Raw genomic sequence first — 72,089 nt, 5'->3', positions numbered from 1 at the left:
ACAGAGATATTCAGAAAATTTGTGCAGATGGAAACTGATAGCACTTCCACTACAGCCCTCCAAGAATAAGGAGCTATGTGACTAGAGGACGGGGAGACAACATACCAAATAAATTAATTACAGGCTGATTACACATGGCACCAGTTTCATGTCTTCTCCCCTTACCACCAGGACACTTGGACACACAACAGCAGCTCACAGTTCCTGCATCCATGGTTTCTGGTAACAGCTCCCATCATGCCATATTACAGTAGGAGCACTTCTGTCTCACTCTCTTTATATTTTTAGTTTAAATATGACAATAGAAGCACTTGAAGCTGACCTATAAAGGTGGGGTTAATGAAAATCATGCAGATATTGAATGTCAGAAGAATGGGTTGAGGATTTGCATGCATCATACTGGAGCCACTGCATACATTTCCATAACAGTAAGTGATGAATAATAAAACCTTCAAGTTTTATGTTTTTATCATGTCATCATCTCTGATTTAATATTCTTTTTGGTGCATTTTTTTCTTCCTTGTTCTCAGTGCTCCTTCCTTCATTATTTAGTTCAAACAATAAGCCTTTCTCCACCTTTGGGAGTTTTATTTATATGTTTTTCCCTTCCAGATGCAAAATAGAAGTATGCATTAAGAAGCCATCCCAGAGGTGATTAGAGTCATTCATATGTAAAGTAAAAGGAGGATTCTCTGGAGAGGACTACTAAGCTCATGTCACTGTTTAAAAAAAAAAAAAAAAAAAAAAAAAAAAAAAAGCTCTTGGTTTTGTCCCTTTTTTCCACTATTTTGTGTACCTCCCCAAAAAAAAGAAAACTTCACACATGCCAAAATAGATGACAAAAAAATTTTATGGTGCTATTTGGTCATGGTCTTGGAAAGTTGTTCTCTTTAGGGAATGGTGGTAATTTGTGTTTTAGCTCTTACCAGGCAGATGGTCAGTCCATGGGACAACCTTTTCCTGTAGTTGCTGAGTGCTTGCAGAAGTGCTACTAAGTCTGATCCTTCCACTCTGAACCCAAAGACAATGTTCACCTTTCATTTCAAAGCAAAAAGAACCAAGATCTGTACTGGAGATTATTCTCTTTGTTTCACAAACTTAGATTGGTGTAATAAAGCCTGAGAATAAGACACCACTGCCTGCCTTGCTTTTGGACAAAATTTTACATTCCCCCATTAGCCTTGCAAAATGGGAATTGAAGGGGACCTGATCTGCACTTAGCTGTCACCTAGCTGGAGAAGCATCCAGATTTCCTTCAGCAAGATATTTCATTTCTTCTTTTTTGTGGAGCCTGAGACATTTTTCAATGAATGTTGTAAAAATGACTGTGTGACTTGGCCACTGTTAACTTGCTTTAAGATTCTGAGTATAATGCAGGGATTCCCCAGGGTGTTTTGGGTGCTTATTTTTCTATGAGAAAAATCCTCCTGTTGTCTGGCTGTCTCTGACTAGGAACGCCTATGTGTCAGTAATATTGAATTATTTAATACCTAACCTTTATACCTGCTTATCTCTTAGCATAATTCAGACACTTTGTGCTCAGTTCCACCATTGGAGCTTTTTCCAATACATTTTCTTTGGTATTTACCCACTGGAGCAGATCTGAGCACATAAAGAGAAACACTCAAATATTTTGAGTTAGACCAAAACTGTTTAAATCAGCTTTACTGGAAGATTTTCAATGCCCTTTAGAAGCCACCTTAGCCTTTACAAACTTATTCTCTTATTTAATTCTCAATACATTTAGATACCAATGTTGTGAACTGCTGAACAAGCTGTATTAGCCAAAAATGACTAACATATTTTAAATGAGTTTTAAGGGTGTAGTTATGACAGCCTCCAACAAAGGCTAAGACAATTATGACAGATGCCAAATATAAAAACAACTGAGGACTAAAGAAAGAGAAAACTAATATGGATTTTTATAAGTGACATTTGAATTATTCACGTATTAAGAATTTATTTAGTAAATAATTTTACCTTCCCTGACGTATTTTGCTCAGTCTTTCCAAATGAAATAATTTAGACTCCTTCTGTTTAAAAGAGTTAAGCTAAAACCTAAATCCCTTGCTGAAGTGTTCTGTCTGATTTATTTGACTTGCTTTATGTTTATTTAGAAACAAACAAAACACTATAAAATGCTGTCGATTAGGGATAATCTGAAATCTGGTAAGACAATCACTGTACAAGATCTACAGTAATTTGGACTCTTTTTTTTTTTTATCTTAGCTTAAATGAAAATATAAACAGAAAAAGGAGAACAACATGCCAGAAATTAACTTTTTGCCCTAACTAGAGTGCAGAATTCTCATTGAGACTGGATTTTCAGCCCAGATGGCTTGGCCAAGAAACATATGTCAATAGTGTTAACTGCACTGTATATGATTTGACATCTTGACAATTAGCAAACATAGAAAAAAAATTCTTACATGCGACATAGATACCTTAAGGATGAGCCTTACTAATACCACTATACCTCTTTTCTGCTACTGTTCTCCTGGATTACGTGGCAGTGTGGAAGGCAGCTCATGCTATATGCAAAACAGCAAATTCACCAGTCCTGCACCCTCTCTAACACACTTTGCCCAGTCCTGGGCATTTCACAACCAAATAAAGATTAGTCCAAAGTAAAAACTCATGGAATGCACTCAGTGTGGACATCAGGCGGCATTTCACCATGCAGACCTTGCTCCCTCTGGACCACAGCACTGGTTGGTGTTGACATGCTAACAAGCACATCAGGAGAAACAAAAAGCCTTGGAGTCCCTCAGGTGCTCCACCTAAGTGTCTGAGCCATTTTGCAAAATAGGATTTCAAAGCACTAAATATACATCACAATGAATTCAATCAATCAATGGTATACAGAAGTGCAACTGCAAAGTTTTCTACAGGCAATTTCTGAAAGCAATTTTTATTGCAGTTTCCATTACAACTGCAAATAGAAACTTGTTCCTAATCTTTTCATAGCAGTCTCCCACTTGAGCTGTTATCATGAAGTATGTTTTCTGTCTTGAAGCACTGAGGACAGCATAGTACAGATGGGATGAGCCATATAAAATTATTTAGAAATTGGATCCTATTACTGAGCAGTTGCCATGCTAAAAATTAGCAGAAAGGGTGTAACAAGATTATTTTACAAAGAGGATGCAGAGGAAGATGAATTACTTCTAATGAGATTTGCCCACTTTTTTTCCCTTAGAGTTGAGACTTAAAACACCATAAAAATAATAGATAAATTTTAATTACCGAGAAGACTTATTTTTTTCATAGGCTTCTGTAGAACTTCAGGAGACACCAAAGGGAGGTATCCAAAGATTTCTCTACACAACATTCCATCAAACTTCAATTGAAATCATACTGTTATCTGTCTAATGACCAAATTGATGATTCTTCTGCTCTTTGAAACATAATTTTTGAAGGAATTCCTAAGACAATGTCCTTTCGCTTTCTAATGTCACTCATGAAGGGTGCTGGTTTAGGCTACAGCTGGCAACATAATTAGTTGATTAGGCAGAGTAATTCTGGAGCGTTCTCTGATCTGATGCCTGTGATCTAAATAATGAAACACTTTGTCCCTCCAAATGAGAATGCTTTTCAAGCACATGCCAAAATCAAAAAACATGTGGTTCTGCTGTGGCAATCTTCCAGAAATGTACCAATGCTTACAAGATGTACCTTGTACCTTGCACTGGCATAAAATCGGAGTTCAAATGATGATTCAGTATAAATTCTTCTGAATCAGAAGACAGTCTGCAGAAAAGGTATAACTGTGCCTTACAGGAGAAAAAGATAATAGTCTATCACACTGTATTTTAGCAAAGGGTCACCATCCTCAGTGGAAACAAATAAACCATAAAAATGTCATTGCAACTGACAGAAAAAGAAATCTCTCTTTGTTTTAATTGATACATTAGTTTTATTTTTTTTTTTTTGGTAGTAAAATTAAACCATAAAAAAAAATCAGAAATCTTCTGTGTTGTTTTAGAAGAAGTAAGCATTTTTCCTTCTTTTCCTGCCTAGCTATGAAAGATTAATTGCTCTACACAAGTACACATGAAGACTACTCCCAAAGTCCTTCTACAGAGACATTTTTGACTAAAATACATATGAATCAGGGAGGGAAATTAATTTTATGTCAGCAAGAAGCTTCCTGACCTCCCACTATCTGGCAGCACCACATGTTCCCATTCTGCAAAATGATTCAACAACCCCCTGGAAGCACAAGAAAAGCTTTCCCCTGCAAAGGGAAATGAAGAAGGCAAAAGAACCTGGATAGTTCTATAGAACTATGAAAATCAACATCCAGTAGCAACATTTAGAGAAAGACTGAATACAGAGATGCTGAACCTGGAAAGAGACAAGCCACATGAAACTATAATGTTATTAATATGAAATGGGGAGAAAAAAGGAAACAGAAAAACAGAAGCATTGATAAGCCCTTGAAAATGTTTCATAAGAACCTTGAAAACAATCCTGAAAGATATTTGCATAGATTACGCAGGGTAAATGTTCCCAAAACACACGTAAAATAATGAAAAATACTAGGAACACAAGCAGAATAAAGAAAAGATTTAATAAACAAGAAAGTGCAGCAGAAACCAAGCTAAAAACAGCCAGCTCACATGATGAGAACTCAGCTTTTACTCAATGCCTTACCAATAGCGTTTTATTTGGTATTTGTGGGCTTATTACTATAAAACCCCATGGAACAGCATATATCTATATTGCAGCTTGTGACTTACAGCTAAAGATCCCTCACCACAACGGTCTCAAAGGTGAGAGGAGACATCCTCTGAGTGCATGAGGGCCTGGGAAGCATTTACACTGAAAATATTAATATGTTGACAGTGGAGAGGAATGCTTGGTACGCCTGAAGGAGTTTGGGCAGGGGGTCTGGGGGGGAAAGGAGAGAGAGAAGTCATTCCTGAAAGACCTTGGATGGAAGGTAATATTCTGAAAATGTCACAATGGCTTTAGAAGGAACAGGGTAATTTACTGATGGTTTAGTAATTGTCAGGCTCCAATGAAAGCCACAGAAAACCTTTAAAATCCCTACAAAAGGGGCCTGTTTTAAAGAGGTTGTCATTACTGAAAAGAAAAATAATAGACTAATGGGACTAATTCTAAACCCAGCAGGTCAGGAGCTGAGGCCTTGCAGAATAGAAAGGGAAAGCAATCATGTCAGATGAAAGAGAACTTGTAAGGGGAGAATATTCTGCTGTGTACTGTCAAGCCAATTGTGGACTAATGCACATCTCTCATTGCTGTCACTAATTTAAACAGGCTGAACATTCAATCACTATTATTGTGTTATCTTTTTAGCTGAAGGTCGAACAAACGGATGTTTGAACATTATGACTTCTCCTGTACGAGGAAAAAATCTCTGTGCCTACATTTGATATGTAACATTGCATTTTGTAGCTAGAATGTTTACTTGTAAGTAGAATTGAAGGACATATCTAAGAAACAGCAAGCAGAAAATGCTTTGGTGGCAAACCCTATCCAAAGAGTAGGGACACATCAGCCAAGTAAGGAAAGGCATCATCCCTTCTCACAGACTTTTCCCAGCATGGACACACAGATTTGGGATGCCAGGCCAGGGTTGTGGTCACCAGGGAGCAGTTCTTGTTATTGTGGGTCCTATGATTATTTCTCAGAAGACTGTATGTGAAAAACATGTCTTAACAGGGCTTCTCCTTTATTTGTGCAGTCTGTGATGCAGATCACTGAAGAAAATAATTATGAAGCAGAGTTATTAGCAGGAAACTTAGTCAAAATTTTACATCTCCAAAACAAGAGCTGTCTTTGTCCTCCAAGTTTCTTAAAGAATCATTCAATAATTTAGGTTGGAAGGAATTTAGGCCATCTAGGTGGACCTCCAAGAGCAGGGCCAGCTTCCAGTTTAATAAAGTTGCTCAAGGCTGTGTCCAAGAAAGTTTCATGTACTCAGCAATCCTGCTAGGTAAATATTCCAGTGTTTCACATCCTCATTGTGCAGAAGTATTTTCCTTCTATCTATGGGAAAGGTTTAACATTTTGTATTGAAAGTAAAAATTGCTAACTCTGGTCTTTTCAGTATGCCATATAAAGATATTTAAACAAACAAATGCCCAGCTCATTACTAGAACTTGCAGTGTAACCTGAAATACAATAATAAATTTTTAATACCATATACCTTGCAAAAAAAAAAAAGGTAAAAAAAGGGGCAAAAAAATTCAAGGACTCAGGATTTCTGAGTTATTACTCTCTCAAATTGAAAAATAGGAACAGAGATGAGATATCATAGCTTTCTATTCTCTTTTTTAAACTAAATAAATAAAACAAAAATAATAAAAAACCCATAAAAAACCCTACTCTCTTTAGATCATTCCAAGAGAAGGACTTTGATGCAGCTCTATCTCCACACAGTACACACTAGTGCACAAAGGACACACACCACACTTCAGTAGGACTCACCAAACTGAAGTATATTCAGGTAATGTATTAGAAATTATTAAAGTTATAAAGTTACTTTTATATGTATCCTAATGTCTTAAAAGATACAGTTCAGCTACGGGCTATGCAGCACAAAACAGCACAAGGGTTTCTGTTAAATTTAAACAATACAGAACCCACATAAGCACTGGACTGGTCAAGATGGAATAGAGTCAGAAAGAGGAGCTCAGATCTTCACGACCTGTGAAGGTGGAGGCACTGGTCTGTCCAAATCACAGTCCCAGCTGCACTGGGTACAGACCTGCAGCAGAGGAAATGAAGACTGCAGTGTGGTGTGTCTCCTGATCCCACATTGCAGCAGCACAGAGAGAAAGGAGTCCCTCAACACATGCACCCTGTGATCACCTTTCCCTCCTCCTCCCCTGCCCCCTAAGCTGGGGCTGTGGGGATCTCAGAGCCAGGTGCCACTGGTGGAGAGCAAAATAGATAGGGCAGAGATAGCCCTGGACTAAGTGCTACACAGCAACCAGTAACTATTGTGGATACATATAAATGCCCTCCTTTCTGTGACTGGTTTTAACCAAGCAAACTACCCATGCCCAAATCACAATAGTACTCAGGGCCACACTGTACAAGTCAATGCACAAAATGCCATTGTGCCTCTTGTCCAAAAGCTGAGTGATTCAGCAACTGCCAAGCAAGCCAAGAGTGCTGGGATTAAGCAACACAAACTTTTTCTATGACTGCAACTATTTCTGTAACTCTCTATCTATAGATGCTCCCTAAATTAATTTACACTGACCTGTAAAAATGCCACAGTAAAACCATTACAGCCTTCAAGGAAAAACAGATGATCAGTAACCGCCATGGTTAAAAAAGTAAACCCTTTTACACGCTGAAATACAGGAAACTTTCAGCTTCCAGTCCCAATATGTTTTTACACCTGGATCTGCTAAAATGATGGTCCCTTTATCAAACTTTTGTTCTTCACGGTAGAACTACCCCGAAGTCACTTTTTCTCCTCCTCAGGGAGCTCAGTGGATTAGTTGGCCTTATTTTTTTTAATGAATGGGTCCTGTCCTTACAGCTGTTGATGTTTTCACTCCATGTGTACTCAAGGACATTTACATAACAGTTCTCTTGAACTGTGCTTGTTACTCCAGCAGCTGAAGCAGGGCACACCATGGTAACTAGCCCACAATTATCTCTCTGGTCTCCAACAGCGCTGCAACAGCCCCTGCTATGTGGATGGGATGAACACACTGACAATCTCAGGGAGAAACCTGCAAAGGATTTTACAAACACACATCATGGTCTTCCATCCTAAATTCAAAACCATTCAAAACACTGACTGAACAAAGTGTTTGTTGTTCACTGTTATGGCTACATGCATACATAAAGAAGTAATCTGGTTTTATCCTGTAAAAAGAGTGATGCAATACTAGTCTAGGGCTACTACAGGGTAAAAGCAGACATCTTCACACTTAAACGGTACTCATTTTTCTTCGTCTCTCTCAGTCACACACAAATGCCGCACAGAGACATGCTACAGAGTGAATCAATGCACCACTGTGGTAGTGGGAGTGGGACTGGCACCTGAAAGCCTCATTTTGAAAAATATGGATCACTCCAAACACTTCTGAAAGGTGTAATAACTCCCCACCCACAGCTATAAGGGTCCTGGACGGCTCTGATTGCTATTACTTGAATGTGCGTCATTCCCAATGCTTCCACATTATAGAATTTATGAAGTATCCGCAGAAGGTTTCAAATTAATTCCAAATTTCAAAGTGATATCCAGGGGGTACTGCACTGAATTCATTAGGGTTTGCTTTGAAGCAAAGACCTTCAGGCGTGAACCCTAGAGTTTCCTAAGCCTGAGCGAAGCTTTTGGAAACCAGTGCAAGCAGTTCAAAACAGTGGTATGACAATGCTCTAACATAAAAGAATAGCACTGTGAAGTGTAATCTTTCATACAAATCCAGACTAAACCCATGGAAATACAGCTGCTAATTGCAGCTGGTCAGAGCTGTCATAAATGCCTTTATGATATTTAGTGAGGCAACAAACTGTCTTTAAAAAACTACTGAGAAAGCAGTGGAGCTGCTAAGCATGAGAATTAATTGTTTCCACTTCAATTAGATGAGGAAAACAAACACAGGAGACCCGTGGAAAATAAGCCTAGCATCCATCTTGGGAAGTTCAGCAGATAGCTTTTTGGAATGCTACTGCCAAAATCTTTCTGACACAAAACTCTTCAGAGATCAGCTCTGCAAGCCTTGGCCATGGAGGTTGCTACCTCTACCTCCTGCTGGGGATCAGACAAAGTCCAGAGGGTTGGCAACTGTGCTCGTCAACTGCAGGGAAAGAACTGTGGTGTAGCCAGGCCTCCCCTCCTCCTGGTCCCTGTGAGCACTCCTTGCTCACTACTCCTGTTGGGGCCAGGTCTGTTTCCAGCTCCTCAGGAGAGCCCAGAAAGCTGCTTTGCTCCAGCTCAGCAAATAATCCACATTCCCTAGCCAGGCCTTGGCTCCTCTCACCAATGTCTGCAGCCGGCAGGACTGAGCCCAAGCTTGTTCATGGTGTGCAACACTTTGGCTTGAAAGTTGGCACCCTAATGTGTAGAGGATTTCTGGCACATGTGAGTGTGCACAGCAGAATCAGATTGGTATTCCGAGAAATTGGACCAATCTCATCCTGACAAAGCTAGTAGAAATTTTCGTAATTAATGCATTAGGAACAGCCCTCAGGAGCTATGCTGAAATGTAATTTTCCATTAGCCTCCACAGGGCGGCAGTTTTACAATGCGACAATTATTCAAATATCACTTCATTGTAAAAATTACAGATTTAAGCTGTGTCATGGGTTTTGACATTTGATAAATTCATGATACTTTTTATTACATGTTTCTACTCAGGTGTTAATGTGCAAAGTCTCATAAAAGCAACAAAATACAATAAAACTTCTGACTTAGGATATTAATTGGGTGTTTAAACTGTCACACAAGATTTGTTTGGCCTTTATAAATTAGTGACTCAACCCTCACAATTTATAAGCAGAACAAATAATAAAACAAAAGGCTTAGTTCACTAAAAAAACCACTAATGTTTTGCACAAGGCCAAAACAGCCATGGAAAATTGATTTTCCGCAGCTTACTGAGTCTTGAATAGACACTGCTTTGTAAAAAATTTTTTATTGAGTGAAGTCAAAGCTTAGACCATTAGGAACAGTGTGTGTTTGCACCATTATTTCTAATGTCATCAACATCACATTTTAATCTCATGTATTAAAGTGAAAAGAGCTCAAAGATGTATTTGCATTTTATTACCAGGGTAAAAGTAGGGGACTGTGCTGGATCTTTAATAAAATGTGGGCTGTTGGAAAAGGAAAATGATCATGCATTATTTCTCACAGGATGAACTGTGAGTAAAGAGCAGGTTCAAGGTAAAGTGAAGCAGCACTTTTTGTACAATGTCCTACTATGGAACTCATTGTCATTGAACCTAAGGACAGCCAACACAGAAATGGCACTGGACAAATTTGGAGAACAGGACATTACACACAGCATTCCAGGTGCTGCCTGAGAAATCTCTTGACCAGTGATCACGGGAAGCTGGGAAATCCCGAGCAGCATGGATTATCCTATCTTCAGAATTTGGCCTCACTGTGGGAAGCAGGTTGGACCACGGATCTCCTGGGGAAGCCTTCCAACTTGAATTATGGTACATACCTCTGACCGTGCCCTTGGCTTACACTGTTAACATCCTGGCTGGTAGCAGAAAACATGAGGTCTACATGGACATATGATTTGAACTGGTATGGAAGACTTTATGCTGTGTTGATAAAAAAATTGTGTCACCTGATCCAAGATACATTAAAATCAGCAGTCTTCAGCAGCTTCTCTAGTCATTGAACTGGTCTAGGTGATTTTTGCCAGGATTATCATAAAGAAATTAATCTTCAGCACACTCTACACAGCTGAATAATAATTGCATAGGGGCTAGGCAACCTGCATTTTACAATTGATACAATCTCTGGTCTGTGCAAGAACCACCAGCTGCTCACCCAGCTCTTGGCAGAGACCTGATCTCATGGAGTCACAGAGTTTAAATCCAGAGTTGCCACTTGTAATCACCTAATCTGATCTACTTTTCACAGGCCATTACCTTTGTACTGAGCTCAGTAACTTTGTGTTTGACTTAAATACATCTTCCAGCATGACATCCTGTCTTAATTTGAGAATGAGTGATGGGAACCCCATCTCTTCCCTTCATCATGTACTTCAATGATTAATCACTCTTTCTGTTAAAAATGGGCACAGAATTTCTAACTTTAATTTGGCTGGTGACAGTTTCCAGCCATTGCTTTTGTAGTACTCGGAATTTTCTTATTGTGAATATGCTCACATATTTTAATGAGGTCACCTCTGAATCTTGTTTTTAATTCACTGACATTCCAATTCCTTTATTTCTCATGGGATGAGGTATTTCTTACCACTCATGAATCATTTCCGTAGTTCTTTCCCTTGCTCTTTTGAACCATTTTAAACATATGAATATGAACTGGATACAATATTCCCTTTCTCTGCAGAGAAGTAAGACATCGCCACACTCCTATCAGGAATCTGTTTTTTAATGGGCATCCTACCACTGACTGGAGCATACAAACTGAATTTGTTTGGATGAAATAAAGTCATATTAGAAGACTGACAGTTACTATATGAGAACTTCCTTATATTTAAAGGTTTAGTTGAGCATCCTAATTTCTGACTAAAGATAGCAAATTTCTTAGTGAAACTTGTTGGCTGTCAAACTGTGGCCTTTCAAAAGTCAGATTATCACCTGATCTCAGTTTCTGTAACTATAAAATTGGAACAAAATCTTAACACTGGCACACCAGGTAAAAAAATGTTTGCTGTAATACTGTCATAGCAATTCTGTTCATCACCACAACTGAAATTTTCAAAGAATTGTGCCACATTAATGGGCGTGTTCAAACTGGAGAAAAGAAGGCTTCAGGGAAACACTACAGCAGCCTTCCAGTACCCACAAGAGAAGAGGAGAGGGACTTTTTAAAAGGGCATGACATGATAGGACAAGGTGGAATGGCTTTAAACTGAAGGAAGGTAGACTTAGATTAGGTATTTGGAAGAAGTTCTTTACTGTGAGGGTGCTTAGGGTGCTCAGAGAAGTCATGGATGTCCCACCCCTGGAAGTATCAAAGGGCAGGCTGGATAGAGCTCTGAGCAACCTGGTCTAGTGGAAGGTGTCCCTCTCCAGAAGAGGGGGGGTTGGAACTAGGTCATCTTTTGGGTCCATTGCAGTCCAAACCATTCTATGAAAAAATAATTTTATGAAACAGTTCCTTCTTCTCCATGGGCTATTTAAAGCAACTTCTTAGCCTGTAAAACCGCTATATCTGTAAGAAAAGCTTTTATCCTAGTGCTACAATGTTGAGATAGATGATTACTGAGGTAAAGAAAAAAGAGCATGGGCTGCACTGTGTTAGTTCAAACCCACTGAATTTTGCAAACTTTTAGCTGACAAATCTCATTTTAGAATCACTGCTGCCATAATAGATGTTTAATAATGCCAATTTAAATGCATTACTGAATTGAAGAAAAAAAAGAGCTCTCTAAATGTGCATTATTTACTTTACAAATTATTCCTTTTTAGTGATAGGGATACACGGTTTCTCAGAAATGATGGATGTTGCATTCCTTTTGCTGTTCGGGATTATCATCCTTTCAGACAATTGAATTTCTTCCATTTGTAAAATCTATTACCAGCAGAAGGACTGCAAGTAAAAACCAATGACTGGAATCAGAACTGTTTTGGCAATACAGTGAATGAGTACTTCACTGACCCATATCAATACCCAGGAATCCCATTTTTAAAAAAATTAAAATGGTATTTACTTTGGCTTAGAAATTAGAATTCAAGCAATACCATGAAAAAGCTCACAAGGGATAAGAATTCATTATATTCATACAACATATTATGTAAAATACACTTTAGCTTGGACCAGTTTGATGCTTTGATTTCTGGAATTGCACTAAAGGAATACAACCACATTAAATGTCTAAAGGCTGATTAACCAGAGAGACTGAAGAAAGCAATAGTAGGCTTAGCAACTTTATCCAAAGAGGTACTTTCTAGGCAGAACCTTCTTTAAATCAGATTGAAGCAGCATTTCTTAGTAATCTAAGTGGGACTATTAAACTGATGCTAGTAGATGTGAAATTACGAATAAAATATGTAATTTCAAAAATAATTATTTGCAGAATGACTCAGAGAAAGTAATAGTCCTTTCCAGACTTAAAAATTTATGAACTGATGACACTCTATTGATTGGAGCATTTACTGCACTTTCAATAGGTCTAATTAACAAAACTGCTCACAAAATTAAACATGGTATTTAGCAGGATGACACTATGGCCCAGTTCTTTGCAAACATCTCCACAGTCAAACACTTTCATCCTCATGGAGTGACCTAAGGAGGAGCTGACTGCTTGTCCTAGTGAAGCCAGAGTGTTTCTCATTAACTTCAATTATCTTATGCTTACCTACACATGAATATAAGGCTACCTAGAAGACATGTAAATCGCAGGATCTGACCCTTGATCAAACAACACTGCTAAAAATAAGATGTAAAAGAATACTTGGTTTGTTGCCTCTCTCATTTAACTTTAAATCATTACCATAGCATGGAATATGTGGAAAAATAATTTTTTGGGTTTTTTTAAAATAATGTCCATTTGAATTTTTATATGTACAAATGCAAAGGTATAGATCCAGCACAGGCAGTCTAACATAGCAGAGAACAAGCACCTGAAAAGCAGAGTCTGAAAGGGATCTTCAGATCCCAGTGGAGAAATGGCATGGACTCTTAAAAGCAGCTATATTATGACAAGATAAGATAATACAATTTTCGAACACGTTAAAAGAAATGAGCAAAAACAAAGAGGCAGTTTTTGTCTATTGATGAGGTCATTTTAGAATAATATGTTTCTACTACATTTTTTTAAAAGACGTTAAAAAACAAGGACAGAAATGGAATAAGAAGAGTCACAAAGCTAAGACTTCAGATCATTCCTTAAAGCAAGAAGCTTCAGGGACCAAATCATCTTGGGTTTTCAGGAAAGCAACTGAAAATGGACTGAAAACTAAAACAGAAAAAAAAAAAAATCAGAAGATGGACTTCGGAGGCAGAAAAATTCAGCTGCTAAACTGGAAGATTTCATCTAATGTGCTTTTCCATGTTTGGTTATTACAATGGCTATGTACCATGGAGCCATTGACAAAGACAGACAGCTTTTTCTTCTTATTTTTCTTTCTCTGTCTGAAGTTCTTACATTACTTGAATCTAAAACCATTTGACTGAATAGGAAATCAGAAGTAAGTCAGGAATTTTTCAGCCCTAGAAAAGATAAAAGTGAGTTACAGCTTTAATTGGCCATTGAATTAGCTCATATGAATAATAGCTCACGGTCTTTTCAAGTTCTGTAGCTTAATAAGACTCCCTTTTATTTCTTTATCTGAAGATTTACTGGAAAATATTCTTTTTCTTCTGAACTTAGTGATCACATTCAAACTTCAGACATGAAAAAAGAAATAGCTATGCAAAGCAAAAAACATAAGTAGCATAAGCTGCTGGGAACAGAGGTTTATTACCACCTTTTACGTGTCTTGCTACAGGACAAAAACTGACAGGGAACATTGTGACATGGGATTGCACCAGACAGGCTTTGCAGGGCTGCATATAAAAATATGAAAAGACAAAAGGATACAGACAGATATGCCCCAGACAGCAGGACTATCACCCATGTCACAGAGGTGGAACTCAGGTGGTACACTGGCTTTTGTAAGTTCAGAGCTGAACTAAAAAACAGGAGAAATTCTATGCCACTCAAAAACTAAATTCCCATTGAGCCCCATACCTACAGTGCCCACAAGCAGACACTAACAAAAAAACCACCTTGTTTGGCTTTAATAAGCCATGGCTTTAATAATCAAAACAAAAGGTCAGTAAAGGAAACCATTCTTTATTCTCTATCGTGAGTTACTAAGCCTGTAACTCGCTACCTGCATAACTCTTCCTAAAACACCATTTTCCTTGCAAACAGTAACATTAAACATGTTTCGTTAATCTCCGACCAGTCACAAGCTGTAAATGCATTTCCACTATTTTTCATGACACAAATTAAACATCTACCTAAGTACTATTCATTCTTAGTGTACCTAACCACACTACTCAGAAGCAGTGACTCTATGGGACATAGTTTGGAGTAAGTTTCCATGAGAGACAGGAACTCCAAAAAAAAAAAAAAAAAATTCAAAATTCAAAAGCTCCACTACCTTCTACCCTCAGCATAAAGTGCACTCATGAACCCTACACATTCAAAATAGTATAGCCATTAATGTACTCATCACAAACCTGAAGCTCCATACGATCCAAACAAGTGACCCTGCCTAGAGAAAGAAAGAAGCACATGGGTCATCAGTACCCCTTTTAATCCCCTTCCTGGAAATCTACCCAGTACAAGGGTGATAATAACTTCCTGTATCTATGTCACAGTCTTTAACTGCTGTTTTTGCATATGACCATGATGCTATATTCACCAAACAGTTAATCAATACTTTGCTTTCACCTCATAATTCACTGTGTGGCCTGTGCTTTGTTCACTGCCCATTATTCAATTGCCTTATGATGCCAGAAATATTAATTTCCTCCAGACCTTCTCAATGCTGCTCATCACTTCAACATCAGAGTGCTGCACAAATTCAAATTAATTCACAAATATTCACAGCAGCAAAGAAAAGGTACTACTGCTGTTTAAAATACAGGGCAAGGAGGCACAAAATAATTAAAGGCAGAGGTATTACTGATTTTAGATCTTACTTTTGAGACATTACAGATGAAATTTAAAATTATTTAAAAATATTTCAAACACAGACATTGCAACATCACTTGCAGGTGTGATTGCTGAGAAAAGTGGATTTAGGGCTCTAAAAGGGGTCATTAAAAATTAGATAATTAGAAACTATTACACCATTAGAGGTTCCACACAAAACTGGTTTAAGCATCTATATTAGCACTACATAGAAAAGTATCGTTTGAGCAACAGTGCATTATTACAGTTGCATGACCTTTCTTTCCCCTCCCATTGTTCATTACTGACTTCCCAGCTCAGGCAATAAAGGAAGCAGGAGTCACAGGGGCATCACTCGTCTCTCCTGCACACCCCCAGTACATCCCCAGAGCAGGTCCATCCTGCACAGAGGCAGAAATCCTGCATAAATACAGCATGTGATCACCCATGTATAATAAGGGGACCAAATTAAGGTTGCCAAGCAACCACTTCCCCACATTATGCCACAAATCCCTGCTCTTCATCTCTTCAGCAAACACATGCCATGCCCTGTCTCACAACCCAACTCTCCCTTGTCTGCTTCTGTGACCCTAATTACCCATTCTCCCAAAGGCTTCTTCATTGCAGTTTCTTTGTCCAGCCAGTACCCATTTTCTCTCATTATTCCAGTTGTTACCCTGTCTGTCTGTTCTTCATAATTAGCATTTTGTTCATCGCATTTTCCTATTTCTCTGACCAGTTCTCAGTCCACTGACATTGCTAAAAAAAAAAAATAAAAAAAAGGGGGGGGGGCAAGAAACACTAAAAATATCAGATTAAGACAATGAAGTCTGGCAAAGCTATACACAAAAACAGTTGTTAAATGAAACTTCCTGTAAACATTTTAATGTACTAAGAGCAAGACTAGAACTAAAAAAGTTCTCTTACGCTTCATTCTCAAAGTGATTTTCTGCTGCTGTTTCCTTCTAAGTCTGAATTTCACACTAAGATTTCAGCGAATATCTTCAAAGTCTGTTTTATCTAACCTCAGCATATTTTTACTTTGGCATCATCTGTTGTTTTGTACGCTAAATCACTAAGTCAAAATAAATTTTAGTTGCAGAAAGAATAGAGGATGTGCCTGGTATCAAGAACCATATCTTTATTTGACAGCCAGCAACAATGTAACACTTACCAGTCCTAAAACAAATATATCTATGAATATGCCTGACGACATAGAGAAAAATGGTCTAGAATACACTTGAAGCAGCAAAAGGTCTGTTGGTCTTCTCCAAGGCATGTGAGAAAAAGCCATGATGAAACAGCTGATAACCAGCCAACAGTAATAAGAAATTTAGTCAGTTCAAAGAAGACGTAAAATAGCTCAGTACTTTCTCGCAGCAAGCAGTAAGGGAGGCAGAGCAAAGTGAATTAGGCACTTTACAGCATGATTTTGTTGCTGACTTCACCTAACATGAGGCATTTTGCTATTCAGAAAATTACAGTCAGGAAAGAAAATCAAAACCATGTCAGGATATAACTCATTTGGATAGGACACTCAGAGAACACTTTCCAACTAGGCCTCCCGGTCTTGGAATGACATGTGATTTAGGTCTGCTGAATATTGACATCAGCATTTCTGTTTTTCTAGGAAAATTTCACTCTGAACCTCTGAGGTGCAGCACATGGTGTGGTTCCCCATAAGCCTAATCTAACTCCTTCTGTATCATCTGTTTCTTCCATTTTAAAAGTATAGTTGGATCCAGTATTCTTCCCTCCATTAACTTTTACTTTAAAGAGGGAATGACCACATGATTCTAGGGCTGAAAGAATACTTAACATCCCACATCAAGATAAACATAACAGGTCTTGGTAGGACACGTGCTCAATATTAACAAAAGAGAGTGCTTCTTCCCATAGCAAGGAGCTGCTATTTCCATGAGACACTATGGATACCACAGAAGGAAAAAGATTGGTCAAGGGTTACTGAGTACCAAAATTGTATTAGGCTCAGGCACTCCTGAGAGCAGTCAGTACCTGGAATGGTCCCTAGGGAAGTTCTTCATGTGCTTTTCCTACTGTCAGCCTTCCCCCAGATTTCACCTGCAGCCAGTGATGACAAAAAGAAGTTGCACTTCCAGAGGGTAGGTAACTAAATGTGCGAGATTAGAGGAAGGCCTCAAAGTGCATATACTGACAGAATAACAGGAGCTTGCCCTTTGCAGTTGCTCCTTGGCCTGTGCTTGTGGCTGCTCTCCCAATATTGTTTCCCATTTCGAAGACAAGTGTCAGCTCATCCCTTTCCAAAAATAAAAAACACAACTTTACCTGTGAAGAGTGAACTGAAGAAGAAAGAAATTAAGGATTTAAAAAAAAATTAAAAGCAAGGGAATATGGAAGTGGAAGCAAGAAGGCAGGGGAGAGTCTAAGAATTACAAATGTAAGGATTCACATGTAGGTATTAGGTTGACCATCTCTAACAGCACTTCTGTGAGCACAGTGAACACATGCAAGGATGTGGGGAAGCTGCCCAGTGGTGGCTAACACAAAGATGGGTCAAGATGAGGAAACCAAAACAGTTCCACAGGCACTGGGATTCCCCTCCAAGCTGCCATGTCCAAGAGCTGATGATGAAGTGTTCATCCAAGGTGAGAATGTCACTGACTAGGAAATTCTGCTGTCTGGCAGGGCCTTGGAAGGGGAGGATATGCAATTTGCAGTCTACTGGATAGATGCCCCCTTGGTTTAATTCCACACAAGAGTTCTCAGGGTCTCGAGCACATGCTATTCTCATTCAGAATGATGTAATCAGTTTCCACCTCAATTTTCCCAGTCTTTGCCCACCAGGTCTATGGTTTATGTATATTTGGCACAGTGCAGATCTAGCTGCAACCAAGTCACTCCTGCCATGTGGCCTTTCACAGCTCTAGCTCACATCTCATGGACAAGGTTGTTGAGGGAGATCTCATTATGTACAATACCAGTGCTAGCATTAAGCCATTGCTTACAGATTTCTATGAAAATAAAAAAAAATAGTAAATCCACAAATGCCACAATACCATTATTCAGCTCCCTCACAGTGGTCTTGAATGCTGCTGAAAGGAGCACTATGTGCAGCCGTGCAAGGATTAAAGCCTGCATGAAACCAGGCAAGCTCTAAAGCTGCCTCACTCCAACATGTGTGTGGAACAAGCAGCAACCCAAATCACTAATGGTGATATTGTTTGCAGCTGGCTTAGCAAGCCGCTACCAAGCTTCTTTACAAGATGATTTTTAGATAGACTGTGCTCAGCAAAAAAAAAAAAGCACAATTTCAGAAGCAGAGAAATGCTAATGGGAGCGTAACAGTACTGCTTCATAGCGTGAATGTTACATAGGGAAATGAAAGGATAAGAAAGATACAATTCGAGAAGAAAATGGTCACCACGCTTCAGATACAAGACACAGTCATACATATATATCTCTGCTCTTTCTTTCTCCCTGTGTTTTCAGTACACAGCTAATCTTTCATCTGCTTGGTATATTTATACAGTTCTACAGAAAATTTCGGAAAAAGTTACCAAAAATTCCCAAATGTTACAACGATTATGGAAATCACACATGCATATATTTGGAGTCCTCTCTCTCTAAATTTCACATTAAAATATGCTTGCTTATCTGCTTACTGTAACACATACTATGCTAACACCTTCTAATCTGTGGTTAACCTGCTGTGAAGAGGCAAGACAAAAGATTTTTTCACCCATATTAGGAAAATCTTCTGGCAAACACTCCTGCAAGAAAATCTTTATTGTACCCATGCTTTCAAGGACACAGAGGACCGTGTCAAGGTTCTTTTTTATGAGAACAAAATGAAAATAAAATACCAAATAGTGCTCCAAAAAGGGAGTACTATCCATCTTGCAATGTATGTAGAGAGAAAAAAAATAGCAAGGGACTGTATAGTCTATAACTCTATCATTATATAAATGCATTGGAAGAGTAATTAAGATTGCATAGGCACCATTCTTCGAGTTTCAAAGATTTCATTGTACAGTTTGAACAATATCTTTTATCATAAGTTTTGGTGAGGATGTGAAAGGAACAAAGATGTAAACAAACTAATAATGAACTAATTACTAACAAATTTTCTAAAAATTTCATAGACACGAAGAGAAATCACTCTTGAAGGCCTAAAGAAGGAGTAGAAGTGAAAAAGGAAAAAATCAGCTCCTCTAAATAAGGTCCATTACATTTCCAAATGACAAAGATTCTGTGTAAACAATTCTCCCAAAATTCAGTAGGGAAAAAGCTGACTTTTAGGTTATTTAAGAAAACTAAACAAGGTGGAAAAGCCTCCCAGCCTATGCAGTAGAAACACATAGCACAGGCAGAGAAAAAGAGATTCATGACCTATTCCCATCTCTGTGATTCACATTTCAATGCCAATGCAGTTCATTTACTTAGCAGCAATTGTCTTCAAAGTGCTGCACAAACATTTTTCTTTCCAGTACCACCTCCCTTTCTCCCTTGTCTGCAAAGGGGTAAAAAAAAGTAAAATCTTTCCTAACAAATGGAAAAAGAACAAACAGGGAAAATGAACAAAAGGTTTTCAATGATCTGGCCATGGCCAGATAAATGTCCAACAAAAACGGGATGAAAGTCACAGTTACGCCCCACTGCTATGTAGAAGCAATTCAGGGGTGTTTTACTCAGTAGCACTTCCTTACAGGCTGTACAGCCACAGACCTGGAGGTAGCCTGGCCTGCAAATGCATTTTAATGTCAATCAAGAAAAGGCCCAAACTGTGAAAGAAAATAAGTCCTAGCCTTGCTAGGACATGCTGGAGTTTAATTTATGCTCCCGTAAAATTTATGTGAAACACAACATGAAAAAGTGGCAGTCAGTGGAACAGAAATGATGTATGAGGTGTCTGGTAACTGCTCCTGTACATGCCAAGATGTGACATGACAGTGATTGCCAAGCAATTTCTTGCACCTCTTTCTCGGCACTCCCCGCCCCAGGAGCCCGGGAACTGCATCGTGGGGGAGACCCGAACTGTCACTGTCTGCGTCTCACGACCCCCAGACCCGACAATCAGCACCGGCTCCCTCGGAAAGGGCTGTGGGGAGTCCCGGTCCCGGTCTGGGGCACCCGGGGATCAGCCGGAGGCGCCGTTCCCGGGGGAGAAGAGAGTGGAGAAGCGCTGCTGCCACTGCGGCGGCAGCAGGGAGCCGGGAAGGGAGGTCCCTCCCGCAAGGGCGGGGGAACCTTCCCACTCTGCCGGCCGCCCGTGCCGCTGCTTTAGCTCGGAGAACAGGAAGATCAACTAAATAGAAGAGACAGACGCCGGCGCGGGTTCGCTGCCTGCTGGGCGTGCCGGGCGGGGGATGGGGAGCCGAGCAGAGATGCTCTGTGTTAGCGCATCCCCGGTGTCACGTCCCTCCCCGGGCAGCTGAGCCCCGCCGAGCCACGCCAAGCCGAGCGCCGGTGCCGCCCCGTGTCGGGAAAGCACCAGGGAGACGGGGAGCGGCGGGGCCGGCAGCGGGACCCTCACCGCTCCGCGGGGCCAGGGTCAGCCGCATCTATCCCTGCCTGCCCCCTCCTCGTCTGTCCCTACCGCCCTGCCTGTCTCCCGCCTCCCGTCCAGCCCCATCTTGCCTTCTCGGCCCGCATCCCGCCCCGCTGGGGCTGCAGCGGCCTCGGGAGCGCCGCCACCTCCAGCACCACGGAGAGCGCCGGGGCATGCCCGGCCCGCCCCGCCCGCAGAGGGACCACCCTGCTAGGGCAGGGAGGCTCGGCGGGTCCCTTGGACGGGGTGAGGTCGCCCCTGTATGCGCAGCACTGCGTCGTTGCTCACCATTTCCTTTCGGGAATAAGCTCCTCTCACTACAGACATCCAGTCGCAATCCTGTCCCATGCTCACCAACGCCCCGACGCAGCCACAGAGCCGAAGGCCCAGAAGTGAAACACCCTAGAAAGCTATGGGGTCCCGGGGCTGCTCTTCTGCTTTCCCCGCGGGCAGGGCCTCTCAGGAGGGTGGATCGGCCCTGCAACCCGATACACCTGTTTTCATTCTCTCTGCCTGCACTTCGGCAGGGAGCCATCACGGCATCTGCCCCGCCTCAGCTCTCACGCTGGTGTCTGTTCACGGGGATGCTTCTGTCCCCACACTCACTTCTAGACTTTACTATTCTCACTTAAAGAAAAAAACCTAGTTTAGTTTTTAGTGTCATCACTGGTGTCTCAAAAGAGAAAGCTAGCCTTATGCTCCAGGTGATGCTTCATTCAAAGGTGCTCTTCACTGACTTCAAGGAAGCTTGAGAAGCATGGAATGGCGGGTTACCTGTCCTAGGGAAGCACACACAATGAGAGCATCACAGTTAGTGATGGCACACAGTGTGGGCTGTGCAGCGGCAAACAGCCCCACACAAGGAAGAACAATGATGTCAACGCCCTGCTTTTCCCACCCACCCATACACACGCCATGAAACATCTACAAGCAGTGTCCTCCAAATTGCAAGCTGAAAATTTGCCCTGTGCCCTATCTGTCTGGAAGTAGGGTAGCAGTCTGGTATCCCTGAAAGCTCTTAACAGTAAGGCTGGTTATCCCCTGGGAGAGGCAAATGAGCTCCAGCTGGACAATGAGATGAGAAGGTAAAGGTGGAGCATCCTTCTCTTTGTGCCAAGGTCTAGGATACTGGCTCCTCTAGGCCAGCAACAGCTTCCAGGCCTACGAGGTGTCCAAACAAGTCCCATCACTGCCATGTTTCTAGCAATATTTCAATTAACCTCCACCATATTTGTTTAGTGGCTGCCACTTATGTTACTGGCTTTCCTCTTGCCAGGGATAGAGAATTCTTAAAATTAGTGTAGGGAATTCTGTACGAACAGGTGCCATGACTGCCATGCTTCTAGCAATGTTTCAATTAACCTCCACCACATTTGTTTAGTGGCTGCCAGTTATGTTACTGGCTTTCTTCTTGCCAGGGACAGAGAATTCTTAAAACCAGTGTAGGGAATTTTTAGAATGTGTCCATCCCCTTTCATGTAATGACCATGTCAGATCCCATTGTGCACACTTTATCAAGGGAATCAAGCTCACATCTTCCCAGTGACTCTTACCAAAGTGCATCAGTGAAGTAGTTACTGACTTCTGTACACATTTGTCCTGTTCTGGGATTTCCAGAGCCCTTGGAGACCATAAGCAGGTCCAGTTGCCATTTCACAAGGTTAAGAAAAGTTTGACATGACCAAGGTTAGGTCTGGGGACAGGAAAACAGGGATTAAAATGCAGAAATATTCAGTATAAAACTATTTTATGGGATATCTGTGTATCCTTGCAGGAGGCAAAAATAATCTGAAATCATTTTACTGAAATGGTTTAGGAAATCTCTTGCAATAGTCCCTCTTCTTATTGTATCTTTGTAATGAAATATGTTAAAATGAATTTGTGCATGTTTTACAGGTAGCAACAGCAGAGCCTTCAACACCAATAGGCTTTTTTCATGTAAGACATAAAACATTTGACATGGAATGTACTATTAATGCCAGACCGAGGGGGGAGAAGCATCCACGGACTGATTTCCATTTCAAACTGCATTCTGGCACTTTGTACTCCAGCACCATTGGTGGATCAATATTTAATGCCCGGAGATTCTGGCTCTGCAGGAGTCATGTCAGGGGACCTCTCGAGCCAATCTGCTTGGGTAGAGGAGTGATAATTATTCATGGGCTCCTGCCTCTTGCTCCTTCTCTTGCACAGCCCCACTCTGCTGACTCAGTGCCTTATTCAGTCTTCTCTCCCTCTCTCCACTGCTGTAGCTGGACCCCTTTGCTTTCACCGCCTCTGAGAGCTGCACATCCCAGCATGGCTAAAACAGCAATGGGTAAGAAAACACCTCTCTTTTCCTTCAGCCAGCACTATGACCACTGTCTCCTAGGTCTGCTACCTACACTGGGTGTTCTTCTCGCTGCCCCAAAAGTTTAGGGGGAAAAAAAAGAATCAAGAGAACACTGAACATATTTTTTAATTTCATTGATCAGAGAAAAAAAGGGAGGGTGGGTGGGACCTGGGGCTATTTTAGAATCCTAGCCAGAGATCGGATTAATTATATACCGATGGGTGAGGTCGGCACGCGAGCACGGTGTAATTTTGACACGGTTTTCATTATTTTAAAGATGAATGGATATATATATATATATATATATATATTATATATATAGATATATATATACACATATATATATGTATATATGTGTTTATATATATATGTGTATATGTATATATATAAGAAAGAAAATAAAACCGAAAACGAACGGTAAAGTTATCCCTGTTGTCAGTGTGCCTCCACCCGTCCCCGCCGGCCGGAGTCAGCGTTCCCCTCTGCCTCTGAAACGGCGTGGGCAGAAAAAAAGGGGAACCGGGGAGAGGCTCCGCCGCCCGAAAGGGGCTCGGCGCGGGTCGGGGGCTGCGGGCGGGGCCGGGTCGGGCCGGCGGGGAACCCGCGGTGCCGGGCGGAGGGCGCTGCGGTGGGGCGGACCCTGCCGGGCGCGCACTGCGGCCGGCCGCGCCCAGCCCAGCCCAGCCCAGCCCAGCCCGGCACGGCACGGCACGGCACGGCGCGGGGCTGCGGGAGGGGGCGAGAAGGAGCCGGCGCTCGGCGTTGCCCCGGCGCTGCCCGCACCTGCAGTGTGCCGGGGGGGTGGGGGGGCTGAAGTAGGTCACTGCATCACGGAGAGCTGGTCTGCGCTAGCGGTGCCCGCCCTGCTCTTTCTCCCTGGGGACAGCTGCCGGGACTGTTGTTACCTCGCGTTTTCCAGCGGCTGGGAGAGAGCATCCCCCCCCCCCCCCCCCCCCGCAGGAGCCGCGCCCTGCCGCCGCGGCGCGCCGCCCCCGCCGCCCCCAGCCCGCCCCGGGAGCGGCCGAACGGGGCGCGGCTCCTCCGCCCTTCCCCCGGCCCCGGGGGGCTCCCGGGTCCTGGGGAGCCCGTTCCCCAAGGGTCCCTGTTGGTCCTGCTGGTCCTGGCAGGAGCGAAGAGCGGTAGCCCGGCAATGGTCCCTTTGTTCGAGGGAGGCTGCTGGGTAGGGTGGGCGAAGAAATCCCAGTGGGTGTGGAAGAAGGAAAGGGAGAACAAGTCTTAGGGTCGGGCTGCTGAAAGCGTCCAGACCTTAACGCTCCTTAGGGTTGGGTTTTTGATGGTTTCGGGTTTTTTTGGGATTTTGGGGGGGTTTTTTGTTTGTTTGTTTTTTGGGTTTTTTAAGAGGAATAAGGCTGGACCTGCATTTGACGCATTCGAATTCAAGTTTTCACGATCATTCACCATTAATGTCGTGCACATGCAAATCGTACAATAAGGATGAGGTGCTCCCAACACAATTAGTGTCCTCCCCAAGAAGCAAATCCTGTTCAAATTTTCATTTGTGCAGATTCTTGTTATCACTCTTCATCGCGTTGCACGAAGTTACACCAAACCCTCCCGGCACCGGCTAAACCGATGCGTTACACCCAAGCATTTATCTGAATGCTGATGTTCCGCTCCCAAGGAACAATTGGTGTGGATTGAAAGCATTCTAGCCCGGCTGTGGCACCCTTGGGAACAAGGCATGAGACAGCTGTAGATGCAAATAGAGGAGGGAAGTGAGGGCTGTGGGAGCCTGGCCAGCCCTGCAGTGCCGAGCACGCCGTCCCCTCCCCACTGCAGCAATCCGGTAATCAGTATTGATAATTTGTAGTCGGTCAGGCACCTAGCGCTGCAGAAGGCCTGTTAGGAATTCTGTCACAAGGGAAAGAAGGGCTCCTCAGTCTGGTGTTGATGATCTCGCAGCACACAAATATAAAGATTTCTGCGGCAGGATTGATGCCAGGAATCATTAGGTTTACCAGAGACTGAGGGGCTGTGTGGCGCCTGTTTGTCTGTTAATCCTTGGTTAACGAGCCACCTATACCAGCAATAAAAAGCCGTGCAGCCACCTAGCTCCAGTTTCCAAAAATGCTAATTACAACATTCAATTAGAAAATTAAAGTTACTTTATTAAAAGCATCTTCCATCTTTAAACTCACAAAGCTTAAAGGATTCTCCGCACCGTTTAACTATATTCTTCCTTGTTATAGTTATAAATAGACTAAATTTGTATCTAGACAGCCTATTACAATAAACCACTCTATTTCAAGAGTTACAACAAAGCAACAAATTTTGTTTTCCTGTGGAAAACCAGATGCATTCTCAGTAAAGCACATTTCCAGTTAGGGCTAAATGAGCTACGTTTGTTCTGTACTCAAACTTTACCCAGTAGAACACTGAAAGAACTACAGAGTGTCTGATTTTTTTCCCCTGTTGAACCCCAGATTTTGCAAAGTGGCAATAAAGGCTAGCTACCACTGGAGCCAGCAAAACATTTCTAACCAGCTTAACCCAGCCCACTATTATGTTTCTGGCCCTGGTCCAGCAAGGCACTTAATCAGGTATCTGAGCATGTGAATAGTCCTACTGGCTTTGGACGGAACTCTTCACATAACTCAGGTTAGGCAGATGCTAAATACCTTGAACAAGCCTGTGTTTATATTCTGCCACAGAAAGCAAAATTAGGCCTAATTTTCTATTAGGCTCTGTAAAAGAAAAGGTTTTCAGGGAAAGCTTCTTTTACTTACATAGGAATTTTAACAGCTGCAAGAACTTCTGGAGATCGTTATACTCTAAATGCTCACAAGATTCTTCTTTCCGTTTAGTTTACATAGTATGTGAATGATTCATGCTGCACAAGCATCTTTGGGGGTTTTTTGTTTGGTTGGTTTTTTTGGGGTTTTTGGGTTTTTTTGTTTTTTAAGTGTGTCTTTTTTTTATTTTTTTTTTTTAAATTCCATGTAACATGACTGCACAGAAATTCGGGGGCTTTTAAATTTCATCCTCCACTTTACACCATCTTCCACATGAAATATGTGTTGGATAGAGGGGCTCCTTCATGCCCTAAGCTCCCCAGGAAACAGGACTGTGTGTTACATAAATCAGGGCCTTTGCAGGTAGGGTCACTACAGACCAATCAAGCCACATATCTGGTTTGATAAACTTAGTTACGGTAAGGTACACAGATGGCAGTGTGAAGGTGAAGCAGTCTGTGATGCCACTGGAACTAAAAAAGTGTTAGAAACTATTATTTCATTGTTTCATTGTGGTGCTTTATTTACAGAATATTTATTATTCAAACATCTTCAGACAATCATCATACAGAAAATCTCGGTCCCAATTATGGCTCTGGTTTATTTTATAGGAAGTTGTTTAACAGAAATACATGGAGTATGTGTTAATAGTGTGTTACAGAAGTGTTTTAACGTCAACTCCTTTTGAGATAGTCAGGAACACTGTAAGGTGATAAATGGGTGGGATTATGAGGATACAGGAATTCAGGCAGCCCCATGCTCCCTCTTTCATATATCTGAGAAAGACTGATTAAACCATTGTGGAAGTGCTTCAGAGTTGCTCTTCTACTTTGTCATTCACATTTTAGTTATAAGCTCAGACCTCGATAATTAGCTTGGTGGATGCCAGGCCACTGCTAAGTTTTTCTGTTAACATACATTATTGTTTTATCTGCTATGTAACAAACATATGAAGTCTTAAATAAGTGTATGGTTGTTGAGTTTAACTGGTTCAATTATTTTAATAAGTTGCCTTTTTTTACTGCAAAGGTGTACGAATTTTACTTCTGATCTGCCACTACACTTAAACAATTGCTTGATCGTCAACAATTGCATGAGTAGTCATCTGAATATCAGTGGCAATGACAAGCTTCAAGTTAAACAACACATGGTTAAGCACCAGGCTGAATTTGGACTGAACACACTTCTTCCCATATTATTCAGTGTTTAGCAGGAGGTTTTAACCTTCCCCTTTTATAATTAAATGAATGCACATCAGCTCTGAATTATTTCCGTCAGAAAATTACATGTCTGTAAATAGGAAATTACTTTAAGAGAAGAAAGAACATGGGCAAGAATCAGAAAGTTATTTATTGTATCATAATATTGGCAGAAATGTGATTTGACTGAGATACCACTATTCCAAATTTTTTGAAGAATTAGGAGAAGAAATCACGGAATAAGCTGAGTTGGAAGAGACCCATCAGGGTCACTGAGTGCACCTTCTGGCCCTGCACAGGACCATCCCCAGGAGTCACACCATGTGCCTGAGAGCATTGTCCAAACACTTCTTGAACTCTGTCAGGCTGATGCTGTGAGCGCTTCCCTGGCGAGCCTGTTCCAGTGCCCAACCGCCCTCTGGGGAAAAAAACTTTTTCCTAATATCACTTTGATGTGATAAAGAAACTGAAGTCATAACATTTCAGTTAGTGTATTTTTTTCTGAGAACTTTTATTACTGAGCTAAATGTTGGTAAGTAAAATCCACTGAAGAATTGAGGTTAACATCTATTCACATTCTTTTCTTAGTTTTTAAAGACTGGATTAATCTTCCTGCTATTGAGAATTAAGGCAGGGATAATTTTAAAAACAGTCCATATGGCTAAGGATTTATACTGCCTCATAGCAGTTCTTTACTTACCCTGTGAGGTGTACAGACAGGAGGAATGGAACGTCATCTATTCCATTTTTCTTATGGAAGATACCCCATAACACATTGAGGAAATAAAAATAAAATCCAGCAGCTTGAACACTTCCAAAATGTTCTCTCACCTCCACCTCCATTTCCATCACCTCTTTGTTCCAATATAAGCTCTAGTTAGACTAAAAACTTCCCTGCTTAATAATGTATTCCTGTAATTCATTCACATAGATTTTGTGAATTTGAATTTTCTTTAATTTATTATTTAAGACTGGATTTTTTTTTTACTATTTTTATTGGCATTTGTCCTACAATAGTCATTTCTCTAGATCTCATTTGGCACACCTATTTTTTATTTATATATAAATATATAAATATATAAATATTTATACTTTATTATATGCACTGTGTAATCTAACCTTATGGTTAGATTTATCTCAGATGACATTTATATTAATTTCTTTAGAAAAGGATTCTCCATTTTCAAATTAATAGCATTAATGTGAAAAAAATCTCATTACAAAAGAGAGATGGGAGACTCACATCCAGGAATATATTTAGACAGTGTTTTAGCCTTCAAAGACTATACAATATTAACTACTTAATTCTATTAATTGCTTGCAGTGAGAAGTCAGCATTATTTTGTAGTCTAAAACAAAGAGCAGAAGGTTCCCAAGACAGATAAGTCTGGGCAATACTTGACCTGTGTAGCATTTTCATGTAGGTCTAATTTAACCACCTTATTAGTTCGCAGACAAAAGAAACAAAGAGATGCTCAGCACTCCTGAAAAATATCAACCCTTAGGAGTCCTATAGTAGGTATCCGAAAATGATGTCACACCACATAATTGATAGAGTTGGAAAAGTGACTCACTAAAAGTTTGCTAAAGCTGATACAGCAAAAAAGCTGAGCATGAGGGGCTGAGGGTGGCATCTGGCCCTGTGACCAGTGGGCAACATCACTGAAAGTGAATACTCCAGCAAGCCTTCTCACAGGCTAGACAGAGGGAGTGAAAATTTGCCTTTCAACTTAGGGTATCAGGCTTCAAACCCCTTTATCCTGGCACTCTCAGTAGTCCTGCCCAAGAGGCCGAGCAAATGGTACATCATGAAGCAGCAGTGCTTGCCTGCCTCTGAAGTAACTACCTTCCAAAACTCCTCTGTCAGTTCTCCATACCAATCACCTTTATAAACAAAAACTATTGCCCTCCTCGGGTGGCTTGTAGCGAACATGTCATCTCCAGCATTTATCCATAAAATGGATGATAGATGAACCAACTTTACGAAAGAGTCTTACCTCACAGGAGCCAATGGAGCAAAGCCACTGGCCTCAGCATAATCAGCTGATCTTTAGCTTATGGGGACACAGAAACTGGCAGCTGACTTGGAGGAATGGCTGCTATTCACAATTCTTTCTGGGCTATACACAACCCTCACACTATTCTATGCATACAGTCTGAGGTGGTGTTGGTTTTCATTCAGCTTAAAAGTACTGTTGATCCCACTTGGAAGGATGGATCCCCATGGGGAATCTCAACCAGCAATCAGATATCCTAATCCTGCAAGGTGCTGGGTACCCAGGACTGCAGTGCAGAATTCCTCTAGTTGCTCAAGACTTTTCAAAAATGGACAAAAATTGCTGTGGAGACCTCAATCCACATCAACCTGCATCCTGAGTCCAAAAAACATGGATTGATGCAGAAATGTTGGCTCCTAGGAACTAGATACTTATAACATCATGTGTCTGACAAATACCAGTATATAAAGCTGATCTGAAATGATCTCATTTTCTCTTCCACTTATGTTTTTCTTTTTCCTGCCTGCTAATACATAATTTAACCAATGAAGTGAATTTAAGCTATTTCTGCCCGGATGTGCAGTTAAACTGATGCACAGCATCTGCACAAAACATTAGGCTTTGCTGAATATATTCAGAAATGTTATTTTTCTAAGTTATAGCTTCAAATCCAAGCAGTTCACAAATAAATTATGATTTGTGCATTCATTCTAATACACAAAACCTGTCACTGTTGTAGCAGTTGTTGTGTGGAGAAGTTGTGATCAGACAACAATCATAAGTTCACAGACACAATCACAAAAATGGGATTAGTAGGAGTTTTCACTAATTTTGCCCCAAGCAGGTAGTTTAGTTTAGAGAGACTACTGAGGATAGGGTTAGTAAAGCACCTGTGGTGGGATACAGGCATGGCTGTACCTTCACAGCACACGGGGAGATGTCCCCACCTCTTGCTATGGTCAAGGTCTGCCCAGAGTGAATGTACTCATAGTTCAGTGACCCAGAGGAAAATGCAGGGACGAACCGTGGGACTTCAGCTCTCCCTTGGACACTTGACACACAGCCTTAGAGAAGCCCTGGCTTGGTCTCTTCCATTGTGGTGGGTGGAGAAAAGGATGTGGCAATGGGTGCACTCCTGCCCCTGAGCCAAACAGCTGGTGGTTGGCCTCCAGGTGTGGTGCTGGGATGTGGTAGCCCTTGTCCCTGTGTGTCCCCACAGAACACCAGAGTCATCGAGCTGTGTCTTCTTTCCACTCTCCCATGGGAAGAACATCATGCTAGAGAGAGGACAAGAGAGAACTCAGGAGGGAGGATGACCTACACCTCGGAGCTGGGGATCCCAGGAGAATCACTAGATTTTGCATGACATGGCAAAATAGAAACAGTTGTGGAAGCAGAAAATAGAACCCGAGTTCCTTTGGGTGACAATTAGGACACTTTGGCTTGAATGGAAATTTTGAGAGTTTGACACCAGCTCTGACATTTCCCAGTCAAAGGTGTCACTGTAGGCAGTTGCTCCAACAGGCAGGAATAAGACAGCCAGCAGCGTCACTCCTCAGCTGCATTTTAAAGGAAAACTGTGGCTTGCTCCTCTGTTATCAAGAACCTATGTGTGCCACATGCTCCCAGAAAACAGGCTACACAGGTTTCTTCAGAAGAATGGCTGTGAACTGGAAGAACACGCAATTCCCAATGTTAGTGGCTTAAGCATTTCAAGTCTGAGCTATTCCTTGCTTGACCAAAGTTTAGCACCCTACAATGCCCACCAATTTAAAGAGGACAAATTGTTTTTCAGTATTCTCATGACTTCTCCTCATATATGTAGGAATTTCTAAGGATCCAGATTTTCTATTTAGAAATCTGAGTTTTCTTAAGCATCATTTTAGGCACCTAGTTCCTTTATTGGATTTGTAGGTTAATCATTTTATGACCTCACTTTCTCCTCTTTAAGGTAGGGATAATCTTGGGTACTTACCTCAGAGCTGGGATGTGAGGTTATGTTCCATACTGCATGGAAATGTGTAGCCGTGCTCTGATGCTATAGAAGTTGCCAAAATCCATACTGATCAGATTAAGAAATAGAGCAACTTAGCTGCTAAAGCTGTATTAGCATTCTGTGCTTTTCAGGTACTTTTTTATAATCCTTAGGGAATTTCTTAAGTAAAGAAAAAATAATGATGTGTGTATTTTATGCTACCAAAGTCACAGAATTCTACAAATTGAGAATTTACTCTAAGCTAAGGTACACTCTACCTGAAGGTAGATGAAGCATCTTTTAATGCTTAAGGGTTTTATATTTAAATATATTTACTAGTCACTAAGTAGCTCTAACTTTTGATCTTGATGCTATTTTTGATGCTTTCAACATTACTGAAAACACCAATTGTCGTTTTGGACTAAGATTTGTGATATATATGTTTAAATTCATCCTCTGGTTTCCAGTAAGATGACTCTGGATGTCATTTCATTGGCAGAGCTCCCTGAAGTGACTAATATCATCACAGTTATTATTTTTTCTTTTTCAAAAGACTGTGGAGACCACAGCGAAGTCAAAGATGCACAAAAAAATTTTAGCAACTTTGCTATATGGAATTGTAGCAAAATTACTTTTTTTTGTTTATTAGTATTTTTGTACTGCAAGTCCTCCAGTTACCTGAATGGAGCTGTAAGAAATGTTGCATGTACCTAGGAAATCTTAAAAAAAATGCATTAATCAATATCCATAATTTTTCAAAGACATTTTTGGAAGTGAAATACAGTTCTGTAACCCATTTTATTAGTCTATTAACTATTTTGATATATTTGTTGCTTTCTTTATTCATGTGAAAAGAATGGGTAGCTGATGTCACTCAAGTCATGTTTATATCACTTGAATATACTTTCTTTGTCTCCAGGTGCTGGTGTTTATTACGTAGATATAATACAAAAAGCTATTTCTAAGCTGATATCTCTTCTATGTGCTCAAGTATTTTTTAATGCGGCCAAGACTACAGTTAGGGGGCTTTCAATATTGTATGCTGTAGGTAGGAATGAAGCCCTGATTCCTGATTTAAAAACCTAAATGTTTCATGTTTGTCAACAAACCACTTGTTCACAAGGTAAATAACTTCTTGCTGGGAAATGATGTTTTAAGTCTAAATATCATCATTTTCCAAGTAAAATATCAATAATGACTTCTTAGAAAAGTAATAATAAGATATTTATTTTAAGCTGCATTGACAATTGAAGTTACTCCATTTTGAAGTGCGTTCCCTTTTTTTTTTTTTTCCAGTGGAACATTAAGAAGGGAAATATCTTACTTTGAGAATCATACTGTATTTGATTAACAGTGTAAAGTGTTTCATCTTCTTGTTGTGAGAGGCCTGAAAAACAGGAATAAACATGACAGAAATACTTTCAAGTCCTCTGCAAAATTGTAATTACCAATTTGCATAGTATGCCAGTGCTATTCTGGAGGTCTTATCTTTCTGGCATCCTGCTTTCTGCACAAAGATGTGAACAGGTCTATCAAGGGTAAAAATTGCAATAAGAACAAATACTGAACCCATGCAGCAAAATGAAGGCATTTAGATAAGCAAACAGGTAATCTACAACGTGAAGGTTGCAAAATTGTATTTAGTACACTTTCATTTAGTTACACAAATAGAATTTCCAAGATTTAACAAAAAAAAAATCAGGAAAAAGTATTGTGGAAACAGAATATTATATCAGATGGACCCCAGTTTGTCCCTGAACTGCAACTCTACTATTTTTGTAGTCTGTTAATGTCATTTACCTGTAGGGGAAAGTCTGAGATAGTAGTTAGGAAAATTTCTATTTGAGATGACTCTCAATGTTCTTGTGAACAATCTACCATCCTAATCAGTTTCCCATCTATCCATCCCTATGACCTACTGATTTCCAGTCTCATCCATTTCCTTGGTATCCTTTCCCTGATTTTCTCAACCTAGTTTCATTACCCAGTCAGTCAAGTGTAACCCTCATTCGTGATCCAGTTTCAGTCATCCTATTCCGTGACTGACTTTACCTGCTTGCTTTTCCATTTTATTTTTTCTTTTATTTGTCTGTTCTTGGCAATTACTTCCATGATGCAGATTCAGCTCTCATCTCTTCACACAGCCATTTCATTCTTGTAGTCCGTCACACTTCTGTGAGGCCAGAAGGGGCAGAATGGAGGCCACAGGATAGTTGTTTCATCTTTTTTTTTCCATTTCCAGTGCTTCTCTGGTCCATAATATCACTCCCAGCTCACATGGAATCAGAATCCTGCACAAAGTGGCTTGAAAGAAACTGGCTGTAAGGCTTGGATTTCCATTTCTCACACAAGGCTGAAATCTGATGTTTCAATGACTTACTCCATGGCCAGGCTTGGACAGATTTTTCAAATGAAGAATGATTCCCCGATGATGGGAATCCCACATGTTCTAGTGACACAAAGCACTAGAACCTTTCAAACAAGTGCAATAACCACCTGCTTAGTTTACCCCCATGCAAGTATTTTTCCCCAGTCAGCTTCACAGAAATAGTGAAATGTTTTCAGCTTAAAGCTTCTCCAAAATTCAGCAAGAAGCAACCTTCCAGCCAAGAAAACTGTAGACCAAATTGTAATTTAACAATGTGATGTTCAGTGGAAGAACATATTTTCTAATGCAGTGGAGGAAACAAAGTGGCACAAAGTGTTGCACATTTTAGAGGCTAAGATGTGCAAAGGTCAGGAACACCAGTCTTGACAGAAGTAGACACTAAACCAGTGGAAATCTGTAGGTGGAGTCATGTGGATTTACATCTGATTAACACATTTTTCCACCTTTAAATCCACCAAAGCATCAACCTAGGAGGAAACCTCTCCTTAATTATTTCAAAAAATCATGTAAGAGTTCATCCTACACTAAAAAAACAGGAGAATTTTATTTTATGGAAAGAAACTTTTTTTATATACTGGGAAAATAACTTGATAATATAATGGAAGAGACAGAATAGTCTGTTACAAATTGACATTTAGGGATATCTAACTCCTGCTACTTTTAGATCGTATTAAAATTTTGATAGACAATCCAGTTCTGGAAGTTTGATAAGTTTGTTATAAAGGACAGGCTGAACAACAAAGGAGTTCTGATTTTCCATTAATGACAGATTGTTGATGCTGGTGCACAGTGCCCTGAAAATCTCACTATTGCAGAATCATTCTTTTTTATTTTAAATGAGACAAACACCCTTGAACCAACAATCAGTGGAGCATCTGCAGGGATTAGCTCCTCATGTGGTTAATTTAGTAGCAGAGCAGTGTCTCTGAATTCATCAAGATTATCTTCTAAGTGGAGGCTGGTATTGCAGAAAAATAGAGAGACACAGACAGAGACAGCTGCAGAGAGAGAGATAGACTGACAGTCCAATTGTACTCTAGAAATTTTCAGTAATATTGTGGGGTGGGAAAAATCCTACTAAATTGAAAAACAGCAAAAAAGAGGGAAGAAGAAAAAGATGAAAAAGAGAGGTGGGTCATGAAAACTTAATTGGGAGCAGTCCCATTTCCAAAAGTCTATATAAATTGTTATAGCATAGACATTTACATATTAATTTTACATTTTCAAAAATCAAACTGCTTCTATTATGCAAATCTGAGCAAAGCTATTTAAAACACAGGCAACTTCACTGCAAGCAGTGGCTCTTGTTCTAGTTTTATTGTAGCATCAATTGTAATGAAAGTATCCCACCAGAAAATGTTCCCTCTCAGCCGGTTTAATCAATTCTGAATAATATACTAATTTCTTTACACCATCAGTATGGTTTCCAAGAAGAAACATCATTCTTTATCTTCCTTTTTTTCTTGTTAATTTTATACAGCTTCTGGTTAGCATACTCAATAATATTTATAATCTATGCCCAACCATGATAGATTTTTATATGCTGTTGAGAGGTATCATTATTTTCGTTATGGAAGCAATCAAATGTTTGCATATATGCATAAAGTCATGGCAGGATACAATAATAGAAGAATAAATCTGGTAATTAGTAGCAATAACTTCATAGATTGTTTAGGTAAAGAGCACACAGAAAACTCTGAAAGCCAGAGAGTGACAGATGTATGTCATATGAAAATGTTTGGTTCTGTCATTTCATTAATTTGAGCACCTAATATAGTGTCCCTTATAGCCACCTATTTGCCCAATTACCCCTCACCTTCCTGACAGCCCTCCACTGGACTTCCACCAGACATGTTCCTCCATGTCACTCTTAAATTGGGGGATCCAAGGCTGGATGTAGCACCTGAGGTGCAGCTCCACAGCACCAAACACCTTCAGTCAATGGTGAACCCAACCCCTCCTGTTGATTCATGCTCACCTCTGCTTCTTTTCTCTGTCTTCCAAACCTGGACATTTAAAAGAAAGATTGAAGAAAAAAAGAAAAGAAAAGAAAAGAAAAAAGAAAAGAAAAGAAAAGAAAAGAAAAGAAAAGAAAAGAAAAGAAAAGAAAAGAAAAGAAAAGAAAAGAAAAGAAAAGAAAAGAAAAGAAAAGAAAAGAAAAGAAAAGAAAAGAAAAGAAAAGAAAAGAAAAGAAAAGAAAAGAAAACCCAAACTCTCCCTTGTGAGACTTTTGAAGCCAACCTACACACGCTGAATTTATTTCTGCAAACATATTTTTTTGAAAAGTTACTTCCCCAGTACCCATTACTATTTTGGTTCTTACTCTTCATCCTTCAGTGTTGACAGTTATGGCTTTAGGAACCCATCATCTGAAACCTCACTTGGGCATTTGTACTTTTTTTGGACTGTGGAGAAGACTAACAGGAAATTATCCTATCCTTTCAATGTTGTAAAAATAGATTTCCACACTAGCCCCAGTTTCTAGATTTGGTGACCTGCCAAAAGATACTTCTCCCAGTCATTCTGCTGCCCACTTGTTAGCAGAAAACACCAAGTGAAAAGATGAGTTTTACAGAATCTGCTTCATATTAACATGGTTGGTGAGGGAGCTGCTGTCATTTTTGCTTATTCTGCACCATGCTTTCAAGCCCTTCAAAACCTGAAGACATTATTTTTGAATCAAAGGATTTCTCCAAAGATACACATGTCTTTGATAGGCTTCCTACATAGGGAAACTATTTTAAATTAGGGTTTACATTTCTCTAAACCCAGAAATTTAGTCATTTGTAATATCTCATATTAAATACAGATCCTTACTCCCACATCTACCCCACTGAGTAGATGTAAAATTGTATAAAAACATTTACATTTCGAGAGTCTCTGTTATGAAAAAGAGGTATTAAGCCATGCAACATAAAGCATCAGAATAACACAGTTTCCATTATCACACCTCCTTGGGTTTGAAGCAAAATCTTCCACAATTATGAGTTATGTTGACAGGCAAAATCTAATATCAAACAGTTTTATATGGAAACTCAGAAATTATTTGCTAGGAGCTTGTTTTGTTCTGGCATTCAAATTTAAAATACTACTGTTAATTAACACAATTATAATGTGTGTCCCGTTGTATTATTGCAAGGATTGGAATTCTTCCTTTGTAAGTAATCTACTTACATATGTCATTTGTAATTGTGTGCAGAAAGCAAACTTTATAAAGAAAATGCCTTTATTCAAACTGATGAGACATTCTTATTTTAAAATGTTCCACAAAATTAAAAATCCATTCAAAACCCAGAAGTAAATTGGATTTTCCAGACTGCCTCCTTTCATTGTCTTTTGCATTTTGACATTTAGTCGGTAGTCATGGCAGCCGGTAAGAATGATTGTCTAGCATAAAGATGCAGTTATACATATTTGGCTTTGGGTTAAGTACATTAAATACATGGGAATTGCTCAAAATCAACCAATACACTTATACAAATAAAGCTTTATATACCTCTCTCTCTATATATATACACACAAACATATATACTTTTTTATGTGTAGATATATATATGAACTAATTAATGATTCTATGTGTTTGGTTTTCAGACCCTATAACACGTTTTCTAGTGTATATGGAATGATTAGTTTTGAAAGATACTATCTACAGCCCTTACAGCTGCATATTTTCTCTTAAATGCATTCTCCTGATATTTATGGTGTGAAAATAACTGCAATAGGTTTTGCACTCAGTGCGATGACTCAACAAGCAAGGAATGCATTTAATTACTGGAATGCAAAGATTGAGAGTCCAAACCTACAAGAAATCATAATTGCCTTTATATCATCATACAAACACAAATTCCTACTTATCTGATTGCCCTGCTTCTTCTTTTTCTTTTTGCCTAGAGAAAAAAAGAAAAAGGCACATCACAATTTATTTGGCTTATTGTTCTGAGCCCCAAGACACAACTAAATATTTTGGCCTTCATCAATTCAAAGCAAAATTTTAAAAATATTGGAAGACATTAAAGGTATCTGCATTTTGGAATGGCACAAGTTAAGGAAGGTTGTGTTTTAAAAACCTTTAGGAGTTATAAAAAGTCATATTTTATATCAGAGCTACAGTTCTGTTAAAACCGTGTGCATATCTGAGCCAGAAAAAGGGCAAGAACCAGCCTGTCAGTGGAAACTACCACAGTAGATAGTGATCTATCTCTGTTCCCTCGACTGAGGTACTCCACAACAGCTGAATGATGAAAACAGAAAAAGTTGAATTCTTTACCCATTCTTTCTTAATTGTTCATTTTTCTGAACCATTTTGGGCCATTCCTTTCCTTGATGTTGTGTCAAAGGTTTGCTTTCAAAACATATGGGTAGTTCTGCTCTTTTTTTTTTTTTTTTTTTCCTCCTCTGGAGAAGCTCAATATGAACAATTTGACTGTTATCTCAGCCTAGAGGTGAGGGATTTCATCATGTAATACCAGGTACAAGTCCAGAAAGGATCTGCTGTGTCCAGATGAAAAGAAACAGTAGCAGAACTCCTATTTCCACCGCCAAGACTGGCAATATGCAAGGTTATGTCATTAGTCTCCGAGCATGATAAAAACCAGATGGCTTGGAACAAAATGACTCTCAGTGTCAAGTGTCAGTGGGTGATGCACGGCCAGGTGATGCACGACCAGGAAGTGTTTGTTAAGCCAACATAAAGGGATAAGGGTAATGCAAATTTAAGTCAGTAGAAGCCTCTGAAGACACCACCAGGAAAAACTAAATAAATGCCGCTGTTTCAAACGCACATGGATGACAGTGAGATTCAGATAAATAAAAGTATTACTGGCAGCCAACTCTCTCACAGCCTGCTCTAGTAACCCAGTCTTACTGTGCTGGAACAGAACCCGTAGTGATTCATACCTTGGGAAGATGCTGTTCGATCATAGTAGGCTGTGTGACTAAACCGTTGCCATTCTATTTCATCACATTTGATTTGCATCCTCCCTCAAGGGGCTGTTTCACCAGCCAGCACCTGTATTGCCTGCAGCACTTGCAAAGAGGTGTCACTTAGACAGAATTCAGGAGAGCTCTGTTCCCCAAGAAGCTTTCCTACAGAACAGGTCTGTGACTCAAGGCCTTTTTTTTTTTCATGTCTGGGTCATTTCTTCCCCCAGCATCCCTTGCCTCTCTTTCTCACACCATAAGCTCTCTGGCATAGGGTGTTTGCATCTGACACATTTTTACAGAAAGTAGTGCAGATCTCAGCTGGGCCCCCGCACACTCCCACAAAGCGATGACAGGATGACCTTAAGAGCACACTGGGAGGTAGCAAGCCATCCCTGACAGTCTAATCCTGGGTGTTCTGCTGGGTTCTCTGCCTGAGGCACCAAAGGAGATTGGAGTGCTCAACACAACGACTCGAAATTTCACTTCCCACCACTGTGGTTCAGCACCAAGTTGCAGACATGCTGCTGCTGTGCTGGCTGAAGCCTGCATGCTGCTAAGGGAAAGTGGGCTGCTTTCAGGCTTGGCAGCTTCCAATCTGTGACTCAGTTCTCCCCACCCCACACTTAGAAAGACACTGAAGAAGTTCCAGCTCCTTTCCATGTCCTTCCCTGGTGCTTCAGTCACCAACATGGCCCCAGAACCAAGCCAGGCACCCCAGGAAACAGCTCTGCTCAGGGAGCTCTTTAGTGCTACACGTCCACTTCTGAGGGAAGGACCAGCAATCTGGGGTTGTCCTATTGCAGGGAAGTCCTGAAGCTAACTCCACTGTGCTGATGTCATGGAAGGCAAGTACAGCTGGCAGTCTGTTATTATTATAACCCAGGTTATTTTGTCTCAGGAATGCTGAGACAAAATAACCTGCATACAGCAAGGCTGGGGTGGTTGTGTGGAGAAGAGTCACTGAAAATCCTTCTGCTTCCCTGGCCTTCAGACATGTACATCAGGACTCATGAAAACACTGCTTTTTACCCTTCAAGTAGATGGACATCATGGTTCATGATGCCTACCAGGAGGGATTTTCAAAACCACGTTAATGGAAACTTTGGAGTGAAATATCTGGCTTTTTAAGCCATTTTATATGTCACCTGTCTCAGAAGTGTAAAATATATTAATGTCTTTGTGTCCCGGTGAAAGGGTATGTCACAACCCTTCAGGCACACAATGCAAAGGAAATACATTACACAACATGAGCACTAAATCATGGTAGGCAAATCCACCCATTCAAAAACTCCAGAGCTCAAGGTTTTGTTTCTTAAATCATTCACATAAGACTTTAAGTGATACATCAGGAGATAGGGATTTTTAGTGAGATAGGAAAATTAGTGATAGAATCAAACCCAGAACAATATATGGAGAATCCTTACTACTACTCTAGCAGGAGTCCTCAGCTAAAAGTAAAACAGATTTTTTCGTAAGGCATGACAGAGCCAAGCTTACTACAATGCCAATCAAAAGAAACTGTTTGCCCCCAGTGCAGGTATGTAACAAAACCAACAACAATTCTTCAGCAGATAAGGTGAGCCAAATAAGGAAGGTTATTTCCTCCTGGTCTTGCTGCTTCCTCCTGGTGCTTGCTGAAAGCCTATTTACTTTTTCCATCCAGTCCACATTCAGGAAAATTACTTTGGTTCAAATCATCCCATAGCTGAACTTCCAGTCTTTCTTGCTTCCAATGAATACAGGAGACAGCGGATAGCAGAATGGTTCCTGGCTGGGGCTGCCTTAAAAATTTTCAAATTTTGATGTTTGCATGACTTTCACACTTATTTGATAATCAGAAGCTATCTGTGTCTCTGGTGGCTTCTTATGAAGTAGGTGTAAGCTCAGCCTCTTAAACATCAGTATCCTGCCAAATCATCCAAATAACAGGGTTATTCTGACTGCACAAAAATTAAACAGTTATGTTCAGTTAACTAGCAGGAAATAAGGCTATCTTTGGACTACTGTAGCCTTTAAGTTCATTCTTCACTCTTCATCCTCTCCATTGTTCTCAAAGTCTGTTTCAGTAATTTACATTTTTTCCTACACAGAAAAAAAAATTTCTGATTTCCTACACAGAAAACATTTCTTTCCTATGGGAAGAAAACTGGGGGAAAACAGATGGGATGTAGAGATACAGAGGGAAATACAGTGAAGGGATGCCTTGTAAAGGGAAAGTAGACCTTAAAGAAGGCTGTGTTTTCCCCTTGTGGAAAAAAAAAATCTGGAATTTTTGTTTTCACCTTAGTTGAAGTTCTCTTAAGTTCAAACAAATTTCAAGAGGGCCACAGTTTTGTATATTAATACTGGCTCCTTGGCCTTCCCCTCAGTCCCAGAGGACTTTTGGAACTGAACTGCCAGGGGCTTCTTCATGCCAGTGTGATGCATGGGCTCTGCAAAGGGGTAGCTCAGAAGAGAGTGCAGCATCTGGCTCTGCCACTGCTATGGACCAGGTTCTGCAGAGCTGAAGGAGGAGCTAGCCCATGGCTTTACTGTCTTGTTTTCCCATGTTTCCATCACCATGCAGTGTGGTGAGGCTGTGCAGCCCCGAGTGCACCTACAGGCTCTGAACAGAATCGCAAAATCACAAGATCACAGAATCACAAGATCACAGAATCACAGAATTGTGATCACTAGGTTGGAAAAGACCTTCGAGATCATCAAGCCCAACCCATGCCCCAACTGCTCAACTAAACCATGGCACCAAGTGCCACATCCAGTCTTTTCTTAAACACGGCCAGAGATGGTGACTCCACCATCTCCTCGGGTAGATCATTCCAGTACTTTATCACTCTTTCCATAAAAAGCTTTTTTCTAATATCCAACCTATATTTCCCTTGGTGCAGCTTAAGACCGTGTCCTCTCGTTCTGTCAGTTGCTGCCTGAAGAAAGAGACAAACTCCCACCTGACTACAGCCACCTTTCAGGAGGTTGTAGAGAGTGATAAGGTCACATCTGGGTCTCCTTTTCTCCAGGCTAAACAACCCCAGCTCCCTCAGTCGTTCCTCACAGGGTTTGTGTTCCAAGCCCCTCACCAGCCTCGTTGCCTCTTCTGGATGTGCTCAAGCGTCTCAATGTCCTTCCTAAACTGAGGGGCCAGAACTGGACACAGCACTCCAGGTGTGGCCTCACCAGTGCCCAGTACAGGGGAAGAATGACCTCCCTGCACCTGCTGGCCACACCACTCCTGATCCAGGCCAGGATGACATTGGCCTTCTTGGCCACCTGGGCACACTGCTGGCCCACGTTCAGCTGCTGTCACCAGCATCCCCAGGTCCCTTTCTGCCTGGGCACTGTCCAGCCACACCATCCCCATCCTATAAAGTTGCAGGGGGTTATTGTGGCCAAAATGCAGGACTTGGCACTTGGACTTATTAAACTTCATCTTGTTGGACTCTGCACAGGCACATGTCTGCTGTATTCTTTCCACACTTGAAGGAAATGTGTGTGTTTTAATTTCAGTAACTGGAAAGCACAATGTGACTACGACAAAGCATCTGAATCAGTGTTTGTTTTGAGCAATCTTGACAAAGTTGTTGTTTTTTCAAATTCAAAAACCCCTACATCAAAATCTCATTTTGGAAATGTGTTTGCATTAGCTTGACAAAGTCCCATTAACCCATGTCACAGATGACTGCAATAGTTCGGTAAATGGGTTTTCTCATTGTTTCAGCAGTGAAAATTACATACATTGAAATAATACAAAATAGTAACTTTATATCTTAACATTCTGACATCATAAAATGAGCAAAAACATTTGACTCTAACCATGCACAGTAAGTAAAAACCATGGTACCTGAAGTAGTCCAAAAAACCATAGTCATGATCAGTGATAGATGAGATTCTTAAATTAGAAGCAATTTTTAGTGAGATTTGTGCCACTCCCCAGTCTGCATGTTTGTACGTATTTGTATCCCTGCACGAGAGGTTCAAGTAAACCGTTACTGGACAATCTTTCCACAAGCAAAGAGCTCCATGTGTATTCCACAGCATGGGTTTTCCAGCCAGATCCTGTGCTGTCACCTAAATTATGCTGTGGAAATGGTATACCAGGCCTTGCAGTCAAGGACAGGGTTCACTGGTACAATCTGACACAGTGTTAATAAGAAGCTGAAGGTCAGATCTGTTGCGTCCATTAGGGGTTTTTTGTGTATTTTTAAGAACTGATGCCACAGTGATCCCTGATTTCACAGCCACTCAGTGCTTTTATGGATGACACTAATATTTGATCCCCTCCAAATAATATTAAAGATTTTGTTATAAGGATCTCATGTTGGAGAGAATAAAATTGATGATATTTCTGTCCAAACCCAGGAACATTCATGAGGGTTACAGAAATTAATGCCTAAAACTATTTTTTCAAACTCCCAGTTGCCACAAAGGCAGATTAGAGCTGTCCCAAATTCCTCCTTTCTTCTTTTCCAGGCATATTGTAGGAAATTCTAGAGTCACGGTTGACAGAGGAAATTCAGTGATTAATTTTTTTCTTTTTCTCTTGTTCTCTGTTTCCTCTTAGTTTTTCATTGTACCTGCTTATTCTATTGCCTAGATACAGAAATATCAAAAAAAAAAAAAAAATCAGGGACAGGGGACATAACTAAAACTCTATCCTCTTCTCTATCTTAAACTGCATTGCAGTATATTAAGAGAGCAATTTTAAAGACTTGGTCCCCAAAGAATGGCCCCAGGTGAGTGGGAGTCCTGTGCCACCTTTCCTACAGTGAAGCAGGTGAGCACTGTAAGGCATTAAAGAATCCCAACTTTATTTTTGTTGAGGAAACTGGAAAAAGCACACATATACATGAGGTTGTGAAATGGACTCAACCTAATACTCTGGTGAGCAGTGTTTTGCATTCAGAGAGTAACAAAATAAGCCCCACCTATGGGAACCACCAAAATGAGGTGTCACTCATGGCTAAGCATAAGGGATGGATAAGATATATTTACTGCATGGGCTTTTGCTTTTGTTCTCTCCATCACTGGTGGTTCCATAAGCCTATAAACATCCCTAGGCTTACTGACAGTGAAGATAGATTTGCTGGTCTTAAGACAACCTAATTTGTTTAACTTAAGACATCTGAATGGGACCATCGTTCTCCGGTAGTGCTAATCTCTCCCTTGACTAAAAAGTAAGCTTTCATGATTTCTTCAAAGTAACTCTCTTAAATAATGGCCAGCATTAATTAAAGTGATCTATCCGAGGCTGATTGATCTCAGACATGCCAAAAAGTAAATGATACCTAGAACCATACTACTCGTGCCCCATCTTGAATTTTAATTCTCCCAGTCCCATGTGCTTGTCTCAATACTAGCCCACCACTTTAGCACTCATCATGTAACTTTCTTCAAATACCCCACCAGCTATGGGGAAACAACACAGTTGGGATTATATAATGTCATCTGGCTTGGCATAAAAGGATGCAGCACATTACTAGAACGGATCGGTAAAAAAAAAAAAAAAATTGTAAATTACTGGTCAACAGAGTGTGGCTGTTGGTGTTCACAAAATTATATGACTTAAATCATTGCCTTGACAAACCAAAAGCTTTAGCACCCCAGGGGGAGCATTACCAAAATTTGTAAGAAAACACATTGTCAATACCATCCATCAAAAAAATCCATATGAAGGATGGGTGTGATAGGTCTTCTCTACCTGCACTTTGTGCTTAATCTTGCATTTTAATGTTTCAGTGTCTTCCAGAGGAGAAAATAAAGCGGAATTTCAGTTCAGTCTCAGAAAAGCAACTGTCACATAGTTTCCTGGCAAGGGAGCATAGGGCTGAGCTGTATTATGGGTTGCACATTCTAACCATGGGCAATGTGCCAGTTTCCTTCTCCTTCCAGGTGTGCAGAACTTGAAGAACTAGTAGGCAAGTGGTGCTTTAAATGTCAAAATACAGTAACATCACAAATTAATGTATGTGATGTATACATATTAATGCATGTGATTAATATATATATACATATTAATGTGGGTATAAAATACATTTCTTATATGTGGACTGGATTCAGTCAGGAAAAAATAATCAACACATTTGTCTTAATCAGATGTTAATTATAAGTAACATTTACACTTTTCCCTCTCCCTTCATGTGTTAAAAATAGTCCTGCTTATGAATAATGGTATCTGCTGTGACACAGCAATCTGTCTGAGCTATGCTTTGCCAAGGAACAAAAAGTGACCTAAATTGCCCATGGCCTGTCAGTCAGGACAGATTTTCATTTTACAGTGTAAACTGTAAAAAATTCCTTATAGCTATTGGATAACAGATGAGAACAGACAGGAGGGGTTTAGCAGTGCTTTCCTTAACCTTCCTATTTCTCCCAGCAGTAAATAAGTGGTTGCTGACTTCTAATGGCAGCCATAGCACTCTGCCTTTAGCAGAGTGGGCAAGTGAGCCACAGGACTGGCAGTGGACTACTTTTCTGTCATTAGCAGAGCAATATACAATATATCTGAATAAACATATTATTTGAGATCAGTAGAGCATTTTCAAAGAGGATCATCAAAACATCCCAGCTGACCACACTTTGGTTCACACATCAGAGCGATCTGGGAGCACAAACAAGCTTAGTGGATAGGTATTGAAACTGGAAGGTGTGTATTAGCAGTATATCTAGTATGCCGCAGGCTCTAATGGTTGTTCAGACCATGGGACCAGATTAGCCTAAAGAAAAGATCCCCAAAATTATACAACATGGCATGAAATCCTTAAAATAGTTTCCCTCCAGAGGTCCAGCCGTGCTGTCCTTCCCTTCTTGTTCATGCAGTTGTAGAACTGGAGCCCCTAAAAGACTGCTGAAGATCTTACCTGGACCAGCAAGTAGAGCCCACAATGGAAGAGCATGGATGTTCACCCAACAGAGGGAGTAGTTTCACAGTTTCTAAATAGAGCTGTTGAAAATAATGCCAGAAGGTTGAGGAAAGAGTGAGGTTGGCTTAAAACAACAATATTAAGGTACATTTCGGACTTGTTCAGAAAAAAAACGATGCATTCTTGAGTTTCCAAGCCATCTGAGTTCATTCTTTTCTGAAGCCATTGAAGTTTTAGGGGCATTTGATAGTATTTCTAAGGCTTTCTCTGCAACTCTGAATATGAGGAGTTTATTCTTACAAGGTAGATGAGGTTCTGGAATAATCACACAGTTTCCAAATTTAAGACCTATGAATATATAGTATATTCACAGCAAAACTACAAGAAATGCTAATACTGAATTCTCTTCTGGTTTTAGCAAAAATCAGTGCTCTTAATGCATACAAACATCTAGATCTTGCTGCATGTAACTAAAAAGATTCTGTTGCCATCTTTTGTCAACATTGTTCTTTCCTAGCAATTTCCCTATCAAAGGTTTTGTAGTATTATGATCACCATCATTTACTTTTCTTCATTTAACTTGCACAGTTAATGAAATTATATGTAGCCTACATGACTGCACAAGGAGGGATATAATTAGCAAGCCAGTGGAAACACATTTGGAAAATAAACTTCGTGGCAATCACTGCCTGTCTTCAAGAGTTTTGAAAAGCTCCACGATGAGGCACTTAATTTTTGTGCCTCTTTCAGGTTACACAAGAGGTCCTGTGCAGACTGCACAAATGCTCTGCTCTTGGTTGTCTGATCTATGTGTGCTGCTTTCTTAACAGAAAACCTTCTTGAGGTAACAGGCTTCCATTGCTAAAACACTAACCCTCAGGATTTGGGAAAGTACAATTACCTCCCTGTCTAACCTGTGTGACATGGGCCAGCCACTTTAATCAGACCACTAACTGGACTAACGTTACTGCTTTCAGCTTTTTAATGTGTTTTAAGGAATTGATTAAGGAAAGGATTGCTGAACAAAGTAGGGCTCCTGCTACACAGAGCTGAGCCTGATCAAGGGGGACATGACATCACAGTGTTGATGCTGAACACCAGAGGAGGCATGTCCTCTTCAGGTCCTTTGACACCCTCAGCCCTTAAGTCTACAACAGGAAAACTGAGGGTGCCACCATGGAAAGTTGTTTAGTTCCCAGGGTTGCAGAAGCCTCCAGAACTTCTGTGAGTATTCAAGCTAAGTTCCAGCTATGGTAGAAGGAGTCTTTAGGGCAAATGCAGACTAAATCAATACAACAACAAAAAAAGAAAATGTAATTCTTGTAAAGGATGGAAAGTCATCCTAATTCTGCCAGTGGCCAGAATGAACTAAGACAGTGGCTTTGCCAGCATGTTCTCAGTGCAGCTATTGCACTAAAGGAAACAGAGCTGAGCCTGTTCTTATCTTTCTCCTGCTGTGTTTTGCAGATGGCAAGTTGGGAAAAAAACCCACACCTTTCTGTAATCATTTTAAATGCTGTTAGGAAGCAAAACACATTCAATGTCAAGCAAAGATAAAAAATATTGACAAAGGCCCCAAAAGGCAAGATTCCTAGGATGCTGCCTTGTATGCCTTTTTCTACAAAGATATTTTAAGATATACATTTTAGCAGTGATTCAGCAGATCTTGTGCAAGATTCTGCTTATATCATCAATGGCCATGTCTTTAACACACAACCCAGTGTCCATTTTCTCTATGTTTAGCAACATGCCAGGGTTTAATGTGCACCCACCCACAACCCTGTTGCTGGGAAGAATGTAATTCAAGTGGTATGGGCAGCTGGATGGGCAAGCCCTCCTCAAAGAAAAGTCTGGAAAACCACACCTGTGTGCTTGTTGGATGGAGGTCTAAGTAAACAATTCATTATGTTTACTATTATTCATAATTCAACGTACATAAGATGCACATGACTTTTCTCTTCAGTAGATTTTGGAGTTATTCTTTGCAAGTTGGTACTTAGGTTTCAAACGAAAATCATGTCAAGATCAAGCTTCCATGACAGCTTAAGTTCACAGAAAGCAAAGTCTGCAGTACACTCTTAACCTCAAATCCTGTCCTTTACCAATGGTTTCTGAAAAGCTATATGTCCTTTAGGTGAGTTATTAAAGGTACATGGTTAGAGGCCCTTGTGCAAAGCTTAATTAAATTAACTAATCCTTTACTGGCAGCTAGAATTTTTTTTCTTGAATCATGGATTATTCAGATACCACCACAGTGAGCAGCGCCCAAAGGCTCTCAAACCCTCATCAGTCTCAGGTTTCCTTCTGAGTAGGAAAAACAAAATCAAAAACCACCAGAGCATCCATGAGAGAAGCTGATTGAGAATTTCATATGTATCCACAGTTTGAAGATCAAAAGACCATCTGATTTTCCTTTAGCAACAACAAGGGTTAATTTTTCTATTAAGCACAATACTTTGAGTCACACATATTTTGAGCCACGTTTTCACATGCTGGCAGCAAATGAGCGTTTGCCTCTGTAGATATGATTATGGTAATAGCAGGGATTTCTGTGTGCCAAGATGAATTTTGAAGCATCCTGCCTTAATATCCATGCATTATGGAGTGGGCAGTGGGCAGGGTATTGTCCCAGAACCCAGGAGAGCCAGCTCTAATCTGGGCTCTGTCACTGGCTTGCCAAGTGACCAAGTACAAGACTGTTTTCTTACTTACAAGCAATTAGGAAGGATGAGCACAGCACACTGCATAATGATTATGTATTAGTATCACCATATTAGTGCCTCCTCAGTTCATGACCAGGACTTACAGGCATTATTAACTTAGCAACGATAGCACCATAAAGGTAAATTGCAAGGGTATTAATTGCATCAGCTAATATAGACTAGACCTGAGTGTGAAAGCCACATATTTTGGCCAGTAAGCGGGGAAGGAAAAGCTTGGTTTCAGGTAGTAAAGCATATTAATGACATTGTGCAAATGATTTGATAAATATATCTTCATTTCTGATTTTATTTTTAATTTTCTGGATGACATTTTCATTTGTAAAATAATGTCTTTAGTGTCTGCCTATGGCAATATATGGCCAGCTTTTCATAGCTGTTCTCAATTGCATTTGGATACATCAGAGAAACTCTAAGAGCTTCATGTCTCTCCACCTGCCAGGGGAGAGTGGAGTCATGGCACTCTTCCAATCCTAAATGCATTTCCTGGTAGCCAGATGCACTTTCTATAAACCAGAGAGGACTGGTTTATAGAAAATGCCTGCATTATGCCCAGGGTTGAGGTCGTGTAGAGGACCAGAAGCCATCTCTGCAGTTCTGAGAATCTCATTTGCGATTTGATATAGGTTCAGTGTTAAAAAGAAATAGTTGAAAGTAAATATTCTAGAGAAATCTGCCAGGTGGGTGATGGAGTAGGCTTTCTGATCCCCAGCCTCTCATCTCAGCTAGAGATTCACTAAGGAGGAGCTGGGGAAGTGAAACATGCTAACAAGATCTCTCCTTTCAGCTTACAAGGAAAAGATGAAGGAGCTGTCCATGCTCTCGCTGATCTGCTCCTGTTTTTACCCGGAACCTCGCAACATGAACATCTATAAATATGATGGTGAGTGATGTTTGCTGGAAATCATCCTGCAGGTCAGAAAATGTGCTAGTGATGGGAAACCACTCAGTTCACCCCCTAGTCCATAGTGTTAGTTGGTGAATATTTTGCTGATTTAACAATTGCTGGTGTGGGCTATTACTTTCTATGGAGTGTGCAGTACCCATGATGCTGGATATTGTTCCTAATAGAAGCTAGCTCAACTTTTAATGTTAGTCCTCTCATACTGAGCTGTTCTTTCCCTACTCCCCATTTGAGAATTACAGCTCTTCATAGAGCTGGCATAATGCCCAAGAAAACGAAGAAAAGATGAAAGCATACTTAAAAAATTAATCAGCTTGGGCACTGCTTGCAGAGGGTGTGAAATGGCACATAACCCAAATAAGCTTCCAAAATTGCTGTAAATTGTTATCTTTATGAGATTACGGTATAATTAAGCTATTATTGATAAAATGGAATGTACTCCCGAGAACAGTTTTCAGCCCATAATCTGCCATTGCATTTGAAATGCCCAAGGCAAAGGTGCTAAATCATTTGTCTGTGCTTCTGATCCTACTCTGATATCAGTCCTGCTTCTCTCCTCAATACTACTGGTGTATTGAAGGATTTACAATTTCCCACCTTATTGTGCAGACATGGAAGTGAAACAAATCAACAAACGTGCCTCAGGCCAGGCCTTTGAATTGATCCTAAAGCCGCCATCTCCAGTCTCAGAAGCACCACGAACTTTAGCTTCTCCAAAGAAGAAAGAACTCTCTCTTGAGGAGATCCAGAAAAAGCTGGAGGCTGCAGAGGAGAGGAGAAAGGTATCTTTCCTTTAAAAAAAAAAAAAAATGCTAGTAATTAGACATGATTTAGTGTACAGAATAGCAGTCGAGTTTCCTGTTCATTTGTGTGTTTTCCATTACCTTCACTGACTCATGCTAGCCTGCACAAACAAAAATCATCAATATGTTTATAGAAATGGACGAGTTCACTTTCTTTCAGCAGCTTGCAAACAAGCCCCACAGGTTTCAATGCTGGGGAAGCATGCATCTCAAAATAGACATAGCTTCTGATGGGCCAAGTGGGCTCAAACGCACTTGCTTACTGTGTGAACATAACTAAATGGTTCATTCAGGGCATCTGTAATAGCTGCTCAAAACCAGTGCAATTATTGTGTCCCAGTTTAAGAGATAGATCTGCAATTCAAGAAAATGCTCTCTGGGATACCAGATCTTCACTCCTCGTAGTGTGCATGGAAATTGTTCACAGGGTCTGCATAAGGGAGCTAAAATGTCTTATTTCTGCAATATAGAGGAACACCCTGACTAGAGTGAGTTTGGGATCATTCACACGTACTTGAATGAAGACACTAGCGTATCACAGATGCTAAAAGGCATTTCTAGCAGTTTCAGTAGTGATGGAAATTAGCCTTCTAGGGGAGGGGGGACTAAATCTTCCCCTCTTTATGACCCTACCCATAACGGTAAAGCTCTGTTTCATAATCACTGAGTTTGTCACATAGTATTTGTTACACATTTTTCCTAAAAGTTGGCGCAAAGGCAGCTGGAAATACCCATTAACTGCTTATTTGGCTTTCATCATGACTGATGTGTTGAAGAGGTCTTCATTTTCTCTAAGTCAGAGCTAAATCAGGTTGCTTTTTCATTTTACTTTTTACTAAGAGAAAAATAAAAAGACAAACTCCAGATTAGATAAGTCAGAAGATGACCCTCACCATAGCCAGCCTGAATTGACAGTCTGGAAATTATCAGTGTTCTATACATGCACGGCACAGCACAGCATTTATGCTCTGTTGCACCATTTCAGAAAAGTCATGATTGGCTGCAATGACCACAGAAAAATCAAAATTGATAATGTATTGGTGTGGTTAATTCATGTTTCTTTTTGCTGACACACAAAAGAAGAGACACAGAAGCTTTAGGATCTTAGCACTTTCTGTCTCCTTTACGCAGGAGATCAGTGTTATTTTGTGGCAAATCAGCTGGCACAGGTAAAGAAGCATTAAAAACTCCTTCTACCTGCCCATGGAGTCCCTGGTAGAGGGTTTCTGAAAATGAAACTAGCTTATATGTCTCTTAAGCTTTTTATTTATCTTTTAAACAATTTGATTTCTTGCTAAAACTGCTGTTAACAGAACTTTTCTTGATGTCATCAAACACCTCTACAGAAGTTCAGGGACAGCATCTATGCCACAGATAGCACATGGATCAGATCCAGGAAAACCAATTCCATTCTCTTTCATTCCTGTCAGACCATATCAGGGTCAGTGCCAAGAACCTCGAGGGAATGATTACTCTGGTGTGTGGTTTGTTATGTGTCTGCTGAAGTCAGTAGATCTAGATTACTGACAAGTCTTTAAAACCTGGCACTCAGTTTGGATTTGCATTGAGACCTGACTATTCTCACTAATTTGAACAATTCATCTAGATGAGAACTGCAGTGTTGCTACTTTTGTCATTTTTGCTGGCTTGCTAACAATGCACTGTGGTTCTAGCACATGCTCATTAGCACTATTGCTCCTTTCAAACAAATATTTCTGCCAGAGCATTCATTTCAGTAAGAGGACAAGTCTGTATGTCAAGGGAATTTCCATTTGCACTAGTACCTGCTGAGAAGAGTGAGCTCTCACTCACACAAATTATGATATTACCAAAAAACTCAGTCCGTGAAGTTCCTCTGTGCTGAGTACAAATGTTCAAGTAAAGATACGGACACAGAATGAAATTACAGCAATTAAAAAGCCTGATATTATGCATAAACTTGGTGGAAAATACAAATTGAATGTTTCAGAGATTTCATTGCATTGATTTCATTACTGTTCATTTCTTCCTAAAGAAAAACTCATCATGCAATAGATTGGTAATCAGTCATAACAATACAGACACCTGCCATTTCTTCCCCGTGATACTATATTCATTTTGAATAAACATATAACTGAGTTATTTTAACAGACAAGATACTCCACATTAGCACTGCAGCAGAAATTGCTGGGAAAGGAACAAAGAACAGAGCAAAATATTTCTTTACACCATTATTAAAATTCCTGATGTTCTCACATCTCAACTATTGACTTCATTTTTACCCTGAAAATGAGCATAGTGCAGAGAAGGATGAAAAAGCAATTAGAGGAACAGAAAATCCTCCATAAGAAGATAAATTAAGCAGTCCACTTTTCAGCTTGGAAAGAGACAACAGATGAAAGATAAAATCGAAGTCCACAAAGTCATGAATGGTAATGAGAAGATGAATAGGAACAATTATATTCTATTTCACAAAATCCAAAGGGGGCAAAACATTCAAGGAAATCTATCAGACAGCAATTTCAAAAAAGAATCATGTTTTCATGTATTATTTATTCAAGGTATATTTGTTACCACAGACTGTTTAGAGGTTATTAAAATATTATTTAGTTCAAAAAGATAATAGCAAAATTAATAGAGTACTACCTTGTAGAAAATTATTGTATGAACAGAACTCATGACTCAGAAAATATGGAACTTGCTGAGTGATGAAAGCTAGAGAGATTTGCCCAAGTTCATCTAGTTTCCCTCAGCATCTTCTTCCACTTTCTGCTGCTAGACAAACCAGGCAGACGTTTTCTAAAAGCCAGCATTGCTGTTATTATCATACTTTTCAATCTATGTCAGGCATGGCCATTCTAGATCATGTTCTTCCAGTACAGTTCTAATTAAAATCAAGTATAACTAATGGATGAGAATTGCCTTTTTTGAAAAAAACATTGCTAATGAATTTTACACCACTTAGGAATTAGGTTCTACTCTGTTAATTAGGCAGTTTTCATTAATAAATTTTCAAATTCATGAGAACATCATCAATTCATGCGCTTCAGCAGTCTCCTGCTTACGCTTTTTCCAGTTTATCATTTTTGTTTATTTTCTTGAAAGCTTTCACAAGACTCCTTTTTCCTTTTCTGCTCCTTTTACTCTACCTCACTTGACAGTCATGACCTCATACTCTCAGAGAGTTTCACCTGAGACACTTTTTGCTTTTTGGATTACACAGCAAAGCCTATTTGGCCTAGTCACAGATTTGTCCTTTCCATTTATAGAATCCTCTTTACAGCATGTCATTGTTAAACCCCCCCCCCCCCGATTTTTTTTTCTTTTTTGGCATATGTGTGCTATATTTTCCTATCTTTGGTGGATAATCAGAAGATCTTTTCATCCTTCTCAGTTAAGAAATTAGAGCACTGTGACATTGTATGCAGCAGAAGTTTTTCTTACAGAATATTTAATATTTATCAATTTTTACCCATTGGCCTTGAATGTTCACCTGTTCTTACTAGTGGTGTACAGACTTCAAGGGGCATATGTCGAATCGTATATTTTTCTTGCCTATGTTCAATTTACTTACTAGCATAAAAAAACAAACACTAAAGGGATGTGCATTTCTACTAGACTTTGGATTATAGGAGAGAAACTTTATGCAATTAAATCCTTTTAATGGCTTTGTATTGGGATGAAATTGAATCAAGTTTATCCCTAGAGCTTAGTGTGACAAAGAATGAGGGAAAACAGTCATATTTTTTCAACTTTCATGCTGTTGGATATAGACTTATGGCTCTATGGGTTTAAAAACCCATTTAAAATACCGTTGCAATGAGATGCCACAAGACAAGCCTGCCGTGCAGCATGGGCTGGGCTGGGCTCACTGTGCTCCCCACAGCAGCAGCCAGCCCAGGGCACCTCTGCCAGCATCAGGACAACACTTAGTGTTGGCTTCAGCATCCAACTCACTGCCCTTTAAGCCAGCCCCACAGCCTGCCCAGAGGCAGCTCTTGATACCCTGAATCCATATCTGTTTTGGCCATCCGTGCTTTACTGCTCTGTACAGGAGGCTGAGGGGGAAGGACTTTTTCCATGGCAGGGAAGGAGACAGAGCTGGGGGACAAATGTTCCTCCCTGGACATGGCATGGCACCTACAAAACTGCTGCTGCAGGTGACAGGCAGAGAAGGGATGTACACCTTCCCTGTCAAAAGTGGAGCTTTCTTCTTCCATCTCATTTCTGTTACCCTTTCTCACCAAATTTTAAGGTGAGAAGGAAGGGAATTAAGATGGGCTGTGCCCGAGATATAAGTCTCCTGTCTTGCTCACCTATTGATCTCCCTTTCTGTTGCTGCTGGCCCTCAGCTGTGCTTGTGTGGAGAAGGAATACAGCATGAAGCATTTTTCCCTGTAAAGGTCCCAGTAATAGGTGTAATCAGCACGTGAAACAGATGTTTCTGCCACATTTTGATTTACACCATGGTGTGTCTGTAAGCAGTGCTTCACTCCTAAGTTTTACAAAAGATAGACAAAACTGCAAGAAACTTTGGAGTTCCTCACTAAAAAAAAAAAAACAAAAACAAAACAAACAAACGAAAAAACATACCCAAAGAAACCACCCCACCACATTAGCCTCTGGAATGTGTGCCTGTAGGAAGATGTTTGCTACCAACCAGGAAAGGATTTGGTGTCGGGCACCAGGGCCTGTCTTGGAGCACATGGAGCATACATCCCAGTGCTGGCAAACATTCTCTCCCCAGTTTGCTGTGGGCTCTGCCACTAATGAACAACCATAAGACAATTTGAGATTGATCTTCATTAACTTTATGCCAGGCCTCAAACTGCAGCAGACCATGAAGGCAGAGGGGCTCAGGTGGTACTTCTTGCACACCCCCAACATGCCTTGTTCACGCCCACAGGTCACAACCATGACAGCAGCAATTTTGTGCCAGTTGAGGAAGAGAAACTGAGTTTTCTTGATCACAACATGGATGGACTCTTTCTTTTTTTTACTCCACATCCCAAAGGTCATTTGGCAGACTGTACAAAAATAAATTATAAAAAGAGATCCTCACCTAAATTTAAGCAAATTTTTTCATCAGCTAGCTTCACTAGAAGCAGAGCTTCACAGATAGTTACAGATCACGTCTGACTCTCCTGCCTAATGAAAACTTCTGAGAGAAGTCTAATTTGAGTCCATTCCCATGCTTTTACATGGAAAAATCCCAGCCTCAGTTCCTTCCCCTGAAAACATCAGTACTTCAAGTCACCATACCTAGGCTTCATCTTGGCATTTACATTGCAGTAGCAGCCTTTCCTCCTGTCTTCAGAATCTGCTCCATTAATAGCATCTCTTGGATAATCAGTATATTGAGGAATACCAATGTTATTGCACTTCTTCTGAACAACTCTATTGTAAAAAAAAAACAATAAAATGTGCTGCAAAAGGGGAGCATCATGACTGGTAGTGTGTCTCAGACACCCTAGTAACTAAGGGTACTGCTGTCTGAGGTTGAATGCATTCAAGCTGAAATTCACAGCTTAAAAGCTGTTGTCTGAACCCATTTCTTGTTTAAGAGCAATAAAGGATTACTTTTATCTCCATATCAATTACTTCAATATTTGGATATATTTGTCAAACAAAGATAGATAAACAGATACGAGAAAATAAAGCACAGCTTACTAAGGATAAGAATAAGGAGAATTTTCTTCCTGTGAGTAGTAATTAAACACCGTATCTCCAAAGCCAGTTTCCATAACTAATTTTGCTCATGGCTTGAGGGTTTAGTGGTGTGCATCTATCTCCAGCCAGCTAGGTAACAGATATGGATTTCCTTTTGAACCGCTCATCTCTGAAAACTGAAGATGCACATGATCCCTTAAAAATATGATATGAACATCACAGGAGTTTGCCTGCATTTTTACCACATCAGTATGTTTCTTGGAGCAAAGGTGTCTTTACCATGAATAATCTCCAATATTTTTATTCCTCTATAATTAAATATTAACAAATAAACATTTTTGTTCCTCCACATTTTTTTTTCAGCCTTTCAGTACCTGAGGGAGGCTTGTAAAATAGAGGGAAAGTGAATTTTTCCAAGAACAGATAGTGATAGAACAAGGAAGAATGGTTTTAAACTAAAAGAGGGAAGATTTAGATTAGATGATAGGAGAAAGTTGTTTAATATGTGGGTGATGAGGCAGTGACACAGGGCGCTCAGAGAAGCTGTGGGTGCCCCATCCCTCAAAGTGCCCCAGATCAGGTTGTATGGGGCTTTGCACAACCTGGTGGAAGATGCCCCTGCCTATGGCAGGGAGTTGGAACTGGATGATCCTTAAGGTCCATTCCAGTCCAAGACAGTCTATGATTCTTTGATTCTATGATGTAACATTTGATGCTGCAGCTGGAGCTGCATTGGTTATGCCTTGTTATATTTAAGAAGTCTTTTGAATAGTCCTTCTTGAATATTGCTTTTTGTTTTCTCCACTATTTCATATTTTTCTCTCCTCATTAGTCTTCTATATTGTTCATCCATCCCATTTACAGCCTTTTTTTTTTCATTTTCTCACTACATCTGTATAAGAAACACTTTCCATAAGAGGTTTACAACTATGTGAGAACTATCAAAGATTGAAAAATATTTTTTCCAGCACTTCAAACAGTATTGAAAATAAACTTGAAATAAAAAGCTCCTATGTATGTTGGAATCCTGCATCACTGTGGAACTGCGTGAGTCCAAACACAGCCATTTAAAAGCCAAGACAAACAACAAAGGGAGTCTATTAATCCCAGCTCCCCTGGGTATCCATGGTCATTCATTTACCCATTTCTGGATGTGCAGTAGACTTTGAACAGACAGGGTGGCCAAGCTCTTTTGCCAAATGGGTTGGAAACACAAAATCATTCAACAATCCAGTACAAACACATAGCAGTTGCCTTCCAGAATTGTCGTAAGGGGATTTCAGAATGGTCTGAACACCAGGGAAACAGGCCGACTGACAGCTGGGCTACAACGCCATTAGAGAAGGGACATCAGTCCAAATGAGACTCTACCCTGTGGATGTCTTGTGGCAGGGAGGGGGGTTCCTTTATTTTGAACCAGTCCTGGTGATTTTCCTCTCTCAAAATTCTTCACAATATGCCATTAAAGACATATTGTGAAGGAAAATCGCATTAGGGGTTTACAGTCAGTTCCTGAGGCCTGCTTCAGCTTTCAAGCAGTCTCTTTCTGGTGCCAACGCTATTTGCATCCAGTAAATACTGAATTAGACTATAAGGATTTTCTTCATTATCATGAATTAGAGGACAAATTACTTTTGAATTTACTGTCTGCCAGCACAGCATCCAGAAATATGTGTACTTTGATATGGAGCTCTGATTTTTCACTGTTCTCCCAGATTTATGAAAAAAAGTCTTTTTAGAAGGCAAAGGGTTTGAATGGAAGAAAACAAATCTTGAAAATGAGCAGGTGCCTCAAAGTCTCAAAGGCATTTTGATACCTCCATTGAAAGCAAATGCTGTTTTTAAAAATGCTTCTTATATGCATAGTCCAAATCTTATTTTTATAAGTGCGTGCCTATGTCCTTGAAAATTGTTTTCCAAATTTGAAAAGGTCTGATTTTATAACACACTATATATGCATATTTAAACACCATGAAATGTTAGCCTTCCAAATTAATAAATCACTTTTGAAATATTTAATGGGAAAGGACATTACAATTAGTCTAAAAGTGTCTTTTCTATTTAAACTCTTGACAGGAGGAGAAATGGGTTCGTAGATTATCCATTACTTTTAGATCATTTTAGCAAAAGGTTCACAAAATTCATATCCATAAACAAAATTTAATGATCATAACTTTTCCAAAAGTAGACGAGAGATTGCCATTGAGTTGTAAATTAAACAAAAAATGCAGAATAATTTCACAAGCACTGGTCAAACTGGGCCACTCAGGTTTGTTCACAAGTGAGAAAAAGAGATGAAAATATTTCATTATTTCAGTTTTACATTGCATCAGATTTTTTAAAGTAAGTTTTTTACATAGTAAAATAACCTATGGTTAAGAAGTGTTAAATGCTAAGTATCTGAAATCAAATATTTTGTTTCAAAATAAGCTACTTTTATTATATTATTTAAAATTTTGATATTTTTATTAAACTTATGGGGCTTTTATGATTTTTTAAATTGCTCTACAAAATTCCTCCATTGCCCAGCTCTACTTGTCTTTGGCTCATCCTTCTTCCATACTCCACAAGTGAAACTCTGCCTGCTTTTAGCTTCACCTCTCTGGTGGGTTTTGTTCCCATTTGCAACATCTTTCATCAGGCACAACAGAGTCAAAGACATGAAAAATGCTTGCTCTATTACTGTGTTCAGCATGTGTCGTGAGGGAGGGAAGAGCCAGGAGGAGTCTCTGGGAGGTACCAGCCTTTCCAGGAGAACATTCCTACCGCAAGTGCTCCAGAGATCAGTTTGAGAAATGAGCCTGTACCTGCAGCCAGGCCAGAGGTGAAATGCATTAAGTGATAAGGATGGATGGAAGTGGCTCTCTTCTGTGATCTCAAGCAAGCCATTATAGCCTTTCAAAGTCAGATGTGTTTTACTCCAACATCTTGCTGCAAAATGTTCTGCCTGGCCTGTGCAGCCTTTTCTAGAATCTGCTTAATTTGCCTTGTCAGTGCATTTGGCTTTATGTAAATCTTACTTTCATTAAAATATTTGTTTTCTCCTAGTTGAGTCTTGCTCATGTAAAAGAGTTGCAGCCTCTTTCAGTCCATTTGAAGCCACATGATAGAATTTAAAAGGTTTCATTACAACTAATTGTAATTAATGGTTTAAACCCTTAATTTAGGCCTTAAACTAACTCATTTTTATGGATCACAATGGCAACAGTGCCTTGGGATCAACACTCAAATATGCATTTAGCCTCCTGGTGCCCTATTTCATTCTCTGTTTTCCTGCTTCTCGTCATGCTGCCTCTCATTTATTTTATCCAGAAGTGTATGATGTTGTTTATCCTTTCCAAATAACTATCTTTTCCACTAGACTTGCCTGGAGAATGGGCCCAAAGCTGCAAGTTTTTTGGCTTCTTTCCTAGGATTAGTGGTTTCCTGTTAGAAATTTGATTTAATATAAATAACAAAGCTTATGCTTCTGAGAAGTGAGTTTACAAAGAAGAACACAATATTAAGCATAGACTGCATCTGTTTAATTCCAACTCTCAGTTTTCATCTTCCTTGAAAAATAAAAGCTTTTAACTAAAAAATTTTGTTATTTCTGATGCAATAATTTTTTCCCCTTCCTAATCAGTGAGATTAATACAAATATAAGTGTAATGGGATAAAACATTGTCTGAATTGATGCTGCCTGTCTTTCATGTCAATAAACTTCCAAGCCTGTTGTTAACTATTCAAGCACATTAAAGAAGAGTCCAGCCTGGATGAAAATTGCACCTGTCCTGCATCAGTAATCTCCCTTTTTACTCTGTACATTTCTTCAACCCCAGATCCCTATCTCTAAAGATGAAAGGCCGATAGCTAAGAGACTGCAGCTGCCAGAGGTTGAGCAACCACTGCAGTAATCCAGGCGAGCCACGGCAGCAACACAAAGCAGAATTTCTTGTTAACAGAAGTGCTTTGGACATTTCTCTGCTGCTGCCTCAGGCCTGTTCCCCACACTCAGCCAGTGCTTCTAAACACCTGTTTTTGAGGCTAATCCCGTTCAGTCACACAATGACCTTTCTAAAAAAAGCAGCAAACTTTACACAGTTTCCACACTCAGGGAACTGTTGCCCTCTGGCAACATACTGTGCTCCCTGGCAACATGGCAACCTGCTTTGCTCCACATGGGTATTTCTTCTCAGTTACCTCTCTTTTTCCAGTCCCAGGAGGCCCAGGTGCTGAAACATCTGGCAGAGAAGAGAGAACATGAGCGAGAAGTGCTTCAAAAAGCTTTGGAGGAGAACAATAACTTCAGCAAAATGGCAGAGGAAAAGCTGATACTGAAAATGGAACAGATCAAAGAAAACCGTGAAGCTAATTTAGCTGCCCTTATTGAACGCCTCCAAGAGAAGGTAACCACATCATCATTCCTCACTTTAGACTAGAGAGGAAAATCTAATCATTATTTTGTAGAGATGTTGTGCATAGTCCTCATCTCAGTTGCTACCCTTGAGCTATTTTTTAGTCAGAGCTACTGATGTCTAAACCACCACTCCCTTTGAAAAAGGACTGAAGTTCTACAGTTACACAATCACAGGATGGTTGAGGTTTAAAGGGCCCTCCGGAGATCATCAGGTCCAGCCCCAGGCTCAAGCAGGGCCACCTAGAACCAGCTGCCCAGGACCATGTCCAGGTGGCTTTTTAATATCTCCAAGGATAAAGACTCCAACTCCACTCTGGGGAACCTCAGCCAGTGCTCAGCCATCTCACAATGAAAAAGTGTTCCCTGATGATCAGAGGAAACCTCATAGGTTTCAGTTTTTGCCCATTGCCCCTGATCATGTCACTGGGCACCACTGGAAAAATCCTGGCTCTGTGTTCCCTTCATTCAGGTATTTATAGATACTTGTAAGAGCCCCTTGAGCTGCCTCCAAACTGAACAGTCCCAGCTCTCTCAGGCTTTCCTCATAGCAGAGACTGAGAGATGCTGCTTAATCCTCATGGCCCTTTGCTGAACTGTCTCTGGAGAAAGATTGGTTTTCTAGCTGTTAAGAAGTTCTGTGAACAAATGAAAGGTCACTTGTGTTTAGATTTCAGCTTCTAAGAAAAGTCACTGATCAAATCAAACAACTACCCTATGTCTGTAGTTCTTGGTTTCTCAGAGGAGAAAGATGAAAAATTATAGGAAAAAATTCTTTCATATACAGCAAAAGACAGAAAAAAGGTCTGTCTTTCCACAAGTCTTGCAAGGAAGAGAGTAAATTTTCCTATGGAGATCTTTGGTACAGCCAGAGGAAACAGGGAATCATAAACCCTAGATGCAGGATAAGTATGCCCTTCTCCATAAAAGAACCTTCCACACAAGGGAGAGAAACACGCAAATAAAGATTTAGAAGTGTTAAGAAAAAATTAATTAGTTCTGCATGAGTGATCACCTGTTTCTCTCAATAATGAACTTTCTAATATTCTAGTAAATTGGCTAAAGAAAATATCTCTCAGAGGTTTTCAAGGAGATCTTCATAAGCACCTCTACATCTTTGATGGAGACAAAAGTCTTTTGAGAGTAGGAAAGAAACAACAGAATCCAAAGGATGATGCTACAAGTAACTATGCAAACAGGGTAATTCTTGAGCTTAAGAACTATACCCAGATTGCTAGACATTTTTGCATTAGCTTCATTTGCAGGCATATACCCAGACCTTATGAAAAAAAAGAGAAAAGCAAATTAGTTATTCTCGAGGTCCAAAAGGAAGTGGGAAGGACAGCTGACACATCTCTCTGTCCTAGGTTAATGTTAACTGACCGTTAAACCCTGTTTCCACAAAAATGTGATGGCATAGATGCACTAAACACAAGACTTCTGAGGAAACATGACAGTAACTCACTTGGAAACATCTGCAATTACCAGTAATTAAAAAATACAATTTTGCCAACACCAAAACATCAAAAACAAACATAATTTGCCAACATCAAAAGTGAATCCTTAATATACAGAAAAAGAAGTGAGCTGTCTGGTTCCAAGTCTTCCGAAGTTACACAGATCTGTGAGTGCCCCAAGGTATCGGTGTCTAGAAGCCCCTGCAGAGATAACTTCTGTATACTAGAGTTAATAGGAACACCAAGCAACAAACTCCTTATAAAGTCTAGCATTCAGTATTACAGACCTTTCAAGGACTGATTCACATGTTCAGTCAGTGTGAATAAGTGGTATTCTTTGTCATAGCCAGAGAAAGAATCAAGAGGACAGGTAGCTTCAGTGTTCAGACTAAGGAGATGTTTGAGACATTCAGATTGGCTCATCTCGTTGAAGCTGAGTTCTTAGATCTCTATTATGGTTCCTAAATGCTACAGATAACAGAGTAACTAGCATACAATGTGCAGGCAATTAATTCCTCACTCATCCTTCCCTATATTTAGTTTAATATCCAGGAATTCAAAGGGCAAATGTGAGCATGTGGCACATTTTATGCTGCAAGCAGCACCTCTCTATGTGGCTCTTTTAAATGAAACTCTGTGAGGTGCTGAGGATTATAAGGACATACCAGATAAAAGACAGAGCTCCAGAGCAGGAGTATAAAGTAAACATAAAACATGCCTCAGGCTGGTCTGGTGGATGACATCTCTCCTGTGTTGCTTCTTTTAAAGATGGTTGTGCTGTGAAACAAGTTTTGCACAAGCATCAAATTAATGACCCAAATAGGTTGTCAGTATGAACCTCTCTTGGCAGGTGGAATGAGAAAAAGGTTTGATTTTTTCCCTTCTTGATGTTTTCCAGGAGAGGCATGCTGCAGAGGTCCGTAGAAACAAGGAGCTCCAGGTGGAACTGTCTGGCTGAAAACAGCAATGGTGGATGTGACCCATCCCCACCATTAGTAAACTCCCCCTGCCTATATTATTATGGATCATGCGATATAAGTATGGGAAATGTATGACGTGGTTTAAAAAAAATAAAAATCAAGAACTCAATAAAAAACTTTAAGAAAGAAACAAAAAAATAAAAACAAAAACAATGCGATCTCTTTGCAGAATGATTTGCTTGATGTTTAAAAAACTTGGATCTTATTTTGTAAATACTTACATTTTTGTTAAAAAATACAATTATTGCATTATGCAAGTTATTTCATAATCTTACATGTCCTGTAACAGGCTTCTGATGTTGTCTATTTCCACTCGGTTGAATTTGCTGGGTCTGTTCATTTGAAGCACCTCATGTCTAATTCCATTCCCTGCGACTTCTCATTCCAACCCACCATGAGGTCAGTAGTAGTTCTATGGTGCTAGAGACCAGTCATTGCCTAATAACCTAGACTGCTTTGCCATCAATAAGCTTTCTCGAAACAGTGACTAGACCACAGGTATTGTGACTTCACATTCAGCTGTCCAAGACAAAAGGCTCTTAAAATGTTTTTTCAAATGCAGCTTATGCTGCAGGACTCTGTACTGTACTGTACAATTGAGGTTGAATCGCCATGTAGTGTTTGTTGTTTCTGCTTTTTGAGGTGAGAGGCAACAAAGCTGTGCAACAGAACGAAATCAAGCAAGATCAGTTTGAGACAAATTTAAGAGGCACATTGTAACCATCAAGCTAAGACAAATTTTGGATGATGCCAAACAGCCATACAAATGCTAATCGTAAAGTGAACTTAATTCACCACTTGGAAATTTATTGATGGAGCAACTAATAGATAGCATCAAGTGGCTTTATCTGTAGGTGCCATGATCTATGATACTTATCTGATGCTACCACATTACATGCGTGATAGTACAAGAGGCTACCGAATATTTCACCTGGAACCCATGAGCCAGTGGTTACCTTTTTTTTAATGACACTGCTGACTTCCATTCATCATGACCTCTACTCTTCAGTGTTAGCCAACCCTACCTAGTGACAGACAACTAGGACTAAGAGGGCTGAAGCAGGAGGAATGACTAGACAGGGTGCTTGTGCCAAGTACAATATCACCAAACCTAACACATCATCCCCAAAATAGCTGCAGTTTTGAAGTTGTCCCTACCCCCCTAGAGGTTGCTGCCTGCATATTCTACTCTTCATTAGTGCTATTTTCCTGTATGTCATTGTGAGCAAGCTGTGATTAATAAAGAATTGGGGTTCTGTGAACTGAAAAAGGGCTTGTTTCTTCTCTCGCTCCATTACACCTCTGGCATGTGCCCATGTAAGGGGAAAACCTAATGCAGTCATAAAAGCATGGAAATGAGACTTAAACTACACCTATTAATAAACCAAGCCTATTTCTCTGCTAATATGGGACTAACCCCTGCCATGCATTTTCCAGTGCTTGGGCTGGTTGTTTTTAAAGATTACCATATAAACTGAGCCCGTAAATGTGATCTTTAGCACTGAGTTCATTAAAAAGAACTAGCTATGTACACATGCACTCCTTAATCCTGGCTCAACATTGGGGTAAAAGTGGAATTTGGGAAAAGAAAACTAAATAATCTAGCTTTGGCAACATACATCAATAAGTACAACAAGATTCTGGGTGTTAACACACTGGTTTTCAGGGTAGAAAATATTAATTTATAGGATTTATTGGAGAACAAAATCACTTGGCTTTCTGCTGAGCTACAGAGCTGAGATGTAAAATTGAATCAAACCTCATTTTGAACTGGAGAAGTGATAAAGAATTATCTCTAGGATTAGTAGAAAACTATACTAAATATTTGAAGTCATCGAAGTGGCAACATTTACTTGCTCTTCCAGAGAGATGGACTTTATGCTCCAGGTCTGCAACAGTCAGTTTTTTTATTTTAGCAGACTATTTTTTTTCAGAACCAAGAGATGGCCTGCAGTCAAAAAGCAGCAGCAGTTGAACCTGGAGAAAGGCTGTGAGCTCAACTCCGTGTGCAGTGAACTCAATACCACAGAATGAAAGGAGTACTCCAACTTGTTATGGCAGCTGGGTTGTCTTGCCTAAATTACTTATCTTTCTCATCAAACTACCAAAAGTAAACCTGGCATAGAAGCCAGATAGCAGACGTTGAGTCTGGAAGACATGAACTTCAATGTTGCCAAGCCTATGAAGTTTGTATAGTGTTTTAAGTTCCAGTTAAAAGAGGACATTATTGTAATTAAATTTGATGTCCAGGATCTTAGCTTGAAGGCTTGTGGATTCTGTTTCCATTTCCTGATGGCAAGCCACTGACAGTTTTCCCTGTCCATTGACTTAACAAATTCTGGTAGTACTTCAAGCCCTTTTCCTCTTTGTCTTCCTGGCTATGGTTCCTCAGAGAACAAGCCAAGAACAAATCTCTGGTGCTGAGCCAAGCAGGGCAACCTGCATCACTTCCATGGGGTTCAACTCTCTTCCTCCCACAAAAAAAGGGTGTCCACACCCAAAGTACCAACTCGGATAGTCTCCAGCACACTCTCACCCTGACACAGAACTGGGCTTTGCCTGGGAAGTGCTTCTCATCAGGTGCCCAGGCTCCACCAGGGAAAAGAGTGAAGAACCAGACAGTGGGAGCACTGCTTCCCCAGGTCACAAACCAAGCTCTGCTCCTGCTCCCTTGGCTCTTCAGACAGTTCATTTTATTAGTGTATAACTATGCTTTGAAAGCCTGTTTGCAAATACACTGCCTACTTAATCTCTAATAGGAAAAAGAAATGTCTGGAGACCTGCAGAATGGCCCTTTCCCTCTTTTACTTCTGTTTCCTTACATTTCCTTATATTTTGCTTTAGTGCTGCCTTTCTAGCCCCTCCCTGCTTGTGCTAGGAAAAGTGTAGTTGCCATGGGTCTCTCTTCATGTGTAGCTACAGATAAAGAATCTCCTTGAAAAGTAATAAAATGTAAGTATAATACACCTGCTTTTTAAAGTATTACCATTTTGGTAATATGGGCTTTTTTAAATTAAACAGCAACCAGAGGGTTCAGGGATTTTAGATCAAAAAAACTGATCTTCTTTGATTAACTGTAGATGCCCAAATCCATGCCATGAGCTGTGAGTAGCTGCTGCTGAACTGCAGACCATTTTTTCATAGGCTCCCTGAAACTTCCCACGGGACAGGAGGGAGGCAGGAGTGCTGGCATTGCACCACACAGATGTTTCAGCCTCTCCTGGGCTGTATGATGGCTCAGAAGCAGGGCAGAGCTGTGCAGCACATCTAGAGAGGCACTTCTAGCCTCTGACCTCTGCAGGTCCCAGAACTGCCATTCCAGGAGTGGGTAGGGTTCTATTTCCTCTTGGTTAACTCATCAGTTGTGTCAGAGCTGCCATGAGGCAACAGCTTGAGTAATCAAACAGGAATGGCTCAAACCTGTCACATTTCTTGTGGTCCTACCGAAGCCACAAAATTTATGCTCAAACCAATTCATAGAATCCTAGAATCATTTAGGTCGGAAGAGACATTTAAGATCATTGGGTCCTGGCATCATTAACTTGGCACTGCCAACTCCACCATTAAACTACACCCCTAAGTGTCACATCTACACATGTTTAAATAACCTTCAGGGATGGCAACTGAGCCACTTCTGTTCTAATGCTTGATGATCCTGCTGGTGAAGAAATTTTTCCTAATATCAGAATCACAGGATCATTTATGTAGGAAAAGACCATTTAGTCCAACCTATGACCAAACACTTCCATGTCAACTAGACCATGGTACTAAGTCCGTGTCCAGTCTTCCCTTTAGCACATCCAAGGATGTTGACTCCACCACATCCCTGGGTAGCCCACTTCAATATCTAATTATCCTTTTTGTGAAGAATTCCTTCCTAATGTCCAATCTGAACCTCCCTTGGCACAAATTTAGGCTGTTTCCTCTTGTACAGTCACTTGTTACCTGGGAGAAGAGACCAACTCCACTGCAACCTCCAAATATTTCCAAAGTCAGGAGGTTTGAGTGTACAGTTTAAATTCACCACCACTTCAGAACTTGAAATCAATGCCTTTTCTTCCCCTTTTATCATGCTTCTTGTCACATGGAGGGGTTTTCGTTGCTTTGTTTTTGAAAGATTGGGAAAAAAATCCTAACTCTTCTACACACACTCATAGCTGTCTGCCTGACTGCCATCCAGCAGCCCTGTCAGAGAGATGGCCTCTGTAAACAGCGCAGGAAAGTTTTACTCCCAGCACCTAAACTATGCAGAGAAAAGAGGTACTTCTCTCTCCTCTCACAGAAGGAGAGATGCCTTAGGGCAGGATGAAAATCTTTCTCATCCTGCTGTTGCCAGATCCCATCATGTCAAATCAAACCCTCCCATCAGCTTTTGATGGAGAGAAGAAAGGATTGCACGGGAACAGGCAGGCCCCACATCCATCTTGCAGCACGTGCCCTCTTCTGAGTTTATTCCAGCGGTGGGAAGAGATGTTCACTCAGCAGAAGGGATATTACCAGGATGAGATTGGGATCATTTTAGGGAACTTCCCCCGTGCCTCCGGGCTGGTGCCGCTGTGATGTTGGTGCAATACTGCCGTGCAGTGGTCAGAAATTGCAAGGGAGAGCATCCCTGAATACACCAGGGATTGATTGCAAGGATTTCCTCTGAAGAATATCCATTCCATCTGCTGAGCAGTTTACACTTTATATAGGGATCTTTATATAAGGTAGATGGTGGATTTGAAACCTGAAGCCTGAATCCAGACATTTTCAGGTTTAACTCCTCTGTAACAGGAGTGGCATAATCATAGATAGCTGTAAATCCAAAGAAAGGACTGATATTTTTTGTGTGGAACATGGAGCAGCCAGAATTACACTTATGGCAACACCACCATCAGACGCATGCCTGACTATGATAATTGCTACATTACTGAAACTTCAAATATGTCTAGAAAGCAACATAGTGCACAGCAGCCAGCTGAGAAGACTGAGAAAATGATAAAAGCAACGTCTGAAGTACAAGTAAGGGCAAAAGAAGCTACGTCAGAAACCATCAGCAGATTAGGGGCTAAATGAACTCTGAAACAGATCTCACATTTGAAAAGTAGTTTTCATCTCCCAGGGAAGGAGAGAGCGTGGCCATCCTTGAAGCTGTATCCCTTGCAAAACACTGAACCCTTTCTCCACCCCCACACCAATACTTGGAACTAGGGCACAAAGCAGCCTAAAATCCAACCTACATTATATATGTGTGTGTCTGTTATGTTATCCATAGCTCTGTGAGCAATAGGAACCAGAATATGCTTGGATTATGCCATGGATTGAGGTTCTCCAGTGTACAGTAAAATGCCTGTGCTCTAGCCATTCATAATTCCAATGCTGTGCTGAAGCTCAGATGCCATCTGACCTTTTTGTTTTCCTCCAGGGAAATGCATGGAGATTCCTTTTTCTGTTAAAAAACCATAGGAATGCATATAACTGATAATTTACTTAGGGAAACATTTGCCTGCTTCAAGTCGACAATATAATGCCACACTCCCCTTCTTTTGGATGGCAGTAAGTAGCTGCTGGAAAATGTCTTCCTGCTGTAACAGTTTGGCTTTGGTGAAATGGATCACAGAAAAGGGAGATCCTGGGCAACTCTGGTGATATAAGGAAACAGCCAAGCTACAACTTAAATTTCTTTTAGCTATTATAGTTGCAAAGGATTTTTAAATAAAGTTTGAAAAATAGGTTCATTCTATCAAAATACATTTTAAAAAATTAATTCTTAAAAGACACAGCTTTCCAATAAGTTGTTTAGATAATAATTTCTACATATTCACAAAAGTTGACAAATATCCCCATGTACAACTGCTTATGACCAGAAGATGGCAATGTCTTATTATTTAATAGGCAACAACAGATGGTAAATTCTATTTTGAAGAGCCTTTCAAGCTCTGCAGAATCCTGAAATCCTGCTTTGTGGAGTCTGATGTTCTATATTTACCCTAAAATGTGGATTTGGGTTTATATAAAACATAGAAGATAACACTTTTTCTTTGGGCAAAATTCATTGCTTTTGTTACATTTCCTTAAAAAGAGCATTGGGGAGACATTTAAAAGAAACTAAAGAATAAGGTAGCCATTTGAATAAACAGGTTGATATGACCTGTTCCTTTAGTCTGGATCTTAGAGGCTGATCCCTGCTCCTAGCAAGTCTAAACCATCTCTCCTGAGTGCTGGATGGAAGCAGGAAATCATGGCTCTTCAGACAGATACCATGCAGGCTGGAAAAGGGAGATGCTCACAGCATAAGAAACTGGAGCATCCCTTCCTGCACTGTGTTTTACACTTAGCTGCTTGCAAATGATGAAAATAATGGGGGAGTGCAGTGGTATATGAAAAGCTGTCCATGAACTGGTTGCACAGATTGCATGTTTTCCTGACACAGGTATTACCTTGGGAGCAGCACTGAATAAGTGCACATCTTCTGCCTCCAGGGTCAAGTTTGGAGGCAGCACAGCTGCTTGCTTGCAAAATACAGTCTGTGCTCATATTAACCATTTCTGTCCGACCTTGGATGACCATGAAGGGCCAGCTCAGTCTGCCTTGTGCCATGCTCCTCAGACACCCTACCAGTGCTGGAGGGAGCTTGACTCACCCAGCTTCTCCTCGGGTGCCTCTCCATGCAGGCACAGCCTGCAGCAGAGCTGTAGGGAAAGGTGTCACCTGGGAAATACAGAGGAGGAGGCTGATGGCTGCCACTGAGAGACAGCAGCAAATTAGCAGCAGCAGCCAAGCTGGGGGAGAACAAGGGTGAAGCTGGGGGATGCTGCCTCTGCTCTGAATTTTCCCAATCCCTGGCACTTCAGGAGGGGTCCTGTAGGAAGGCAATCCACGCAGGGATGTCATGGTTTAACCCAGCAGGCAGCTAAACACAACACAGCTGCTGACTCACTCCTCCCACCGGTGGGATGGAGGAGAAAACTAGGGGGAAACAGTTAAGATTCATGAGTTGACAGCTTTATAGGACAGAAATGGAAAGGTAATTAATAATAGTAATAATAATTATAATTATAATTATAATGCTAGACCAAAAAAGGGATGCACAATGCAATTGCTCACCACTCGCTGACCAATGCCCAGACAGCTCCCTAGCTTATATACTGAGCATGATGTCATAAAGTATGCAATACCCCTTTGGGCAGTTGAGGTCAGCTGATTCAGCTGTGTCCCCTCCCATCTCCTTGTGCCCCCAGCCTTCTCAAAGTAGTGTAGCGTGAGCAGCTGAAAAGTCCTTGACTTAGCGTAAGCACCGCTCAGCAAAACATCAGCATATTATCAACCCTGTTCTCACCCTAAATCCAAAACACAGCACGGTACCAGCTACTAGGAAGAAAATTAACTCTATCCCAGCTAAAACCAGGAGAGCAGGGTGCCAGGGCATCCTGGGAACTGCACTCTGAACCCATTCAAAATGCTTTCCAGCAGTGACACCACTGCAGAGTGTGTGCCCTCAGCTCCCCAGCTCACAGCACTGGGCATTATCTGCTTGTCCTCTGGCCAGCTGTTGGCTCTCTATTAGAGCTGACTGTAGAAATGATGCTACTTCTGCATTTCGCAGTGCATTTTTACCCTCATGTTTTACACAATAATCAGGTGCTTGGACTGGTTTTAAAAACGTAAATTTTTTTCCTATGAAAGGATTCATGATGAGTTTTTGAAGGCACACAGGCATCTCTGTTCTCTAGGGAGTGCACCTCCACAGCTTTGGTAAGTTCATCAGCAAACCAAGCTGGAATTTACAACATCGAAATTAGAGAGATTCTTCCACATTATTTCCCATTAGTTTTATGATTATCCAAGGTGTATAATCACTCTACACCTAAGCTGAAGGCAAAACTGGACGTCTTCTTCCAGAACTCTGGAAGATGCAGAGTTTGCAGTATTGACAGGGTCTTTTTTGGCCTGTGCAAGATGCTGCTGTGCCTGGCAGATCCCAGGCAGGGCAGGAAGTCCCACATTCCCAGCAGGCAGCCTGCTGTCGGGCACTGGGATGGTTTCCCGGGACACAGGGTGTTCGCACCGATTGGCCTCCGTACCGTCGTCACACGTTTAATGCTCCCAGATGAACCAAGAGTCCCTTGCATTGCCCGAGGGTGTATTCAAACGGCCTCACGCTCCCGGCCGGCGCTCAGAGCCGACTGAGCTCAGCCAGCTTGAAAACAGGATCTTCCCCAGCCAGGCTGGGAGTCCCAGGACGCTGGGAGCAAGCACTTGGCTGCTGAAGCATAGCTACACAGCCTCCAGCTCACCCTGAGATGCTACTGCTTACTGCTGCAAGCATGGAGCCCTGTCACAGATTTTATGGAAAACTTGAATATTTTCTGTTTTAATACTGGAAAAAAATCCCCTCTTTTTATTTAGACCAATAAATTATAGGAGCGGTTTTTTTCATCACCCCATTTTTCTCCTTTTTGAAAGAAATTAGATCTTTCTTAGCGTAGAAGAGAAAAATTCCCTGCACTGAAAAGGAATTGCTCCTTTCTCATGTATACTGTAGCACAGAGGCATCACTTTGCAGTCAGATACCATTTTACCTGCAGTCTTCTATGGATTCTTCAGGCAAAGAACAAAAGGAAAGAGGTTTCTAAACTGAAGATAATTTCTTCCCAGGGGATGTGGAACACACAAGTATAACCCGTATATCTCCTTTTCTCTCCATCACATTTCAGACTATTTTCCAATAGGCTTAAAGGCAGGACAAAAGCAAGAAATCATCAAAGTATTCCAGCTTCCTGAAGAACTGTCTCTGCATTTTGGAGCTCTAAAGTTCTGTGCCCAGTATAGGATGATGTACAGATCTGATGTGTGAGCAAAAATGAATGATTAAAACGTAAGTACACCATTTTCTAAGAAGGATCTTGATTTCTGTGGAAAGGGGTATTGCACTTTCTCTCCCAGCAGCAGCAATCAACCACAAATACTTTGATATTGAATCCTGGCATGGCTATACCCATAAACTTAATCTTTCTTGGTTTGTCTAACATGGGGAAAATGATCTTTCTCCTTATTCTGTTCAGTGATTTATTCATTATTTTGGTGTTGACAATGATTTATTTTCTTCTCGCTAGCCTTGTAGTAGAAGACATAGCTGGCTGAAACCACAGAAAAGCTTTTGCACAATGCATATTATCCCACTAAGAAAAAGGTTTAAAATATGACTTTGCATCTCTACATCACTATGAAGACAGTATTGTTCTCCAAATGTCCACTGTGTTCACAGTGGTCTTAAAACAAAGCAAATAGAAACAAAATACAAAATTATCTTCACTACACTTAGGCAGACAAGAACTGGCTGAAAAAAGAGGTGTAAGTAGATAGAGTTGCAGTTTTATTCAGCAATTGGTCTTAAAGAAAGACCATACATTTGAGATACTAAAATGCCTAGAGAAGTGTCAGGACTCCATTTGGTACAGCAATCACATGAGAATGAGAGAATGGGAATCCAAGGACTCCCCGCTTGCTACAAACTGCTTAATATTTTCTGGCAAAAGATGTCTCAGTGGTCATGGTAGAGAAAAATACGTAAAGGAGAAGAAAGCAGAGAGTTTCTAAAATATGTTTTAGCTTACCCCGTGTTATGTATTTTGTCCATCATGACATAAGATAACGCAAATGCTGGTAGAAGTGTTTCATGGCAAATGCAGGTCATTCTTTGGGATTTGGAAGAGGGAATAAAGTAACAAATAACAAGGTAACACTTCATTTTTGGTGTTTGGACCTCATCAATTTATGTGCACTTCTTGAAACAGTGCACTGTGGAAACCTGTTTAAGTCACACACAAGAAATTGCACAGAATCCAGTACTTGTCAAACTGAAGTGTTCTACTTTGTGAAGAATTCACTTTGCCTCTCAAAACCAGCTGTGGATCTGCAAAATTACTTATGGATAA

At 40.4% G+C, this 72,089-nt stretch overlaps 1 protein-coding gene and 1 long non-coding RNA gene across 3 annotated transcripts in view; both read left to right on the top strand.

Moving 5' to 3' along the window:
* LOC136301717 (uncharacterized) overlaps nucleotides 1-696 on the top strand; it is a 9,036-nt gene extending 8,340 nt beyond the window's left edge. For both annotated transcript variants that reach the window (XR_010723925.1, XR_010723926.1), the window contains exon 3: nucleotides 613-696. This is a non-coding gene — a long non-coding RNA (uncharacterized lncRNA). The remainder of the gene's footprint in view (nucleotides 1-612) is intronic.
* A 22,338-nt stretch (nucleotides 697-23,034) lies between these two features.
* Nucleotides 23,035-63,431, top strand: STMN2 (stathmin 2). The gene is made up of 5 exons (XM_066179793.1): nucleotides 23,035-23,155; nucleotides 48,768-48,863; nucleotides 49,494-49,666; nucleotides 59,533-59,724; nucleotides 62,088-63,431. The coding sequence occupies exons 1-5, from the start codon at nucleotides 23,137-23,139 to the stop codon at nucleotides 62,145-62,147; spliced, it is 540 nt and encodes a 179-aa protein (XP_066035890.1). The 5' UTR covers nucleotides 23,035-23,136; the 3' UTR covers nucleotides 62,148-63,431.
* Nucleotides 63,432-72,089: the final 8,658 nt, after the last annotated feature.

This window comes from Chamaea fasciata, unplaced genomic scaffold (genome assembly GCF_029207755.1).
Source record: "Chamaea fasciata isolate MVZ Bird 193981 ecotype frontalis unplaced genomic scaffold, bChaFas1.0.hap1 SCAF_1, whole genome shotgun sequence".
NCBI lineage: Eukaryota > Metazoa > Chordata > Aves > Passeriformes > Sylviidae > Chamaea > Chamaea fasciata.
This window is presented reverse-complemented; position numbering and strand designations above follow the sequence as displayed.

Excerpts from the sequence above, each read along its gene's own strand:
- STMN2 (XM_066179793.1), top strand. Across the intron at positions 49,667-59,532 it reads CTGCAGAGGAGAGGAGAAAG|TCCCAGGAGGCCCAGGTGCT; the intron begins GTATCTTTCCTT and ends CTCTTTTTCCAG. Across the intron at positions 59,725-62,087 it reads TTGAACGCCTCCAAGAGAAG|GAGAGGCATGCTGCAGAGGT; the intron begins GTAACCACATCA and ends GATGTTTTCCAG.